We start from the raw sequence: 72,089 nt of genomic DNA on the forward strand, positions 1-72,089 counted from the left end.
ATTCAATGTCTACATTTGATGGACACTGACACCCCCCCCCACCACCTTCCACCTGATCGACTCCCTAAGGCTCCATTTTTATCTCCAGACACATACACACCATCTGTATGTGCACACACACACACGCATGCACGCACGCATGCACGCACACACGTTGGTCCTGGCATGGTCAGACCAGGCTGGGCATGGTTCCATCTATGATTCTTGAAATTTACTTTCTAGCTTCTGGGCATCATTTGCAATTATAATGCTGTCACAGGCAAAAAAAGAGATAGGCTAATTAATCATTGTCCATATCAGTCCCTATTTGCCAAATGAGTTTTTTGAACAGCATGGCTGGGAATAATTTGTATCAGATTGTATTTCCTCACTTTATGTCACTGAAAGCATTTATTTAGCATCACGGTCGCTGTGCATAAATATCCTGGAAGCAATGGGGTCTGACTAAATGGCAAAGATTTGTTCATTCTATTCAGCAAATCATGTACTGGGCACCTACACTGGTATGGGAATGGCACTGAAATCAGCATACTGGGCTGCTGAAGACCTTTCACAATTCCAGGGCTCCCTTGGTCACTGGTAGACAGGCATTACAGACAGTTCTCTTTCTAGTCCAGAGGCTTTCAAATGGATGCTCAATGCCCTGTGATCACTGGGACTGCCCAAGAGGACTTTGCATTCATGGGTTGATAAGTCAGAGTGACTTACTGAGATTCCTCTCTGACACACAATGAAAGTCACCGCTCAGCTGTCTTTGGTAGGGCCTCCATTCACCTCAGAAGAGACATGGACTTTCCATGCCCAGAATTGTAAGGAGCCACCAAATCCACATGGAGGCTTAGCCATGGCTGCATCCTATCCTTGTCCATGTCCCCCTGAACCTGCTCCTTGATTTCTCACTTGTCTTTTATTAATCAGTTTTTATGCAGGCTATGATTAGCTAGCTCATGTAGGTTCTGACAAACACACTTCCATGGTATCATACACTTGAGGAATAGTAACAGTAACCATTTATTGAGCACCTGCAGTCTACCAAGCAGCATGCCAAGTGTTTGAAGTTTCACATAACTATTTTATTTCACTTAATTCTCAATAAAATTCCTGGGCGGCAGATATCATCAACCCAGCAATCACAGAGAGGCTTGGTGGTTGGGAGGTGATATCAACTCTCCCAAACATGACAAAACACAAGAAACCCAGAGAAGATTCAACCCCAGCTGTTGCTGACCTCTCCGGGGCAGGATTTTCTCTGCACAATGAGTAGCTTTTACTCAAATGATTTCCTGATTCCTGGCGACGTCTCTGAAAACTGGCCTTTGAAACCTCAAACTTGTTTAGGACAGCAAAGTAAGAAAAGTTCTGCTCAACAGAAAAGGGATGAAGGGTGGGAACAGTGGTCAAAAATAGTAGGTTTTTCGCAAAGGATCTAGGCGAGTTGTGTAATGTCCGAAGTATCCACACCGGGATGTGTGCAGTTGAGCCCGCTAGACCATGTAGCACTGTCAGAGGACAGTACCGAGGCAGGAGCCCCCCCCCCCCCCGGGGCGACCCTCGCGCGAGCTGAATTTTCTCTTTTAGAGATGGTGACAGTCCGTGATCAGATTCAGTTTTGATTCCCAACTTATAAAATTGGTGCTTCCCACTGATGGACGGAGGACGGTTTCATTTGTCACCGTCAGAGAAAGCCCACTTTACTTGTAACGCCCGCCAGTCTCTCTGCTTTCTCTATACCAAATACTCTTAACCCATTCTCCCTGAAGTAAATATACACGAGAAATGGAGCAACAAGGCTGGTCCTGTGGGAAATCAAGCCACACAAAATAATGCAAATAACGCGCTCAGAGAAGTGACATAGGTGACAATTACTTTTCCAGACCTCTGGAGATACAGTGGTGTAGGTCTGGCTGGCCTTGCATTGAGCCCTCTGTAATGCTACCCACCTTTAAACATCTAAGCATTTACAGGAGCAGAGCAACAAATGGCTGGGAAAGGTGAGCTGCCCAGTGGGAGTTTGTGAAGACAAACAGCACCACTTGGGTGAGGAGAAGGGCGGAGGTTAGATGCAATCTCCTCTGAGGTCTCCACATAAGATTACAACTTCAGACCGGACCCTTCTAGAAAATGCCATGGGCAGATTAAACCATTTCACAAGTAGGGGGCTGCATCAGGACATATCTTTAACAAAATTGGGGCCTGGGTGACAGGAGATATGGATTGTACCACAGTACTTGAGTATTGCCAGCCCTTCACCCCGGCCCCCCTTCCAAGACCACCTTCCACTCTGCCCTTCCTGTGGACTCTCAATCACTACCCCCCCCCCCCAGCCAGCCCTGCTCACCTGCTGTTTCCGGTGCATGTATCTTACTTCCCCAATCAGATGGGAGGGGCCCTGGGGGACCCAGCCCGGCTCCCTCTAATAGCTATCTATTCAGCAACTCTAGGGGCCACGCCGCCCACCAGTACCCTTTGTGGTTGATCTCTGGTCAGTAAAATAAGCCTGAGGCGATGTCTACACAAGGCCTGGGTTCCTCCAGCCAGGCAGAGGAAGAGAGCATTCGCTGATGTTTCGGGAGGGAGGAGGGCAGTGCCTAAGGGACTGAGGAGGATCCTGGCCAGGGTTCCCAGCTGTCCAGGGAGCACTGTCGCTGTTGTGTGCACCTCACCTGTGTGTGGAGCCTCCTCCGCCTCCCTGCCCCACCTCACTGGGTAACAGAAGAGCTCGTGCTCAGGGGCAGACTTGCTCTCCCTGCCCAGGGGTGGCCCCGGGGCCTGGCCTTCTCCAAAGGCCGCCCCTCCCTGGGTTTCATCTGGAACTCAGGCTGTGACCTGACCGGCCAGCCCTGCCCTTCCCACAGCCCCCGCCCCCCCCCCATGTGCGCCCCCTCTCCCCATCTCCTGCTGCCCTCTCCCTGCTCTCTAAAGGGACCCCGAGTCCATGCGGGTCAAGGCTGGGTGTTGTCTCTGGGGTGGGTCATCTCCAGAGGCCCCTGGTCAAGGCCGCCTCTCTGGAGACCCCAGATGAAGCGGGGGGCGGGGGGGGGGGGGGAGGCTGCGTCTGGAGTGAGACCCTGGCCCTGCCCCTCCTTTCTGCTCCGGGAGAGAAGCCTGTGTGGAAAAGCAAACAGGCCTGGGACGTGCCCTTTGGACCTTTTGCAATTCCCCTTAAGCTGATGCCTCCTATAAATGGGGCGCAGGTGCGCACCCGGCATTCCCAGTGCGCAGAGAGAGGAGCCCGCCACGAATCGGAGTCCCCCCAGGAACCGCGGAGCCAGAGGCCAGGCCAGGCCGCGGCCAGGGAGCCCCCTCGCCCTCCAGCCGGCCATGGCCCCCACAAGGCCTGCGGCCCCCCTGTTGCTGCTGCTGCTGCTGCTGCTGGACACCGGCACCCAGGCCCGTGAGTGCGGGTGGGGTGCGCATAGTGGGGCCGGGGGCACAGTATGCAGCCCGGGCAGACCTCAGGAGTTGACCCAGAGGAAGGGGCGCCCCCCCTCCCTGCCGGGCAGCGAAAGGACTGGGGCCAACTGGGGCCTGGGAGAGGGAAGGAAGGAAGCCACAGGACCCACAAGGCCCCGGGTGCCGGGGAGCAGGGCTGAGGAGCTAGATGATCGCTCCCCGGGAGATGGGGCAGCGGTGGGAGGAACTGGACAGTGGGGTGTCCACAACCACCCCCATACTTACAAAGGGAGCCTCGTGGTGGGGGGGGGTCCTGCGCTCAGCCCCCCACGCCCATCGGGAGAAACCCAGTCCTCTTTCCCCTTTTCTTGCAGAGGATGAAGGCCTGGAAAGCGTCCTCCCGGGCTGTCCAAGTAAGACATCCTCCCCACCCCTCCCCACCCCTACCCCTTCACCCCATCCTCCAGCACCTCTGGGCACTCAGGGCCCCCAGCACTCGGCTGCTTACACAGATGTGACTGTCCCCACACCAGAGAGCAGGTGCCCCCCGGGGGTTCTGGCCCTGGGCTGCCTGCCCTGTTCTCGCCCCAAGCTCTTGACCTCCGGGGCAGAGTAGGGGCGCTTTGAAATCCTCATCACTGTTCCCGTTTATGAGCGGCTAAGCACTGATTCAATGCGTGTGAGGATGAGGAAATGCCGACTTTAACCTTTGCCCGCAAGTCTACACCTCCACCACACATCCCCCCTTTGTATTTACCTAAGTCCTAGGGGTCACCCTAGCTGGCCTGACCTCAGTACCCTGTGTTCCTTGGAGAGCTCCAGCCCGGGTTTTCTCCTCTGGTGGGGCAGCATTGCCATCTGGTGGCCATCGTGCATCACTACATCTTGGCTGGTGACCCAGATAAATTTTTTTCCCCCTCTAAGGGCTTACAAAATTACTGTTAGGCACAGTGGAATCCTCCAGAAATTTCTTCCTTGAGGTTTCCGTAAGGTCAACCCAAATACTCCTATACTTAATAAAATTTGCCTCGAGTATTTCACAGAGTCAAAAAAGAGTCACAGGATAATGTTGTTGTTGTTTTTCCCAACTGAGAACCCCTCAGCTGCAGGAAGCCCTAGGCTTAAGATCAATTCTTAACTTGTCAAAGGGTCTCCCCTTCAGATTTCCGAGCTCCGTTATTTGGCTCCTGACACTCTACTCCTATACCCCACAGGACTAGTTCAAAGAATCGTTCTCAAGGAAAAAGGAAACATCATTGATAAGTTCAATCTATAAGGGAAAATGAAGTACAAGACAAAATCAATTATGGAGCACAATTACCATTCTTCATTATCTAGACCATGCTCCTTCTCTGCCCTGGACTGACTGTCTTTGGGAGAGTGGATTCACGCTGTATAGCTGATTTGTTTTGTCCTCTCTGTAGGAGATGCAACTCGATTCAAGCACCTACGGAAATACATGTACAACTATGAGGCTGAGAGTTCCAGTGGCATCCCAGGGACCCGGGATGTGCAAAGCACCACCAAGATCAACTGCAAGGTATGGGGAAACCTGCAGCCCACGGCCCCTGCCAGGCTCTGTGGGATGCCAACACCAGACCTTCTAGAAGGTTCCAGAACATACTTAGAAACTAGTTGTGCTCTGGTCTATGGAGACCTGGAATGGATGCCAGGGCTCCCCTGAGGTTCCCGTGAGGAAGAGCAATCAAATTGTGAAGTTGCCTTCTTCTCTCTTGAATGCATGATCTGTATGACCAGGAAACACAAGCGTTACCTGATGTGGCTATTTAAATTGGGTCAAATTGAAGATTCACTTCCTAGTGTCATGAGCCACATTTCAAGGGCCCTCTGGTCACCCATGGCTCAAGGTCCCAATATTCCCACAATGGCATAGTCCTACATAACAACTACACATCCGTTTCAACCCTAGCTTTGTGTGAAGTTTTTATTAGGCTTCAGTGTGTACAATCAGATTCTTAAGATATTATTAAGGAAACATTTGATACTAAAACTCATGAGATCCACACACTGGTGGCTCGTGCCTGTTATCCTAGATACTTGGAAGCTGAGATTTAAGGATGATGGTTTGAAGCCAGCACAGGCAAGAAAATCCATGAGCCTCTTATCTCCAATTAATCACACACACACACACACACACACACACACACACACACACACACACAGAAAGGAAAACCAAAGTGGAGCTGTGACTCCTAGTGGTATGGCACTAGCCTTGAGCAGAAAAGCTCAGAGTCAGTACCCAGGACCTGAGTTCAAACCTCACGACCAAAACAAGAAAACCAAAACAAAAAGACTAATGGCATTCCTCTCGTTGCTTCCTTTCCCAATTCTAACTCCAGTCTCCATTTCTTCTAACCATTCACATCAAAGTAAAGGAAGCAAATTTAGAACCAATGAAAGTACATCGTAGCTGGGCTCACACCTGTAATCCTAGCTCCTCCGAAGCTGAGATCTGAGGATCGCAGTACGAAGCCAGCCCGAGCAGAGAAGTCTGTGAGACTCTTATCTCCAAATAACCAACAAAAAAGGTCAAAAGTTGAGCTGTGACTCAAGTAGTAGAATGCCAGCCATAGAAATAGGACAAAGCCTAGGCTGTGCACAGAGACCCATGAGACAAGTTTAGACCATCCCGTTCCCCTGCGGAGGAAGGCACGGGCATCCCCTGCTTCTGACGGAGAGCCTCAGAATACTGCTGCTCTGTGATCGCAGGTGGAGCTAGAGGTCCCCCAGCTCTGCAGTTTCGTCCTGAGAGCCAGCCAGTGCTCCCTGGAGGAGCTGCGTGTCTTCAGCCCCGAGGGCAGGGCCCTGCTGAAGAAGACGAAGAATTCTGAGGAGTTTGCGGCTGCCATGTCTAGGTAAGGCCTGGCTATGTATGTGGTGTTTTTTTTTTTTTTTTTTTTTTTTTTTTTTTTTTTTTTTTTTTGGCCAGTCCTGGGCCTTGGACTCAGGGCCTGAGCACTGTCCCTGGCTTCTTCCCGCTCAAGGCTAGCACTCTGCCACTTGAGCCACAGCGCCACTTCTGGCCGTTTTCTGTATATGTGGTGCTGGGGAATCGAACCTAGAGCCTCGTGTATCCGAGGCAGGCACTCTTGCCACTAGGCTATATCCCCAGCCCCTATGTATGTGTTTTAATGCACGAGTTCTGGGCATCCCTGGACATAGACAAGTGTGACGTGTGCTATGTTTGTGGAAGTGAGGAGGTCTGTCTAAATTAGGCATGCCTGTGAGAACAGCATTTCCATTTGACACTCGCCCTGTGCTAAGGAATGCTGGAGTTTCCCTGCCAACAAAAGAGGGAGGCGTGTTTTACCCTCCCTTAGTTAAGTTTCCTGGGTCGTCATTCAAATTGTGCTTCTAAAACATCTCATGGTTTCACACGCTTGGAGACAATGGAAAAGGGGTTGTTTAACCAAGTGAGGTGCTGTCTGAGGAAGTACATGAGGCTAGTGTCTGAGGGTGTCTGGTTTGCATCTGGCAGCCAACAATTGGGAGTTCGGGGTCTGTTCAGATCAGGGTAAAGGACACTCAAGACTTCAGCAGGTGCCCTGCCCAGGGCTGGCGTGCAATTGTTGCACACTGTCCTGACACTGTCAGCGTCACTGAGCACAGCCGGCATTGCTTCCGACAGAGCAGCGCCCATGTTGCACCAGGCATTCAATATGTTCAGCTTCACCCCTGCTTTGACCCCAATTACAGACTAGAGGGCCCGAAGTATGGAAACAGAAGCAGCTCTGGGGTTGTTAACTTGGTATCACAGGGAAACTCCATCCTCCCCTCTCCCATCTCCTCTCGCTCTGGAACAGGTACGAGCTCAAGCTGGCTATTTCTGAGGGGAAGCAAGTTGTCCTTTACCCAGAGAAGGATGAACCTAAACATATCCTGAATATCAAGCGAGGCATCATCTCTGCCCTCCTGGCTCCCCCGGAGACAGAAGAGGACCAACAAGTGTTGTTTCTGGTGAGGATTTTGCAAGCAGTGGTCCTAGCCCTCCCTCTTCAAGTAAAAGATCAGCTCGGCTGTGGGTAGAACGAATGGCTGGCTCAGCTGCACGGTGAAGCAGGGAAACGTGGTCCGCCTGTCTCCCAAGCTCACCCATGGGTCAGCTTGAGGCTAATCGTAAAGCTGTTCCTGGAGAGTCTTGACCATTCTATCCGCTTTCCTCTTTCTTCTCATTTCCATACATTGCCACACCGAAAGACTTGTGTTAAGTTTTAGACACCAAGAAAGTTTGGAATCGCTTCCGTTCTCTTTCACGAAGCTCGAGTTTCAGCTGCACAGAGCAGTAACTGTACTGTAGGCCCGTGAACATTCAGAGCTCTAGCTGTGTGTCTGCCCCCGAGCTTGCAGAGGGTGGGACTGCATGCACTCCCCTGTCCACCCTGCACTCCCCACCCACCGGCTCTACCTCCCCGTGTTGGCTGGGAGGAAAGAACATCCCTCCCAAATCCATATTCCTTCTGCCTCGGCTCCTGGGCCATTCTCTGGGCCCCTCCTCAGTGGGTCTAAGACGGGTGACCATGCGGAATGTCCTCCACAGGACACCGTATATGGAAACTGCTCCACTGAGGTCACTGTGAAGACCAGGCAGGGGAACGTGGCCACGGCGATATCCACGGAGCGGAACCTGCAGCAGTGCGATGGCTTCCAGCCCATCCGCATGGGCGTCAGCCCCCTTGCCCTCATCAAAGGCCTGGTGAGTCTCATGCCACACTGTCCCGCACCCTGAACTCTCAGGAACATAGCAGAGTGCACCAGCTGACAGGGACCTAAGAGCAGAGTCTGCCCGCCTTGCTGCTGATATAGACCACAGCAGGACATGAGGGCCCGCCCTGGGGAGGACTACCAAGCCTGCATGGCAGATGATTCATTTATCAGGACTACAGTCCGGCTCCTGACTGCCCGGCGCACAGCTCTATTCCTCCCAATGGCTTTTTTTTTTTGTTTAATCTGTCATTACTTCAGAATAATGATGGCCCATCCTTGAGGAGGCACAGCTACCTAGTCTTCTTTCCCATAGGTGAACGGCATACTCTAACCTCTGCATTCCAAGGAAGTCCCAAGCTCTGCCCCCTCCCCTCCTCCTCACCCTGTTTAGTAACATGACTGTGCATGTCCCAACTTCCTGTCCTTCTGTGGTAAGGATGACCCTGACCAGAGCCATGACCTTCAGCCTCTGGCCCAGGCCCCCCTCAGCCAGTGCTGACCTTCTCCACTCTTAACCGGGGTCACACAGCACCATCTTGTGCAAGTTGATGAGGAACCACTTGAGTGATCACAGTGGGGCCTGCTGATAGTCCAGATTATTGTCCTTGGTCCTAAAAAGCAAGAAGTCTGCAGACCATGAGGGCCACATTCAGAAGGAGCAAAGGGCATGCACTAAGCCAGGGTCTTTCCTAAGCACCTGCCATGTGCTCACTCCTATTCTGGGGGTCACTGAGGGAGAAAGAATCGCTGATGAGCCATGAATCTTCCTTCCTCCACAGACTTCCAGGCTAATGGAACAATGACAGCCATGCACATGCCAAAGGACAATATGTAGCATGGCTGATGGAATGATAAACTGAAAAGGCAGAAAAGCACGCCTAGGTAGTCTCAAGCAGACCAGAAAGATTAAAGCATTATTCTCATAGCTAGTTGAGCAGAGTTGTGGAGAATGCACAGCACAAACCTCACAAAATACAAAGGATCACCAGGCATAGTGGATGGCTGTACTCCTAGCTACTTGGGAGGCAGGAATTGGGTGCCTGCCATTTGCTTTAAGGACAGCCTTGATGTTCACGAGACTCCATCACTCAATGGCTGGGTTTGGTGGCACATTTCTGGTGTCCCAGCCAGAGGAGAAGCCCAGTGGCTGGGTGCAATGGCTTCTGCCTGTCAGCCCCAGCCACATAGAGAAGCACAGGTGGGAGGATCACAACCCAGGATGGACCCACCTGGAAAGTAACCAACACAAAAGAGGCTGGGAGGGCGGCTCAGGTGGTGGAGCAAGTACCTAGGAAGCGGTATTCAATCCTCAATACTACCAAACATTATTTTTAAGATCTATAAATGGAAGAGAGATATGAAGACAGGCCTCCTGGGCAGAGACGCTTAGATGAGCATAGCGTGGGAGGGCTTGTGTGGGATGGGTATGTATACGAGGTGCAGCATGATGTACTGGATTGGTGCTGCCTTAAAGTGTCTGAATGTTGGCCCCTGGTCTGATGCCAAGTGTCAAATGTTCTTCCTGGCACTGAGTCTATCTCCTGCTGTGAGATCCTTGCCCCTTTCTGCCTTAAAGCTTCAAGCCCCAGGGACTGATCAAAATGTTTCCCCTTCCCCACCCCATCCCCAATCTACTCCCAGGCCCGCCCCTTGTCAACTCTCATCAGCAGCAACCAGTCCTGCCAGTACACCCTAGACTCCAAGAGAAAGCATGTGTCAGAAGCCACCTGCAAGGAGCAGCATCTGTTCCTGCCTTTCTCCCACAAGTAGGTTACCTACCTCTCCTCTGGTTCCTCATGGAAAGGGCTGATGGGAGCTGAACATCTCCCTATGCCTAGCTCTATACCAGCCTCTCTCCAGAAAGGAGCTATGGAAAGGCAAAAGGCAAAAGCTCATTCCTGGGCACCTTTTTAAACCAACAGGTAATTCAGGATAAAGGTCTCAGGCATGTGAACTAATTTTGAGGCCAGTAGAAAGTATCTATCTGAACACTCCAGCTTAAAGGATGTGGAAAGCCAGAAAAGCAGGTGTCCTGATTAGAAATGGCTTCTTATAGGATTCACAATTTGGGCTGGAGACGGGCTACTGATATTTATTGGGTGACTCCTCCATTCTTGCCACTGTGCTGTCAGAGATACCAAACCGCCTCAAAGCACAGTGTGAGCAATGTGGACTGGAATAGCTTATAAGGTACATTTATTTGTCCTTCTGATGAGAGGCTAGCTGGCATGGTCAGGAGCAGGCAAGCACTCTTCATTGGGGATTGCTGGGTCTCACCATGATTTGAAAGGTGGGCAACATTTGGGCAGAAGTATTTCCAACGTGAAGAGTGGCAAGTGCTCTGGGACACAGGCCCTCCATGATGTAATGTGCTTCCTTCGTTGCCAGGAATAAGTATGGGATGGTGGCGCATGTCACACAGACATTGAGACTTGCAGACACTCCTATGATCAACAGCCGCTTCTTTGAAGGAGGTGAGACCTTCTGCCTGCATAGGTGTGGGAGAAATCTGCCCAGGTGGTGCCAACTAGAGCTCGCTTTGGGGCAGTGTGAAAGGTCTGCTGACTCGTGTGTGAAGTGGACTCTGGTGTTCTGGCTACTTGAGCTACCACTGCTGAGAAAGCCTTCCAGAATGTCCCCGTGGAGTGGGGCAGAGGAAAGGGACATGTCTCCAAAGACCCCTGGGATTTTATAAGTAGGGCACTGGAGCCCCCAAAGTAATGTGATACTTAGGCAGCACTGGCAAGCTTGGGCCTTCTGGATTGAAGTGAGGGCAACTGAGAAAGGATCTTCAGGGTCTCGATGGATGGATAATAAGCCAAAGAATATCTAAAGAGTACTAGAGCCTAGTACTGTATTCCATTTAAATCCAGGACTGTATTGTATATAAATCTATCTCTCTCCTGTGCATTACCTCACTGTACTTTTGTTCCTAGAGCCTATGCTATCGGGCAGTGGAGGTGTGTTTTTATACCCACTTTGCAGAGGCTTGGGGATCTAGTCAAGGTCATACATCTGACAAATGGTACAAAACGAGCGGCCAGGTCTGACTGAAGGCAGGACTCTATTGCATCACAGGTCCCTGCTGGGTCTCACCACCTCCTTGGCACAGGATCATGGGCTGTAGGAGGGTCTCCTCCCCACAGGCTGCTAGGGGATCCAATTAGAAAGACCAGCGAATGAGGACCACTGAGTCTAGCCTTCCTCGTCACTGTGGCAGCGGCAGCGCCTCCTTCCATTCCTTCCAGCAGGGGGCGGGCTGATACCAGAGCCAGACAAAGCCTTCTTGATTCAGCTCTAGCTCTGCCTTGTAAGCCCAGGGAGATCTTATTAGCAAGAGCATTCTTATTAAAGAAATCTCCAAGTAAGTCACTCATCTCAGCCTTAGTTCCTTTTTCTTCAAGTTTGGGAATGATATATCCTCAGGGATGTTCCAATAAGTCAGTGAAAATAATTAAATCCATCACCCAGTGCAGAACCAGATACCTAACAGGCGGTATGAATACAATTGCTTTGTTCTCTTTCTCCTGCCTCTGAAAACTCCCCAGTTTTCAGTTTTCATTACACAAAGACATGGTCGAGCTGCCAAAGTAAGCAAGAACTGTGATACTTTTCTTCTCCTAGGTGCTGAGCGGGTCGGGCTGGCCTTCGAGAGTACCAAGTCCACATCTCTACCGAAGCAAGCAGAGGCTGTTTTGAAGACCCTCCAGGAGCTGACAAAACTGTCCGTCTCTGAGCAGAACATCAAGAGAGCAACTCTCTTCAATAAACTGGTTATGGAGCTGAGAGGCCTCAGCGACGAGGTGGTCACAAACCTCTTGCCCCAGCTGATTGAGGTGTCCAGGTAAGTGTGTAATGGTGACAGCTCAGTCTCCCAGAAGCCCTACAGAAGCTGCAGAACTTCACAACTGTGGCCATACATAGGATTTCAGGAACCACTGAAGTAAACATCTACTCAATCCGTCAGTCAATAATAGCTGCCGAATGCAGAAATGTCAGCAGTGATTCTTAGAGTTTCATGAGCAGGACACACACACGCACGTGCACACACACACACACACACACACACACTGGATTCAACTCTGTTCAGTATTTGTATGTTTAAAATGGGAGTCAAATAATCCTCTTTTGATAGGTATTTCTTTATCCAACTCCTATTGCATGTACACTGAAAAGATGGGAGAGAAAAGAAGCCCGTGCCCGCTTATATGTTAGTGAGGAATCAAAACAATGTGACATTACGCACTTCAAGGCACTGTCTCTACACGCGGTGAAGTCAGAGGAGGTGCCGAGGCCAGGCAGGGATCGTGACGGTGTTGGCCAGGCAGGTTCTGTGCTGAGCAGACTTCTCCTGACTGCCTTGCTGGCTGTCTGCACTGGAGATATTCCTGGGGAAGGCATCATAGCACTTAGGCTCTGAGCTGGATCTGTCTAGTGAATAAGGAAATTCCCCAGAGAGGAGCGACCACGCATCAGGGCTATTTCTCTGAGTGAAGGTGCTCTGGGTAACTCCCTGCGCTTCTCTTCTCAGCCCCATCACCCTGCAAGCCTTGGTGCAGTGCGGACAGCCCCAGTGTTACACTCACATCCTCCAGTGGCTGCGGAGCGAGAAAGCTCACCCGCTCCTGATAGATGTCGTCACCTACCTGGTGGCCCTGATCCCAGAACCCTCAGCGCAGAGGCTACGAGAAGTCTTTAACACTGCTAAGGAGCAGCAGAGCCGGGTCACACTATATGCCCTGAGCCACGTGGTCAACAAGTGAGTCTCCACAGTGCCCTGCTGTCTCTTGGAGCAAAGGAAATCCCATGTCTCGATATTCACACAGTGCCCCTCTCTCCACTTTCTAACCATGATGTTTATGCTTGTACTTAACGATGGGTCATTTTGAAGTAAGAAACCAGCCAAGACCAGGTTGGGTTTTAAGAGAAGCCTAATGATGGCTGCTGAGACCGAATTCTCTGCTGTTACTATTCCATAGCTATCATAAGATAAACCAGGCGCTGACCCAGGACCTGCAGGACATTGCTAACTACCTGTTGGAACAGATTCGCAATGAGTGCATGGGAGATGAAGAGCACACCTACTTGATTCTGAGGGTATGTTCTGTCTTTTGTTTAACATGTCTACTTTCTGGAATGCTCTTCCTGACCATCTCTGACTTCACCTTCTGCACTCTGATGGGTTCTTGTGTCTTTGCTTCGATGCAGATCATTGGAAATATGGGCAGCACCATGGAAAAGGTAATGCCAAGTCTCAAGTCTTCTGTCCTGAAATGCATCAGAAGCACAAAGCCATCGCTGCTGATTCAGAAAGCTGCCATCCAGGCCCTCAGAAAGATGGAACTTGATGAAGAGGTAAAGTACTCAGAGGAATCCTGAAAGTGAGGAAGTAGGAGGGGGATAAAATTATAAATCCTCATTCCACTGGCCTGAGCACCGTCCCTGGCCTGGCTTCTTCCTGCTCAAGGCTAGCACTCTGCCACCTGAGCCACAGCGCCCCTTCTGGCCATTTTCCATATATCTGGTGCTGTGGAATTGAACCGAGAGCTTCAAGTGTAGGAGGCAAGCACTCTTGCCACTAGGCCATATTCCCAGCCCTAGAACTGTCTTCTAATTGTGACTTTCAACCAGCCTATTGGCCTGACTGCCTAGCAGTGTGTGGACAGAAAAGACCTATTTAAGCTTGCTGCTACTCTACCTTGGGGAGCATGAGATATTTTGTTATGTGCAATCCCACTAGCAGACTGTCATCTTGAGAAGATATTTATATTCCCCAATACCACCAAAGTAGAATAGTGAATCTGGTCCTACCTTGGATGACAAAAACTCCAGTGCTTTAGGAACTGGAGTCCCCCAAGTTATTCATTATTAGTCCCAAACTCTCACCCTTCCTACCTTTATTCACATACTGAAATAACTTGTATCAAAACAACGTTATCTCCATGAGGTGGCAAGTTTCTAAGTAAGTCATACATTGGTGAGAATTGGTGTGTTTTCATGCAAACACACATTTGATGGAAGTTTGGGTTGGTTGAGCTGGCTGCCCTGAGAAACATTGGGGAGAAGATGCAGTTCCCGCATTCACAGCATTATCAGAAAGAAATCCCATCATGAAGGAGCTACCCAGGGCCATTGTTGCTCTGACGTGTCCAAAGGTCAGTACCGACTGTCTCCCCTCTGGGCTGCAGGTGCGAAGGATCCTTCTCCAGACTTTTGTCAACAGCACTGCTCCAGTGGAGAAGCGAGTGGCTGCCTATCTCATGCTAATGAGGCAGCCCTCCTCCTCAGATATTAACAAAATAGCCCAGCTTCTGCCATGGGAACACAATGAACACGTGAAGAACTTTGTGGCTTCTCATATCGCCAACATCTTGAAGTCAGAAGAACTGCAGACTGAAGGGTAAGGAAAGAATCATTTTCTGTCATCTCCCACTGAGGGTGCTGCACTGGAATTCCAGGTGTCTAAGCACTTTTCTCTTCTGGAGCAAAGACTTAGGGGAATCTACAAAAGACCTCGACCCAAAGTCTAGGGGTTAAAGACCACTTCGTTCAGTAGTGATTAGAAATCCCTGTCCACTTGGAATTCAAGAGGTAAGCAGGAAATGTGGTGTTTTGACCCAAAGCATGTTCTTTCCTTTCATCTAGTCTGAAAAATTTACTGACAGAAGCTCTGAAGGAATCTCAACTTCCAACAGTCATGGATTTCATAAGCTTTTCCCGAAACTATCACTTTTCCAAATCCGTTTCTCTCCCATCGCTTGACCCAGTCTCTGCCAAAATTGAAGGGAATCTAATATTTGACCCAAATAACTACCTTCCTAAAGAAACCATGCTGAAAACAACTCTCACTGCGTTTGGATGCGATGCAGCTGACCTCTTTGAGGTATGTATGTCTGACACTGAAGAAGCATCTTAGTGGCTCTTGCCCATACTGTTTGTCACAAACTCTGGCCACTAGAGGGCACCTGAAGCACAACTCCTGGTATTACTGGTATTACCTCAGGAGAGGCCCTTGAACTCAAAATACACCAGCTGTCCAATCACAGCAGGTTCAAACCTCAAATCCACTCCCAAATCCAAATCCCCCTCAGTTTAATTATTTATTCTACCTGCCCCTTCTAGAAAAAGGCAAACCACTTTGACCTTTAAAGAGATAATTTCCATGACGTGCTAAGCTCAGTACCTTCCCTACAATTTTCATCAAACACTGTTGAATTAAATGAACATAAAGAGGGGAGCAGGAGACACACACACATATATATGCATATATATATACATATATATATATTCCAGTGTCATATTCTTGCCTGATTTTCTTTTTCAGATTGGCTTAGAAGGAAAAGGATTTGAGCCAACACTAGAAGCTCTTTTTGGGAAGCAAGGATTTTTCCCAGACAGTGTCAACAAGGCTTTGTACTGGGTCAATGGTCAAGTTCCTGATCACGTTTCCAAGGTCTTGATGGACCACTTTGGCTATACAAAAGATGACAAACATGAGCAGGTGTGTATTTGTTAAGTGTCCTCTCAAGGACATATACCAGAGCAAAAATACGCTTTCTTAGACTGGAAGCTATCAAGGTCCTATTTACCAAAATGATCAGTGTGGCTATACATTAGTCCTTTGATCTATATGAGGGATTAGAGCCAGTCCTCTATCAAGTTAAGACACTTCTGGACACTCAGTATGTCCAGATATCACATTCTCTGGAGCCACTTTAGCAAAATGACTAAACGTGTAAAATGCGGAGCATGTGTTGGAATGCTAATCTCTATCTTCAAACTGGACAAAACTAGACAAGTTGCTTGATATTCTTTGTTCCCCAAATACTATTAATAACCCATAAGTCACAAGGTTATTTGAAGACTAAATGAAATTAGGTATGTAAAGTGCTAAGCACAGTGCATACTGATTGTTAGATAATCAGATACTACTCTAAGCTCTAAATTAATATTTCATCTTCAGCTCTCACTCACATCCGTTCACTAGCGAATGGGACCAAACAACCACTTTGAAACTGGCAGTCAACTCCCATTAGAACAGTGGGAATTAGGTTCTTACTCTTTCATTTTCTGCTGTCCACAGTAGCTGATGAGGGGTGACACATCAGAATGTGTTAGAAACACTGGTTCTCCATGTTTGCAATTGTGGGGCTATTTGAGGGGATTGGATTGAGAAGGAGAATGTTAGAGGGTGAAGAATAGCAAAGGACGCTTCATCTGTTAATGAAGATAGCCACATGAAACTCACTGAAAGCCATGGAATAATAGGGGATAGCAGGGATGAGGACAATGAGAGTAAAGGAGGGAGTGGTGCCGACTAAAATATACAAATGCATGCATGAACTACCAGAGTAAAACCCCTTTGAACAAGTGGTATCAATGAAGGAGAAGAATGATAAACAAGCCCTATCTGGAATAGGGGTAGCAGTGGGAAGAGAGAGGGAAATGGAAAGGGTAAAAAAGTGTGTATATGATTGATTACTTTATGTAAATATGTGGAAATGAAACAATAAACTAGCTGATATTGTTTGGGGACGAGGAGGAGAGAGGGTGACAGGTGAGATCGGCAAAGGTACATATGCATATAGGGACTTGTCATATAATTAATTGATGCTAATAAAAATACCCAAAAAGGAAAAATATGCTAGTTCTCAGGCCCATGAAGACCCACTGATCAGAACTTGATTTTAGTAAGACGATGAGAGACTTGTAGGCACATTCATGATGGACAAGCAGGACAAGTTTAATCCCCAGTTGTCACTTGTAGCCTTACTTCCATCTTCTGATGTGCTGACTTCCACTTGAAGGTGAAGGTCTTTGATCTGTTCTCAGTCTCTTTTCTTTATCAGTACCTGTGCATTCATCCACTCATTTCTTCTTATGTCTGAAGAACAGGTCTAAGAAGGGTGTAGGATCATATATTTTTCAAGCTTTTGGCTGATGTACATAGCCTCTGATTTTTCTTAAGAAACCTCTAGTACTCGTCTCTAGTAAAAAAGAAACATCTAAGCAGAGGAGGGGACCGGGTGATCCTCTAACCTTGAGGTTCCTGAGGGAAGAGCCCTGCCATCATGGAGAAAAGAGTCCTCTTACTACGTTTACATTTTTTCCTCAAGTTAAGAACACCTTTGAAAGCACTCCAATCCCTGACAGGACCTCAGGATTTTTTTACCTGTATTTGGAGAAATTATCTCTCAGTAAAAGGTGGGAGCTTGATTTCAGTGTCTGCCCTGCACCCCCACCTCAAGTGTTTGTGTGCAGGACCCTCATAGATGCAATAGACCTTCAGAAATCAAAATGTGTGGGACAGAGTTGACATCTCACTGGACATTTGGTTTCTGACATTTCAGGACATGGTTAAAGGCATTATGCCCATTGTTGACAAGTTGATCAACGAGTTGAAATCCAATGAAATCCCACAAGCCAGAGCCTACCTCCGGATCTTGGGAGAAGAGCTTGGCTTTGTCAGGCTCCAAGACTTCCAGCTCCTGGGAAGGCTGCTGCTGAATGGTGCTCGCGCTCTACAGGGAATCCCCCAAATGGTGAGTGAATGAGGACCCCACTCAAGGGACTTTCCTTAGATATTCCAGGCGCCTTTCATATCCTGGCCCAACAAGCCAGAGCAAGCACTTACATGTCCTTCAATGGCACAGGTTTGTTTGAATTTCACTGATGGTACATAACAACTTGCTAGCATTCAGAAATCAAGCTACTCACCATCTTAGGTGTACCTTTTGAGAACTGTACTTTGATCTTCTAGGAAACAGGGTTTCCTACATGTGTTACAGGCTCCTTTAAATATCGAAATGATACAATGATTGTGAAAGAATTTGGCAAATCTAAATATTTGTGATAATTTTATTATTATCAGTTTACCAATAAAGGTGAAATATATTTTAATAATAGTCTCTATAATTTAGATAAATAATAAGTCTGGCTTTTCAAAACTAGATCTCAAGGGTTGGGATGTAGCTCAGTAGTAGAGCACTTGCCTCGCATAAGTGAGGCCCTAGGTTCAATATACTCAGCATTAAAAAATGAAGAAGAAAGAAAAAGAATCAGATCTCCAATTATTTTAAGGAAACAAAAACCAGCACTTCCTAACATTTGAGTAGCTCCTTGTTTTCAACAAACTTATTTCACTATAATATACTTTAAGTAAGTGCTCACTTACATGCAGATAAAAGACAATTTTAGTCCATGTCATGCTGCTATACATAATACCTAAAGTTCACAAAATTCTGAGACCCAGTAGTATTTCCAAGTGCCTCCAACACTGTTGAACATGATGTGATAGAAATTCAGTCAAGAGCAAGTTCTTCTATATCCCAATGCATCCCAGTTGGTAATAATTAACCTGTATGTAACAAACTACTGAGCTAGTCATGGCATGCTAATTTTCTCCTTTCTGGATTAAAAAAAAAAGTAATCATGGTCTGATGTTTGTGAGGTTGCATTTAACAAAATTCACCTCTATAAGGCTAATCTGGATTTGATCTCCCTGGTTGGACTTATAGATTGGAAAGGCCATGAGGGAAGGCTCAAAGAGTGACTTGTTTCTTCACTATATCTTCATGGACAACGCCTTTGAGCTCCCCACGGGAGTAGGGCTGCCGCTGCAAATGTCCTTATCTGGAGTCATCACGCCGGGGACAAAGGCTGAAGTAAAGCTGGAATTAGCCAAGGTAAGACTCTTGTGTGGTGTTGGTCACTAAGGAAATCAGTGAATATTGTTCTTTACCTCTAGAGGGGGTTTCTTGTGCACATTTTGAGAAAGTGTTTCTAGTTCAAACATAGTCTCTCATACTGTCCTGTAGCATTAATTTTTGTGAAAAATTTTAGAGCACCACAAACATGCACCAGCTCACCACCCCTACCTGGGGTACAGCAAGAAGAGAGCTCAGCTGTTCCTCAAAAACTGAGCATTTCCATCATCTTTCTTGAATCCAGTTTTCCCTAAAATTAACTACGGTACTTTCTGGATAATGCAGTCTAGCTCTGAGGAACTTGTAACTTAGCTCTTCTTCCTCCCAGTAAATCATAATCATGTTTCCTGAGGTATGAGTTTTCCAGAAGTACTTGCCCAAAGATGGGAAAAAGTTGTTGATCTGACAGCTCCACCAAACTGAATGGGTTGTTTTCTGATTGACAGATGCAGGCTGAGCTGGTAGCAAAGCCCTCTGTATCTGTGGAGTTTGTAACAAATATGGGCATCACCATCCCGGACTTTGCTAGGAGTGGCATCCAAATGAATACCAACTTCTTCCATGAGTCAGGCCTGGAGGCACGCATGGCTCTGAAAGCTGGGCAGCTGAAGTTTGTCATTCCCTCTCCCAAGCGGCCCGTCAAGCTGTTCAGCGGCAGGTAATTCTGACAGCCAGTGCTGTATGGATAGTTTGAAAGAGAGAGTTGAAAAACCTATCTTCGGCATCTGGCTAGGATAGACAGCTGGTTCTCATCACTCTGGTCCCAGTGAGACAGGACAGACGTGGGGAGGGAAGGTTCTAGATTATACTCCTAAACCTCACCTGGTCTTAGACACACTACCCTTTCTTCTGCTTTTCATATTTGTTCAATTGTTCCTAAACTATTCTGCACTGAGACTTAAGTAAGACTCACTTGCTAGTCAATAATGACTAGAGTTTAGGTATAGGGGTTTTGTTTTGCTTTGTTTTCTTTTCTTTTCAATTTTGTCTTGTATTTTCTGTTTGTCTAAGAGTAAAGAGACAGTAGCTCTAAAGAAATCCTTCTTGGAAAATGAGCATTCTTTTTCTCCAACAAAAATACCAAAAGCCATACTGATTTATGGTAGAGCACTCAGTGGTTAATGTATGAACCTCTAAATCACATGATTATGGAAGCCAACATCAAACTGAAAGTTCTGTTGTCAATAATCCTCAACTACAGATGTAACTTAGTTTCCATATTTTGGACATATTCACTTACTCATTTAGAAATAGTATTTAATTGCCTACTTTGTACTGAGTGTGTTAAAATAGATACACAAGGTCCCTGACCTTCTATACAGGGAAGACATGCAATTAAGAAAACAACAGGGACCCAGTGAGGACGGGGTCCAGGGAGGTATCAGAGCCATGAAATCAGGCGTCACAGAGCCTGTGGGAAACACGGAATGCCTTCTGAAGCAAGTAAGCTTGATCCGCTATCAAGAGTCATTTCAGTCAACTAAGAGAAAGAGGAAGACGTGAATGCATAGAAAATAAATCATGCTTAATGGCCTGAAGGAAAAAGAAAACAGTTGAAGGAGCTGAAAAAAGTTGAGCATAGTAAAGTGTGCAGGAAACGTGAGATACAATGGGGAGAGGTGGCCCAGGTCAGACCATGACAAGCCTTGTAAGCCACCTTAAATGGGAGTTGAACTCTTCTGAAGGTAAAGGAGCTGAAAAGGAGAGAGTGAGCATGACGAGGCTGGAGTTGAAACTGCTGGGAAGGAAGCCTGAGTTGAGAGCAGTTAGGAGATTGTTACAGACATATAAGGTGGGGAACTAGCTGGCTATGACCCACATTGGAGGCTAGCCAGAGGTAGAAAGAATGAGGAGACGCTAGAAACTGCAAAGAGGTAAAATCATGAGTACTTGGTTAACTGACTGGACAGTGAAAGCAGTAAGAATGCAGTTCTAGGAAAAGTGCGATGGAAGAACATTGAAAGAAAAAAAACATGGCCTGTTGACTGTGAGGGAGATAAAGAGGGCCAAAAGAGAAAGAGAAGAGCTGTGTGCAGAGAGGGGTAAAGGAAGAAGAGACATGAGCATGTTTAATGCAGGTGAAAAGAAACCAGAAGGGAGGAAAAGGTTTCAGATGAAAGAGAAAAGGGGTTCCTCTCACTGTATCATGGAAATGAAAGAACACACCTAGAGTCAGCCCCGGGGATCTGTAAGTTAGCACCTCGGAGACAAAACAAGCACCCTGCTCCTACTGTGATTGGGGTTGGGGGTGACACACACATAAGAACTCAGTGCAGCATCAGAGACAGAGCAGTCCCTGTGATTGCCAGTCATATTAATGTTCTTCCTACTGTTACTTGTTTCTCAGTAAATGAAACAACAAGGTATAAGAGAGGAGAGGTAGAGAGGACACGAGGGCACATGCATGTAAGATTCAAAGTGTTCATTTTGATTCATGACCTAAAGATAACTCAGATTTTTTAACTTCACCAGCAACACCCTGCATTTGGTCTCTACCACCAAAATGGAAGCAATCCCACCTCTCGGTGTGAACAGACAGACCTGGTCAACTTGCAAGCCTTTCTTCCCTGGCCTGAACTACTGCACCACAGCCGCTTACTCCAGTGACAGCTCCACGGAGTCGGCTTCCTACTGCCCACTGACAGGGGACACCAGGTGAGAGATGCTGGGTGCTTGGCCAGCATCTGCCTAGCGTTTACATGAAGTCAGGCCACTGGCAGGACAGAGAGGAAAATGTCGTGTGTTTTAGGTCTGTGTCATCAGGTTTCGGGATATGTACTATCCTGTGACTTTGTTAAGCAGTGGTACTATGTCCAACACGTTGGGTTTACTCTCTGTGCCCTTTATGCACTTGATGAGGCCACAGCAGATTCTGATTTTACCCCTAGTTTGATTTATGAGTTTCTGAGTCTCCAGACTCATTGGTATGAACTGCCTGGAACTTGCCACTGTGCTCAAAGCTTCTGCCATGCTTCAACACTCATCTGCATCTCTAAACTGTCACTGCACCTTCTCAGTGGTGCTGGCAGAAACAACTAACTCCTCTTAACATAACCAGAAGCCCTGGGGCTCTTGGGATCTCCCCTTGCTTTGGGCTATGGAGAGACTGAAGGAGATCATAAAGGTCAAGGGCAAAAGAGATCATGTGAATGTGACATCTTGAGGCTTTGGGCGATTATAGCATCTTGAAACCTCTAACACTATGCACTGTACCATATGTAGGTACGAGTTGGAACTGCAGCCTTCGGGCGAGGTAGAGCAATATGTGGCCAGTGCAACCTATGAACTCCAGACACAGGCAAAAGGCCTGGTGGACACACTGAAGTTTGTAATGCAGACAGAAGGTGAGTATTCAAAATTAGACTGCTCCTTCTCCGTGCTGGGTATCAGGTTGTAGATTCATTAGGAGAATGTATTTGATGTGATTTACTGAACTGGTATCTAATTGAGTGCCCAGTAAGTATCAAGCCTCTTCTAAGAGCTGAGGCTAGAACAGTCAACAGTGAAGATTAAGTCCTTACTTTCATGGAAGTTACTATGGACAAGTAATACTCAGGATGTCATATCCATTCTGGGGTGAGAAACAGCATGGACAGATCTAGGGGATGCTAGGAATGGTAGGAAGAAGAACAAGTAAGGGAGGCTGTGAAATTGAGAATAAGGAAAAGTTTCACTGATAAAGTGAGCATGCAAAATGGAAGTAAGCAGATAAGCCCTGTGGAGAGAGAGTTATTGGCTATGGGAAAAGCAGGTACAAAGACCAGAAGTCTGGCACATAGCACCCATGCTTGAGGAAAAGGAAGGAAGCCAATATGGCTGAAGAAGAGAGATCAAGGAGGGAAGAAATAGAAATGAGGATCAAAGAAATAAAATAAGAGGGGGGTAGAGAAAAGATGGTCTTGTTGGCCATAGTAAAAAAAAAAAAAAAAAAAAAACAAGGCATCTGTAATGAATGAAATAAGAAACCACTGGACAGTTTTCCCCATTTGTTTTGTGTTTGTGTGGATAAAAGGTTGTCAAGACACAAGGACAAAGTTGTCATAATCTAGAGAAGAGATGAATGTGCTTTTGAATTACAGTGGTAGAAGAAACATAAGAAGAGGTCAGATTCCGGACATATCTTGAAGAATAGTTCTTAAATCCCCTGAACATGCTACGTGCTCCCCACCTGAGCGTCTTTGCATGTCAGAACCTCTGCCTGGAGTGGTCCTTCAAGAACTCTGCATGGCTCTGCCCCTCTCTTCATTATGGCCCTGCCTTCTTACCTCTTTAGCAGAAAGAACTTCGCTGGCCATAACATATGACACAGTACCTCTTCTATCACTATCTTTTGTTCTCGTTCATTACCATCGTCCTTAAGTAACTGATTCATTTATTGTCCGTACAGGCAGTCCCTCCCCCACTAGAAAGCAAGCTACACAAGGGCAAGACACCACCATGCCAAGGGAAGTGCCCATCCTGTCATAGGCCATCAGTAAACACTTGCAAGTCAGATGAATGCATGCACAGAGTTTAAAATACAAAGGGAAATCCTAAACTCTGCCCTTATTTAAGCACATTGAGTACCTGGGCTTTCAATTTCCTTTCCCCAAGCACAGTCTCTCACTACATGTTTCTTGATGCTCCTCTGTGTTCTTTCAGGTGTGAAGCAGACTGAGGCTGTGATGTTGTTCAAATACAACAGGCGGAGTCGGACTTTATCCAGTGAAGTCCAAATTCCAGATTTTGACGTTGACCTTGGGACAATCCTCAGAGTCAGTGATGAATCTGCTGAGGACAAAAAGTCTTACAAACTCACACTGGACATTCAGAACAAGAAAATCACTGAAGTTGCTCTCACAGGCCATGTAAGGTAAGGAAGGGCCTAGGCAACCCTGCAGACCCTGGTTGGCTCTTCCCATTCTTCCTCCATCATTAGATCAGACAAAGCCAGAGGTATCTGTGCTCTACAATCTGAGGAGCAGATGGTGCTCTCGACATTCAGCTGGATTTTCCCATCATTCATCAGGCACTTGCGATCCATTTCTCATTTTACTGTGCTGAGCCCAATAAAAAATTATCTCAGTCCTGTTTTGCTATTTTATAGACAAAGAAATGGTAGCCCAGAGCAGTTTATTCTCTGCCAGAGGCAGAGAGCTAGTAAGCAGGAAGATGGGAACAGCTTTTTTAAGCTTTATTTGTTCCTGCAAAATTCTGAATAATTTATGCCGTATGGTTTCAGAAGTTAATGAATTTGGTCTATCTATGATAATATCTCTGATCCATTTATGTGTCCTGTTTTTATCAACAAAAGGAAATCTAACAGTTGAATCATTTGTGTCTCCTTGGAGTGAGTAGACAAACTCATTGATATCCGCTTCATGACTTCCTTTCCATAGTTATGACAGGAAGGGAGAAGGCAAAATCAAAGGCGTCATTTCCATACCCCGTTGGCAAGCAGAAGCCAGGAGTGAGGTCCACACTCACTGGTCCTCCACCAAGCTGTTTCTCCGAATGGACTCCTCTGCGACAGCTTATGGCTCAACCATTTCCAAGAAGGTGGCATGGCGTTACGGTAGGTGTTCTTTCCCCGCACGTGAGCGCTTCCAGGGCACTGTGTATTTGAGTGTAACCACTGAGTGCTTACGAACTGGCCCAGTGTCACTGACGTCCATGTCATATGTACATTTTCAGATGGTGAGAAGCTTGAATTTGACTGGAATACAGGCACCAACGTGGACACCAGAAAAGTAGCTTCCCATTTCCCTGTGAATCTCTCTGATTACCCTAGAAGCGTGCAACACTATGCCAATCGTCTCTTGGATCACAGGATCCCTGAAACAGACGTGACTTTCCGACACATGGGTTCCAAAATAATGGTTGTAAGTATGAATCAGCCAGCAAAAAAAAAAAAAGTATGTTTACAAATGCTAATCACATCCTTGTCTGAGTGAGGTATAAGAGGGCATGCAAAGGTGGATAAAAGAAACAGTGGACGTGGATAATTATCCAGTTATACAAAGTTAAATGTGACCAATACCAAATGAATTTACTCCCAAGCAGAAGACTATGCTGTTCCTAAAGATATCAAAAGAAGCTAGGAGTCTAACTGTATTCTACATTCATTTTATAAAATAGAGAGATCAGTGACTGACATTCAAATTTCATAATATTTTGTAAATTATTCTTGGCTTTCAGGGCATCACTCTGCCTGATAATTGATCTGTCAAACATGGACTATCAGCTAATGTTCATTGGACTCTGACGTCCAGCCAGGCCTGACAGTTTCTCTCAATGTCTCCCACCATTTTGTAGGCAACAAGCACATGGCTTCAGATGGCATCACGGACTCTTCCTTATGCCCAGACCTTGCAGAATCACCTCAGCGACTTAACAGAGTTGAGCTTCCAGAAAATGGGGCTGCCAGACTTCCACATCCCAGACAACCTCTTCTTTAAAAGGTAAAAGCAAAGAACAGAGAAGTTCCTCAAAGCATGCAAACTAAATGGGAATTTTTTACCTAGCATAATTTAGACTTTTGTAACTTGTATTTTTTTTTTTGAGTATGCGCCAGTCCAGGGGCTTGAACTCAGTGCCTGGGAGATGTTCCTAAGCTTCTTTTCCTCAAGGCTATCATTCTACCACTTGAGACACAGCATCACTTCTAGTTTTGGTTTGTTTTTTTTTCTGAGTAGTTAAATGTAAATAAGACTTTCCTCCCCAGCTGGCTTTGAACTGTGATCCTCATATCTTAGCTTCCTGAATAGCTAGGATTACATGGGTGAGCCACCAATGCCCAGCTTATAATGTAAACTTTTAAGAAAATAATTTAAATGCATTAAGAAGATGAGTGATTGTAGCGTAAGTGCTGTGGAGCTAAGGAAATAATTGGAGGATTCTAGTTCTTTCTTTTTAGGGCACTTTATTCACTATAAACCATTCAGATGAATATAAAATGCATTCCCCTTTTTCCCATCACAAGCAAATGCCTACTCTGTTTCAGGTCAGGATACACAAGTATCCTGTTTAACTACAAAGATTTCAAGAGGAGCTAGAGAGCTTCCTGGCAGTGGGCTTGCTGTTGAGCTGTAGAGGGTCAAAAAATAGAAGGAAATCAGTTTTCTAAGAGATGCTGAGAGATACAACTTAATATTAATAAGAAAGTCAGATGCCAAATGGCCCTGTCCATTTCTCCACCTACAAAAACAAATGTAATGCTTTGACTACCTTATTTCATGAAACTAAATCAGTGAGCTAAAAAACAAAAACTGATGGTCTTTCTAAGTTGATCCATATATTATCCTCAAGGTTGAAAAACTAAGTGTTCTATATTAAATGGGCCCTTCTGTAGTCTATGGCTGAGCAGCACACTGTAATAGGGCAAATTACTGCAATAGATGAAGACTACTAAGGATAAAGGAGTAGCAGCTTAGAGGACCCATGGAACCTCCCCTTTGCTATGGACATTTCAGGAGCTCAGAACTGGATAAGGCCTCAGTGGTCATCAGTCATCCTCCTGATGAATGTGGGAGTCCTGGGGAGAGAGTATCCAGCCCCCTTTGTAGTCATACAATAAACTACTTATTTACTCATGATAGTCAAACCTTGCCATCTGGCTTTCTTTTTAATAGATGATATAACAGCCTCTTGCATGTGCATAGTTTCAAAGCACTTTTAAGGATTCTTTTTCATTTCACATCCAAGGTGAGCAGAAAGGCACTGTTTATTTCATCGCCAAGACTCAGGAAGATTAATTCTTTCTTTTTTTTTTTCTTTTTTTGGCCAGTCCTGGGCCTTGGACTTACGGCCTGAGCACTGTCCCTGACTTCCTTTTGCTCAAGGCTAGCACTCTGCCACTTGAGCCACAGCGCCACTTCTGGCCGTTTTCTGTATATGTGGTGCTGGGGAATCGAACCCAGGGCCTCATGTATACAAGGCAAGCTCTCTTGCCACTAGGCCATATCCCCAGCCCTCAGGAAGATTAATTCACAAAGATAACCTCACCAAATAGTGGAAGCCAAAATTATCTCCCAAGTTTACTGATTCACACACCTATGTTCTTTCCACATACCAGGTTGCTTCAATTAAGTTTAGCAAATATACATTGTGTCCACTATGTACAAAATACTGAGTAAATGCAGTGAAAAGACAAAGTACACAAGGTGTAATCCCTCCTCCCAGGAAGATAGCATGCAGACATGAAATAACTATACAAGTAGAGTGCAGACACTTTTTATGTAAGTGTATATCAGTGTAAGATTCAATGAAATCAGCTGTGCCTTAAGTGGGCTGGTGATGGTAATGGGAAGTTCTTGGAAGTATTTGAAACAGATGGATAGAGAAAGGGAAAAGCAAAGGGATGCAGGCACGGAGAGTAAGACAATTAAAGGTGGGGAGTAGTTTGGGACTGGGGCAGATACTTAGGTTTGAACTTTGAATTCTTGAAATCTGACTGTGGGGACATTGTTTTTTGTTGTTCATTTCAGTGATGGCCGGGTAAAGTACACCTTGAATCAGAACACTGTGAAACTTGAGATTCCTTTGCCTTTGGGTGGTAAATCTTCCAAAGATCTAAAGATGCTAGAAACCATCAGGATACCAGCCATCAGCTTCAAGTCTGTGGGAATCCACCTGCCATCTCAACAGTTCCAAGTCCCCACCTTTACAATCCCTGAGTTGTACCAACTGCAGCTGCCACTCTTGGGTGTTCTAGACCTCTCCACGAATGTCTACAGCAACTTGTACAACTGGTCTGCTTCCTATACTGGTGGCAACACCAGCAGAGAGTACTTCAGTCTTAGGGCTCGGTATCATATGAAAGCTGATTCTGTAGTTGACCTGCTTTCCTACAGTGTACAAGGTAGGCCGCATTCAGGTCCAGGGGGCACAGGGCTAATTCACAAGAAGAGACTGCCCCAGGGAAGAAAGGACTGAAGACTTCCCAACAGATACTTTTTTTCCACTTGGAAATTTGCTTCTGCATTCAATTAATAGAAATATTTGCTAAACATTATATGCATGTATACATGTGTGTATATGCATATATATATACATATATTACTCTGCTAGGCAGTTACAAAGAAAGCAGTTAAACAAACTGGAAATTAGAATTCACAAATGTTACAGTCGGGTATGTGAGGTATGCTAACGGCAGTGATCAGGGAAGGCTTCATACGTACTGATATCAAATTGTATATGTACATTATAGTTAAGGAGATTATTGCTCAAGTGATTAAGATAAATGCGACTTTATTACTGAGAGATTTTCAACATAGACATTGTTGTGAACACGTTACTTTATAGCCAATGTCTTTCATTTTTTATTTCAGGATCTGGAGAAACAACGTATGACTACAGGAATACATTCACATTGTCAAGTGATGGGTCTCTACGCCACAAATTTCTAGATTCAAATGTCAAATTCAGTCATGTAGAAAAACTTGGAAACAACCCAGCCTCTAAAGGTTTACTAACATTCGATGCGTCTGGTGCCTGGGAATCAAAGATGTCTGCTTCGGCCCATTGGGACAGCAAGAAGAAACAACATTTGTATGTTAAAGATGTCAAGGTTGATGGGCAGTTTAGAGCCTCTTCGTTCTATGCCACAGGTGAACAGAGCCTGACTTTTCAGAAGGATTCTAACACTGGCCAGCTGAGTGGAGAGTCCAACTTGAGGTTTAACTCCTCCTACCTCCAGGGCACCAACCAGATAAAGGGACAGTACCAGGATGGCATCCTCTCCCTGGCCTCCACCTCTGATCTGCAAGATGGCATCTTCAAGAACACTGCTTCCCTGAAATATGAGCAGTATGAGCTGACTCTGAAATCTGACAGCAATGGAGAGTATGAGAACTTTGTCACTTCTCACAAGCTGGATCTGACCTTCTCGAAACAAAATGCATTGTTACGTTCCGAGTCTCAGGCTGATTACAAGTCCTTGAGATTCTTCACCCTGCTTTCTGGATCACTAAATTCCCATGGTGTCGAATTAAATGCTGATATCCTTGGCACTGACAAAATAAATAGTGGCGCTCACAAGGCAACACTAAAGATTGCACGGGATGGGTTATCTACCAGTGCAACAACCAACCTAAAATACAGTCCTCTATTGCTGGAGAATGAGCTGAATGCAAACCTCGGCCGCTCTGGGGCATCCATGAAATTAACAACCAATGGCCGCTTCAGGGAGCACAATGCAAAATTCATCCTAGATGGAAAAGCTGCCCTCACAGAGGTCTCATTGGGAAGTGTTTATCAGGCCATGATTCTGGGTATGGACGGTAAAAATGTTTTCAACTTCAAAATCAGCCAAGAAGGACTAAAGCTTTCAAATGACATGAGGGGCTCCTATGCTGGGATGAAACTTGACCATGCAAACAGTTTGAAGATGGTAGGCCTGTCCTTGGACATCTCTTCAAAACTCGATAACGTTTATAGCTCCGACAAGTTTTATAAGCAAAATTTTAACCTGCATCTGGAGCCCTATGCTCTTGTAACGACTCTAAACAATGACCTGAAATACGATGTTCTAGAATGGAACAGCAATGGGAAGTTACGGCTGGAACCCTTGAAACTCAATGTGGGAGGGAACCTAAAAGGAGCCTACCGAAACAACGAAATCAAACACATCTATACCTTTTCTTACGCCGACTTATCGGCAAGCTACCAAGCAGATACTGTAGCTAGAGTTCAAGGCGCAGAGTTCAGCCATCGGTTCAATACGGACATTGCTGGACTGGCTTCCACTGTTGACATCAGTACAACCTATAATTCAGACTCACTGCATTTCAGCAACATTGTCCATTCTGCTATAGCCCCATTTACCCTGGCCACTGACATACACACAAATGCCAATGGGATTCTGACTCTCTGGGGAGAACACACCGGGCAGCTTTACAGCAAATTCCTGTTGAAAGCAGAACCTCTGGCTCTTACTTTCGCTCATGATTACAAAGGGTCTACCACTCACCATTTCATGTCCAGGAAAATCATCAGCACAGCTCTTGATCACAAAGTGAGCGCCCTGCTTACTCCAGCTGAGCAGATGAGCACCTGGAAATTCAAGACCCAAATCAATGATAATCAGTACAGCCAGGACTTTGAAGCTTACAATACTAAAGAAAAACTCGGCCTGGAGTTTACTGGGCAAGCCCTGACTGACGTCTCCATGCTGGGCTCCCCAATTAAAGTGCCATTTTTACTCAGCGAGCCTGTCAATGTCCTGAACTCCTTAGAGATGAAGGATGCTGCTGACAAGCCCCAAGAATTTACAATTGTTGCTTTCATAAAGTATGATAAGAACCAAGATGTTCACACTATCAGCCTCCCATTCTTGGACATCTTGCCAGACTATTTGGAAAGAAATCGAAAAGCCATTATAGCTGTGCTGGAAAGCATACAGAAAGAATTGAAAAGCATCAATATTGACCAAGTTGTAAGAAAATACAGAGCATCCCTGGGAAGCCTCCCACAGCAAGTTAATGATTATCTGAATGATTTCAATTGGGAGAGACAGGTTTCCAGTGCCAAAGAGACACTAACCACTTTCACAGAAAATTATGGAATTACAGAAAATGATATACAAGTTGCATTGGATAATGCCAAAATCAATATTAATGAAAAACTCTCTGAACTTCAGACATATGTGATTCAATTTGATCAGTATATTAAAGATAATTATGATCTACATGATTTTAAGATAGCTATTGCTAAGATTATTGATCAAATCCTTGAAAAATTAAAAATTCTTGATGAACGTTATCATATCCGTGTAAATTTAGCAAAGACAATCCATGATGTGCATTTGTTTATTGAAAACATTGATTTTAACAAAATTGGAAGTAGTACTGCATCTTGGATTCAAAATGTGGATACCAAGTACCAAATCAGAATCCATATACAAGAAAAATTACAGCAGCTCAGGATACAGATTCAGAATATAGACATCCAGCAGCTTTCTGCAAAGTTAAATCAGCAGATTGAAGCTGCTGATGTCAGACTGCTTTTAGATCAGTTGAGAACTACAATTGAATTTCAAAGAATAAATGACATTATTGAGCATGTCAAATACTTTGTTATGAATTTTATTGATACGCTTGAAGTAACTGATAAAATCAATTCTTTCAGAGCCATACTCCATGAGTTCCTTAAGAAATATGAAGCAGACCTAGAAATCCAGACTTTAGTGGATAAATTAGTACATCTGGCCCACCAATATAAGCTGACGGAGACTGTTCAGAAACTAAGCAATGTCCTGCTACAAGTGGAGATAAAAGATTACTATGAGAAATTGGGTGGGTTTACTGATGATGCTATGAAGCAGCTTAAAGCACTGTCTTTTAAAAAATTCATTGAAGAAGTAAACAGATTGCTTGACCTGTTGGTAAAGAAATTGAAATCATTTAATTACCACCAGTTTGTAGATGACACCAACAATAGAATCCGTGAAGTGACTCAGAGAATCAATAGTGAAATTCAGGGGCTGGAACTACAACAGAAAGCGGAAGCACTAAAGCAGTTCATAGAGGGCATCACAGCCATGGTATCTGACTGTCTAGAAAGAATAAAGAACACCAGAGTATCTATGCTCATTGATTGGTTTCTGGATGCAGTGAATCTCATGAAAGATTATTTCCAAGACACTCTAGAAGATGTACGAGACCGACTTTATCAAATAAACATCCAGTGGGAAATTGAGCGCTACCTGTCCCTGGTAAGCCAAGTTTATAATACACTGGTCATTTACATTTCTGACTGGTGGGTGCTTGCTGCTAAGAACCTTACTGACTTTGCAGAACAATATTCTATCCAAGACTGGGCTGAAAATGTGAAAGCATTGGTGGAACACGGCTTCCTCATACCTGAAATCCAGACCTTCCTGGGGACCATGCCTGCCTTTAAGGTCAGTCTTCGTGCTTTTCAGGAAGCTACTTTCCCGACTCCTGACTTCATCATCCCCTTCACAGATCTGAGGGTTCCATCAGTGCGGATAAATTTCAAAGAGTTGAGAGATATCAAAATTCCATCTAGGTTTGCAACACCTGAGTTTACTATCTTCAATACCTTCCATATTCCTTCCTTTACAATTGACTTGGAAGAAATTAAAGTCAAATTCATGAAAGCCATTGACCAAATGCTGGGCAGTGAAATACGGTGGCCAATGTCAGACATGTACCTGAGAGACCTGATGATGGGGGACATCTCTCTTACTGGACTTACTCTGCCAGACTTCCACGTCCCAGCAATTACAATTCCAGAACTCATAATCCCAAATCTCAGCCTGAAAGATTTCCAAGTGGCCGACCTTCACATACCAGAATTCCAGCTTCCCCACATCTCCAACACAGTCGCCATACCTGCTTTTGGAAAGCTGAATGGCATTTTGAAAATCCAGTCTCCCTTTTTCTCATTAGATGCAAATGCTGACATACAGAATGTAACTGTTTCAGAGAACGCAGCAGAGATCACAGCTTCCATCACTGCCAAAGGACAGTCCAAATTAGAAGCTCTCAATTTCGACTTTCAAGCAAAGGCACAACTGTTAGAGCCCAAGATTAACCCACTGGCCCTCAAGGAGTCTATGAGCTTCTCTAGCAAATACCTCAGAATGGAGCATGAGAGTAAAATGCTGTTTCACAGAAATTCCATTGAGGGAAAATCAGACACGGTGGCAAGCTTACACACAGAAAAAAACACACTGGAGTTTAACAATAGTGTGATTCTCCAGATAAACAATCAGCTTGCCCTGGACAGCCACACAAAATACTTTCACAAACTGAACATCCCCAAGTTTGACTTCTCCAGTAAGGCCGAGCTGCTCCATGAAATGAAGACCCTCGTGGGAGCTGGAGACTTAGCATGGACTTCATCTGGGTCAGGCTCATGGAAATGGTCCTGTCCCAACTTCTCAGATGAAGGAACACACGAATCACAAGGCAGCCTCACTGTGAAAGGGCCCATTGCTTCCTTTGGATTGTCCAATAAGATCAACAGCAAACACCTAAGAGTAATCCAAAACCTGACTTCTGAATCTGGCCTCTTTGACTTTTTAAACTTTGAAGCGCAGTCAGAAGTTGAATCCCAGCATGTGGGCCACAGCGTTCTAACCGCTAGAGGCAAGGCATCACTGGGGGAAAGAACTGCGGAGATCATCGGGAACCACCGTGCTCATTTACATGGAAAAATCATTGGAACTTTGAAAAATTCTCTTTTCTTTTCTGCACAGCCATTTCAGATGACAGCATCTACAAATAATGAAGGCAATTTGAAAGTTAGTTTTCCCTTAAAGTTGACAGGGAAGATAGACTTCCTGAATAACTACGCACTGGTCCTGAGCCCTCACGCCCAGCTAACAAGCTGGCAAGCAAGTGCCAGATTCAATCAGTACAAGTACAACCAAAACTTCTCAGCTACCAACAATGAGAACAGCATCGAGGCCCGCGTAGGGATCAATGGAGATGCCAACCTGGATTTCTTAAACATTCCTTTAACAATTCCTGAAGTGAAGCTTCCTTACACAGCACTCACAACTCCTGCACTGAAAGATTTCTCCATATGGGAACAAACAGGCTTGAAGAAATTCTTCAAAACAACAAAGCAATCATTTGATTTAAGCATGAACACTCAGTATAAGAAAAACAAAGACAAGCATTCCATCGCAATTCCTTTGGGTGCATTTTTTGAGTTTATCAATCAGAAGATCCATGTGATGAACAGGCATTTTGAAAACGTCAGAGACAATGCATTGCATTTTCTTACCACATCATATACTGAAGCAAAAATCAAGTCTGACAGGTATGAAGCTGAAAACACCCTCAGCAAGTCCCCCCGGACCTTTCAAATTCCTGGATACACCATCCCAGTTGCCAACATTGAAGTATCTCCATTCACAGTAGAGACCTTGGCCTCCAGCCCTATGATCCCCAAAGCCATCAGCACACCCAGTTTCACCATCCCGGGTACTCGTTTCTCCATGCCTTCATATACATTAGCTCTGCAGTCCCTACAGCTACCAATCCTTCATGTCCCTAAAAGCCTACTCAAGCTATATCTCCCAGATTTCAAGGAACTGAGTACCATAAACAATATTTTTATTCCAGCCATGGGCAATATTACCTATGACTTTTCCTTTAAATCAAGTTTTATGACACTGAACACCAATGCTGGGCTTTATAACCAGTCAGATATTGTTGCCCATTTCCTTTCTTCCTCTTCGTTTGTCATTGATGCCCTGCAATATAAACTAGAAGGCACTTCAAGTCTGACGAGGAAAAGAGGACTGAAGTTAGCCACAGCTCTGTCCCTGAATAACAAATATGTGGAGGGAAGTCATGACAGCACCATTAGCTTAACCAAGAAAAACATGGAGGCATCGGTGACAACAAATGCAAAAGTCCACTTTCCAATTCTCAGAATGAACTTCAAGCAAGAACTCAATGGAAATACCAAGTCAAAACCTACCATCTCTTCATCCATTGAACTAAAATATGACTTCAGTTCCTCCAAGCTGGACTCCACCGCAAAAGGGGCACTAGACCACAAGCTCATCTTAGAAAGCCTTACTTCTTACTTTGCCATTGAATCATCTACCAAAGGGGATGTCAAGGGTTCCATCCTCTCACAGGAATATTCTGGAACTGTTGCCAGTGAAGCTAGCACTTACCTAAATTCCAAAGGCAGTCGATCTTCAGTGAAGTTACAAGGGGCTTCCAAAGTTCATGGCATCTGGAATCTTGAAGTAAAAGAAAATTTTGCTGGCGAAGCCACGCTCAGACGCATATACACCATCTGGGAACACACCACAAAGAACCACTTACAGCTAAAGAGCCTCTTTTTCACGAGTGGAGAGCATACAAGCAAAGCCACGCTGGAACTTTCCCCATGGACAATGTCAGCCCTTGTCCAGCTTCGCTCAAGTCAACCCAGTTCTCTCCTTGATATCGCTCACTTTGGCCAAGAAGTGGTTCTGAATGCTGACACTAAGAACCAGAAGGTGAGCTGGAAAAGTGAAGTCCAAGTTCATTGTGGGTCACTCCAGAACAACGTACAGCTTTCCAATGACCAAGAAGAGGCTCGCCTTGACATGGCAGGATCCTTAGAAGGAAGCCTAGGGTATCTCAAAAACATCATCCTTCCAGTGTATGACAAGAGCTTACTGGACCTCCTGAAGCTAAATCTAACTCCCCAAACTGGCAAGAAACAGTATCTTCATGCTTCAACTTCACTTGTTTACACCAAAAACCGCAATGGCCATCTTTTCTCTATCCCTGTGCAGGAACTAGCTGATAAATTCATTATCCCAGGACTGAAACTTAATTATCTAAACTCAGATCTTGTTACCCCTATGTTTCAAGTCCCATTCACAGATCTTAAGGTTCCATCCTACAAATTTGACTTTAGTGGAATCGAAATCTATAAGAAGTTAAGTACTTCACCGTTTGCTCTCAACCTACCAATGCTCCCCAAAGTAAAATTCCCCAAGGTTGATGTGATAACAAAATATTCTGAATCAGAAGATTCCTCAACTCCATATTTTGAGATAACTGTGCCTGAAGCTCAATTAACTGTGTCCAAGTTCACGCTTCCAAGAAGTCTTTCACTTGGCAGTTCTGTTTGGGATCTAAATGATGTGGCCAATAAGATTGCTGATTTTGAGTTTCCTACCATCACCATGCCTGATCAAACTATCGAGATTCCTTCCTTCAAATTCTCAGTACCTGCAGGAATCTTTGTTCCACTCTTTGGTGCACTGACTGCAAGTTTTGGGGTGACCTCTCCCCTATATAATGCCACTTGGAGTGCTGGTTTGAAAAACAAAGCAGATCATGTTGAAACCTTCCTGGATTCCACGTGCAGTTCAACATTACAGTTCCTAGAATATGACCTAAATGGTAAGGAAAATGTCTTGTCATTCCCTCCCCTGAGCTATTCATATGTTTTCAGTGAGGGTTGTGATTAAATGATGATGTATTTACTTATGTCTAAGACACAATTACTTTCTGTACCAAAATTTAAAGGAGCGACTAGGTAGACAGATGTTAGATGGATGGATGGATGGATGGATGGATGGATGGATGGATAGACAGATAGCTTGTATATGGAAATAAAATGTAAAATATCTGATATTCAAGAATATTCCAAGGACATACATTTTCTGTAATTGTTCTTAAGACTACGGATATCTTTTATTTACTTTCTAACAAGGCTGTAGAGATTCTGGTGCAACTCACTGATAGAGAACATGGCTAACATGCTTGAGGTGCTGGGTAGGATCTCCAGCACTGCAAAAGCAAAGAAAACAAAATCAAACTTAATAAAATTTTACAAACTTCACACTACATTTTTAAATATGTAAGTTGGGTTTTGATGAAGACCGAATTCTACTTTTCACAATGTTACTCATCTAATGAATATAACTGTCTTTCCCATATAGTCGTGGGAGCACACAGTCTTGAAGATGGTGCATTTATCTCTAAAACCAAAGGCACATTTGCACATCGTGATTTCAGTGCAGACTATTACGAAGATGTCAGATACGAAGGACTTCGGTAGGTAACGTTTACTGAAACTTCGCCCTTTACAAAACTCCGTGGTGTGTGCTGTCCTCGCAACCCTTTCTAACCACTCCTCAAATGTTCTGCTTTCAGGACCGCACAGGAAGAGGTTCGCCTTGACATCGCCAGTCCAGCATTCACTGATCTGCGCCTGTACTACCAAGGAAATGAGAAGGGACTGTTCCTCTCCGTAGCATCCCAAGCCGTTGGCTCTGTGGGTCTGGACATGAGGGTGGCAAATGAGAGTGTTAAGTGGGATGTCTACTTCCACCCTCAGGTGAGTCTTATCAATGGCACATACTCGAGAGCAAGAGAATCAGAGCAGATACATTTCTTTGTTTTTGTTGCCAGTCCTGGGACGTGGACTCAGGGCCTGAGCACTGTCCCTAGCTGCTTTTTTGCTCAAGGCTAGCACTCTACCTCTTAAGCCACAGCACCACTTCCAGCTTTTTTCCATATATGTGATGCTGAGGAATCAAACCCAGGGCTTCATTTATACGAGGCAAGTACTTTACCACTAGGCCATATTCCCAGCCCCAGAGCAGATATATTTCATTCAAGGAAATTCTTTCCGAGTATTCAAGCTAGGCGAAATGCAGTGGGCAAGCTGATCTCCTGCCCTGGGGAACTGTTCTCCATGAAATACTATAATGTGCCTTTTGCTGAGCTTAATTATTAGCTGCCTGTATGACAACACATCAGCTTATTATTTTATTATTTCTCAGCAAGTCCAGAAACATGAGAATTATGCTTCATTGCCAATATCACAAGCATACTCTGCCATGTCCATAGTTCATTTTGTATTCAGATTGTGCTTCTGGAGTATTTGAGGCTTCAAAACTCTTCTCCACAATAGAATATTCACTGAGACATGTCAAATTTCGATCATGTCATTTATAAGCTCTGCTAGGGTAAATCAAAGAGGCCAATACCAGAGGGGGAGACTTGAAGCTAAAATTTCTCATGGTCTTGGAGAATGAATACTAAAATTGGTACTCTGTATCTCTGCTGGATGTGCCCTGTACCTTTTCTGTTTCTTTGCTATTTGTTTCCCCAAATGTACCTTTTCCTGGCTTTTTCCTTCCTGCTTCTTGCATTTCTTTCTTCTTGAATGTATCTTTCCTTGCCTTTTTCCTCCTCTTACCCACTCCTCTTCCTCCTCCTTTTTTCTCTTCACTCCCAATTTTCAGTCCCAGTAAGGCCTGAATGTTGTCATTTCGTAAATGCCAAGCTTATTTTTTTTATCTGTTGTGGGGTATAGGATAAAGAAAAATTAACAACAGTAGACTTATTTAACCATAAAACAAACATATGAACTGGCACCTAAAAGATAATCTCTCTTTAGAACATTAAATATCCTCTAATCTTTACTTTTAACTGCTAATGAAGTTTTAGTGTGGTATATTATAAAATCAGAGTATTTTTATCTGTATTTTTCCTTTGGTTTTAGTCTTCCCCAGATAAAAAACTCAACATACTCAAAACTGAGTGGATACACCCGAAATCTGGTAATGAAGATGAGATCAAGTTTAATTGGGAAGAAGAGGCTGTCTCCATCCTGCTAAGTTCTCTAAAGGACAACGTACCCAAAGCTAGAGAAGCTTTTTATGACTATGTCAACAAGTACCACCAGGAGTACACAGGACTCAGCCTGGAAGAGGCTTCAACAAGGCTGAAAAGAAGTGTTCAGAATAATGCCCAGTGGTCCTACCAGGGGGCCATGAGGCAAATTGATGAAGTGGGTATGGGATTGTGGACAGCAGCCAATGGCACCACAAGAACCTTCCAGGAGTGGAAGGACAAGGCCCAGAACCTTTACCAGGAAGTGTTGGCGGAGGAGGGCCAAAGCACTTTCCACAGATGTAAGGATAAAATGTTTGACAGCTTAACACAAATCATTCGGCAGTACAGTATGGCAGTCAAACATCTATTTGACTCAGTCATTCACTTCATGAAGTTGAGATCCCAGCTCCCAGGGCAAACTGGGATATATACTAATGATGAGCTCTGCACTATGGTTATCAGGAAAGCAGGAGTGCTACTGTCCCAAGTATATTCAAACATCCATAATGGCTTAGAAAACCTGCTTTCTTATGCCCAAAACCTGGTGGAGAAATCCGATTTAATCAAAGACTTAAAGATTAAAGGTCCTTCATATTCAAGGAGCTACAAACTAATTGATATAATTGCTGATACTAGGAAACAGTTGGTCTCTATGTCACAATCAGTTCAGAAAACATTTAATGATCTTCAGTCTGTCAAGTCTATAGAGATCTTAAGGACGCTTCAGGTCCTTTTACAAGAAGTTTTCCAAAATACAGAAAAGGAAATTAAATACTTAAGGGAGACCACATTAACTAATTTCTTTAATTACAATAATATGACCTTCAGGGGATATATTCAATATAGCTTTAGATTCTTGAAGAAAAACCTATACCTTGACTTCATTAAGTTCAATGAATTTGTTCAAAGCAATCTCCAACAAGCTTCTCAAGAATTACAGCTATTGCATCAGCAAATAAAGGCTCTTCGTGAAGAATATTTTGATCCAAGCATAATTGGTCAAGCAGTAAAATATTATGAACTTGAAGAAAAGTTCATTGACCTGATCAAGTATATTGCAGATACCTTTACAGACTTCTATTACACATATACTGTCACCGTGACTCACTTTGCTTCTCAATTCTCAATTCAAGTTGAGGAGTTTATGCTCAGAGAGACCCAAGAATATCTTAGCATCCTTGCAGATGTCGATGGAAAAGGGAAAGAGAAGATTGAAGAGCTTTACAACACTGCTCAGGAAATAATCAAAAGCTGGTTCCTTGCAATAAAGGAAATCATTTCTGATTACCACAAGCAGCTCAGACCTACACTGCAGGGGTTTTCAAACCAACTCTCTGATTACCATGAAAAATTCATTGCTGAGTCCAAAAGATTGATTGACCTGTCCATTCAAAGCTACAACATGGTCTTAAGCTACATCATTGAATTACTGGAAAAGTTACGGTCAGCCACAGTCAGTGATGTGAGCCCCTACATAAGCCTTGTTCCAGGAGAACTGACAATCATTTACTAATTTTTCAAAACTATCCTCATTTATTAATCTATTCCAATTAAGCTTTCATATCGTAAAGGAGGAAATGCTAAAACCATCCACTGAGCCAGGCCTGAAACCACACTGCAAGTACAAGCAGGTATGAACAGGACTCTCGCTGAAAAGTGGCATGGGCGCTCTGCAGGTCTCAAGCATTTCTGGCAAGTTAAAGAAAATCAGGGTCTCCATTGTTTTGTTCAACTTTGGGGAAGGGGGAAAAACCAAATAAATGGATTTATTATTGTGTAGCATATACCACTCAATATGCCTCATTTGTATTGAACAATAGTGGAATGAGGGTATAGACTCAAATGTTCTGTCATTCAAAAATCACTACAAGAACACATACTGTGATTCAAGTGGTAGGGAAAAGGGGAAGGGAGACGTTTAAGGGAGCAAAATACTTTCCCTTCTAAAAGAGGCAAGTGTCTGTGCCGACTGGAAGGGGAGAAAAAAAGTATTTACAAAGATTTTTAGAGATAGTTATGATCATGTGGAGCTTTTCGCTTCTGTGCCATGCGATTTTCATCACCAAACTGTCTGCCTTTGCCAGGCAAGGCTCTCTGTTGGGCTCTGAGAAGGCATTTTATTTCACTCTGTCCATTAGTATAGGAGAAGGAGTGGCTGGAGCAAGCGGACTAGTCCCTAGGGATTCTTCACCACAGGTATCCCAGAAGTCCCCCTGCATCTAAACGAGGGCGAACAGCTATCAAATGGCACATCCCTTCCAATGGCATTGAAGAACAAAAGAAAAGTGTGACCCGTGGGGAATAAGAACCTCACTGAAAGTTGTTGAAAACTAGGAGAATAAGGATTATGGGTAAAGGACAGAGCAATGGAATGGGTTGATCTGGTCTAATCAGTATGCAATATATGCATATACAAAATACCTCTTATATTATTAATATACAATTAATTACTGAAAAAGAACTTAAAAGGCAACCTCTAAATCCTTCATAAGGTCTCAGAAAATGACCCATTTAGCCAGGCATTGATGGCTCATGCCTGTAATCCCAGCTACTCAAGAAGCTGGAAGGCCAGCCTAGGTAGGAAAGTCTGTGAGACCTTTATCTCCACTAAACTAGCAAAGAAGCCAAAAGTGGATGTGTGGCTCACGTGGCAAGGCACTAGCCTTAAGCAAAAGAAGTTCAGGGAGGGGCTGGGGATATAGCCTAGTGGCAAGAGTGCCTGCCTCCGATACAGGAGGCCCTAGGTTCGATTCCCCAGCACCACATATACAGAAAACGGCCAGAAGTGGCGCTGTGGCTCAAGTGGCAGAGTGCTAGCCTTGAGCGGGAAGAAGCCAGGGACAGTGCTCAGGCCCTGAGTTCAAGGCCCAGGATTGGCCAAAAAAAGAAGTTCAGGGACAGCTCAGGCCCTGACTTCACAGCATAAAAACAAAACAAAACCATTTTATCCAAAAATACCTGTGACTTCCATCATTTTTGCAAACATCTATTTTATTCTCTTGATGAATCCCACTGTTACACTGCTTATAACCTAGTAAAAGAACACACACCCTATTAGTACTTCATTAGTATTATTCTGTCTAGAACTAAGAAACTAGAAAGAATCTTGGGATATGGGAAAATGGTAGCATTTGAACTTGACACTCAAGGTGTGTCTGCTGGATGGTGGATGGATGGGTGGATAAATGGATTGATGGACCAATGAATGGAAGAGGGGTGAGGGGATCAGTTGTAAGGGCTACAGAAGGGGAAAATTAGGCCTAGATCTAAGGACACCATATGAATGGCTCCAGGCTTAGCTCTGCAATTTTCCTGATGAAGTAGGAGCAACAAGAATCTACTGAGCCTCTAAAGTGAAAGAAAGTCTAGAAATATGGCTTCATCTGACAAAATAATTGCATATACCCCATGCTAATGAGCTGATATCTACATGTGGGGGGGGCTGAAATGGAGGGAAATAATGATCATAAATTCAGAATCATTGTGTGGTCAGTCACACCATGCCCCTTGCCTAGCTTCCTAACGGCTAGCCCTCCTGGGAGGTTTCCATGACTAGCTTGAATGTCTTCATCAAGCTGAAGAAAGTTGGAGAAAGCAAGAATTCTCTGGAGAGTTTAGACTTTGCTTGCACCCTTCTTTAGTCTTCTGCTTTATAACAGGATACATCTCTGGATGCAGTTAATTGCTGCATTCCTTATATTCTTATACTTTGGGGAAAATTATTCCTCTTCTGTGAACCACAGTTGTCTCATCTATGAAATGATATCTATCCTCTATAGCTTCCAGGATTGTTCATAAACATCAAATGAAATAATAGGTAGGAAAGTGTTCTGTAACTTTTAATGTCATGTAAAAATGAAGTGTGGTTATCATTAGATGAACACATTAGTTCATGTTCAAGAGAGAGAATGGAAGGAAGAAAACAAGTGGCTCGATGAAATTTATTAAACTCCTTGCATGCTGTTACTATGCAAAGACTCGACAAAGATGATGGAGATTAGTAAGATGCAGCTCCTATCTCTCTGTCAAAGATGGAATGTGTTATGAGGGTATAAAGGAAGTAATGTGGCGATGATAACTATGTTGCAGCACAGGAAGCTAAAGAAAAGGCTGAAAAACAATCTTGATTATAAAGGATTTTGACAGGCAAATGCAGAAGAAAAGGTAGTTCAGGTAGAATATAAAGAAAAATGGGTGTGTTTCAAGAATACTTATTGTCTACTTTGTCCAGAATACAAGAAAAATGAAAGTGAGACAGAATTTGAAAATGGGTTAGGTAATATTGCAGTGGGCTTGAATGTTAAAGTAAATGAAGAAGAACATCCAGTGAAAGTTTTGCTTCTGGAGTTTGATATGAGCTTCAGTTTAGGAGAACCAATATGGCAACATGTGGATAATTAATTGTTATAGATGAATCTGCATCCAAGTGAAACAGACTCATCCCTGATGAGATGAGCAACTCAGTCAAGACACAGATATTGAGAATGGTAAAGAGGGATAAAATTAGGGTCATAAAAGCAGAATTGACAGGATCAAGAGAATGATCATTAAGAACACAAAGTATGAATTTTTAAAAAGCCATTAGCAATGGAGCTGCCATAGTAAATCACCGGAGCCACAAATTAGAGGAGTTGCAAGACAGAAGAGAATAAACAGGAAAATTTAGCATCTTCGTCTGTTTTCTGCTGATATGACAGAATAGCACAGACTTGGTAATTCAGGAAGAAAAGGAAATAATTTTTCACAAATCTGGAGGCTAGAAGTCCAAAAGTAAGTGTCCCAAGAGCTTTTCATTCAGTATTATAGCATGGCAGAGGGACAAGCAAGATGATCAAGACAGGCAAGGAAATAAGATGAACTCCCCCTTTTAAATAATTAATCCTCTCCCTTGATAACAGTCCTAATCCATTCATAAGGTCAGTGGGCTCACGACCTAATCACCTCGTAAAGGTTTCATCTGCTAATGCTGCTGCTTTGGTGATTAAGCTTCCAATACATGAACTTTGGGGTACATTCAAAACCATAGAAATGAGTAAATCAGACTGGACTGAAAAATTATGACATTTTAAACCTGTGTAACCTGAAGAGTTATGAAGCAGCCATAGAAAAGGAAGGAAGAAACAGAAGGAAGAGAATAGTAGTGTCAGGCATGGATTCATCGACATCATAGCTGGAGTTAGACTGTGGGGTAGCATGGTGAGTTTCAATTTGCAGTGGTGTGCTCGAGTGGAAAATAACTAGCAGGAAAACTGGAGCCGTGAGTTATGGAAATGACATCCAGAGGAATGAGGACAAAGGGAAATTTTTAAACAATTACTGCATTACTTTCATGTACCTTTAGAAATTTAACAAGAAAACAAAGAGTTTTCTTCAACAATTCACTGGCCAGTTGTCCTGAGAATGAGGCACCATGTACATCTCTTAAGAACATACTGTCAAGTGACGTAGAAAGTTCTGCCATAAACACAGATATTCTTCCTGTGAAACAAATATCCAAAGTTTAAAACCAAAGGAGATCAAACAACGAAGCCCAGCCCAGGTCCCTGGATATCTGGAAGTGCGATATAACTGTGCACTTTGGCTTTGATCCCACGTTCTAGCTGGACTAGGGATGGTGTCCCCAGGACAAGTCTTACAATGAATGAGTAGGTCCATTTGGATGGGGTACCATCCTGTAGAGCTATGACCATTTTCTTTAGTTTTTTTCCTGAGGAAAATGGGCAGTCTGAGGTCAGTTGAAGAGTTCAATTTCCCCTTTTTGGTAAGAAGGGCAAAGCCCCCTCTGACTTCCCATGCTAGGCCCCCCCCCCCATCTGGCTTTCATTTATGGCTTAGTCCTCATTCAGTCAGAGAAGGAGCCAAGATGGTCCTCAAATGGGGCCTGCAATATGGGAGCCAGAGTGGACAAACAGATGTTCCCTCTAAAAGTGTCTAATAACCAGAGATAAATGTGCAGAAACAGACCCTTCCTCTTAGCTCATCTCTTTGTATGCTGTTTCAGATTAAGAGGTCACAACAACTCCCTCAAGAGTGCTCCATTTGTTGGTGGGATGGCTGGGTGGTCACCAACAAACAACATTCCAGTGCCTCATAAAAGTTGGCGGGGCAGGTACACATGTCTTCTGGAGGGAAAGCCCTCCTCTTCTTGTCCTTCAAACTGACTCCTATCTCCCAAGACAGACTTGGGCTTCTGATCAGTGATGCCTTTGGTAGTAGGCACTGAGCTCTGTCTCTGTGTCCATTTTTCCCCTAGACTGATATCACCAGGGCTCTGCTTTCCTGTGAAAGGGATGACACAAGCCTCGGAGGTGGCCTGATTTTGGAGCTGCAGAACTGTGTCCCATCCTAGTTTGTAAGCTGTGGCCCCAGCTCTCAAATGTACAGCAGAACATGAAACCACACTGAACAGTGGCTTCCAGCCTAAAGGTGAACTGGACAGTGGACTCAGTGAAGGGCAGCTCCACGAACAGACCAGTTCCATCAATATTCCCCTCTCTTTCATCAAGTGAGGCCCATCTAGGCTGGTAGCAAGGTGCCTACAGAATCATGGGTATCGGGACAGCTCTAAGTGGCCCTCACTCTTCAGGGTCCCAAATGATGACTCATAGGAACCCTCGGGTCACTGGAACAGACAGACAGGAAACAGACTGACCACACTTGGGAGAAAGGCTTGGCTATGAGTTCCAAGTTTGCAACTTATTGCTGTGGATTCCTGGGAGCGTCTCTTTGCCTCTCAACTTCATGTGTAAAATGGGATCTCAGTGAACAATAATGCACTGAAATAATCTGGGTCCTTCTATGCCTTCTAGCTCTAAAACTAGTTCTTATTAATCTCCCTAGAAAATTCCTACAAGGCCCAGCAGAGAAAATGCCTTGGTCCCAGCAGTTTCCTCTGCTCACTGCTGAGGCACACCTGATACTGATCTTGCCTGTTATTGCTTTGATCAACCTGTCCATCCCAAAGGCTTCCCCTAGAGCCTTTGTTTTTTCTTCTGCATCTCACCTGTGGCTGGCTGGTCAAAGTAGTCTCTGGCTCCCGAAGGTTGCTGAAATCATCATTCCTTCATAGGCAGCCACTGAACACCTCACTCAGCACTAGTATTTGCTATCTATTTATTTCTAAAGACTAACTGTTCCCAAGAAGTTGTTAGACTTTTCCTCTCAATAAAAGGGCTTGGAGAAGTGGAGGGCTGGAATAGCATGATGCCAATGTCTCTTTTGAGGGAGACATTCTCCTTGCTCTCCAAGGAGGCTGAGCTGGCAGCAGATGCCTAGAAGAGACATGTCAAAGCAGTTCTTTCCTCCACACCTGCTCCAGAGGCTACACCCCTCCTGACCAACCCTGCCTTCCCACCCACCAAAGCACATCCCCCTTGCTTACCAGCTGCCTTCATGGCTCCAGGCCCCCTCTGCCTATTCTACCTTTGCCTTAGGACAAAGGCAGGGATTTAAGGTCTTTAGAGTCTGGCTCCCACTCCACTTGGTCCATTTTTAATAGCTTTCTTCACTACATTTTCTTTCTCCAAAGTCTTATATGACCTAGTTAGGGGTGGGGGTCTTAACACATGGTGACTTCACTGTCTGATGCTAGCACAATCCAGCCACTTTCATCCCACCCTTTGCTTATTGCTGCCAGGCCAGACTGCATGTAGACCTCTCCTCCTGCCCAACCCCCCACCCCACCCCAAACCACTCCTACCCATTCATAGATCCCTAGGCTTTCCTGACCAACTTGTTCTCTGACAAGTGCAGATGTGAAGTGAAAATTTGAGATCTCCCCTGCTTCCAGACCTGTGTGTCAGGGGAGGGAGCTGGAACCACAAGGCTATGATGCAATACACATATAGGTCCAACTATCCAATAACCTTGGAGGCAGAGAAGAATCCACATCTGAAATTCTCCAAAGCCTAACTCTTTTCTCTTTCCTAAGGATTACTCAACTTCTCCAGGGAGAAGAGAGAGGACTCATCCCATGGGGACTGCATCCTTGAAAACCCCCAGAGAAATATATCCTCCAGTGAGTTCTCCATCCTATGGCTAGAGCCTCTACTTAGGAGAGCTCTTCCAGGAGGGCCTACATCCTGGCCCCATCTACTGGTGGCATGATGGACTGTGTAACCATGGGCAAGTTTCCACCCACATCCAGGGCTCCATCCTTAGGGTCTGCCCAATACTGACAGCGTAAGAATCGAATGTAGGGAAATCCAAAGCCCAGAGAAGTACAAGAGTAACAATCCCTGTCACCAAGCGCTGGTTACCTGGTATCCCAGTTCCCCAGCCATCATCTCCAGGGTTGTCATCACCTAACATCTAGGTTAATCTCATGAACCTCACCCCACACACTCTCAGATGTCCTTCACTCATGGCTGTCCCTGTGAGCTATCTACCTTCTCTCTCCCTCCTCCTCCAACTGGCCCCAGATCCCCAGACTTGTAGAACACATCAGAAGAAGACCTCAACACTGTACAATGATTGGACCTCTCCTATGACCAGAAAGCTCTGTCTTGGATTATATCTGGAGAAGGATGGAGCCCACAGCTCCACTGAGCTATTTTTCTTTTAAGGAAAGCAAGTACTCTTCAGAAAAGCGAACATTTTGCCTTCCTTTTAAACCACAGGCTCCAGATACAGCCAGGTTTAAGCAATGATTCATTTTACCATGTTACTGCAAGAATGTAACCAAACTTTTCTAGCCATTTTTCCTAAAACAAGGCAGGTGGGCAAAGATAGGCCCATAGGTACTTGTCTTCTCCCAAGGACTAAGATAAGAACCTCCCAAAGGGGCAAGTTAGTAGTCTGTAGATCTGCAGCATGAGGAAGGGCCCTCCCAAAGGGGCAAGTTAGTAGTCTGTAGATCTGCAGCATGAGGAAGGGCCTGAGAGATTCCTACTACCGATAGAACATTGTTCCCTTTCTGTGCCAAAAGAAAGAACAAAAGTGGGGACTCCTAAGAGGTAGGTAGCAAATTGTAGGCAATTCTGAGGAAGGAGTCATTAACCTTGCAATGCCGTTTCTGAACTGGTCACAGCTCTGCTTTGCTTCAAGCTCACTAGATCCCAGGAAATTTGGGGGTTCACTTGGAGAATTCAAATAATATTTGTAACTTACAGGATAAGAGAATCTAATGGGAAATATTGTTTTCCACATTTTTATCAGCATCAATTGGGGGGATTCATATCACCTTGTCCATACAGGCACACAATGTACCCCAATCCGACACCCTCCATCACTTCCCCTCTTCCCTCCCCACTTCTCCTAAACCTATCTCAAGGAACTGCCTGGTTCCATTCCCATACATGTGTGTAAAATATTTTGATGACCTTCACCCTCCTATACTCTCTCCATTCACTCTCATTCTCCCCACTAGAATTCACTCCCAGGACAGGATCTGTTTTACATACCTGCCATTCATTCTTTACGAATCTATTAATTGCTGTAAGGGAGTTCCTCCATGACACTTCACACACGTATACATACTACACTAATCAGATTGACCCCTTGATTGTTTACTCTCATTTTGCCCCCCCCAACACCTTTTATTCGACAGCTCTCAGTGAGTAGACACAAAGTACTGCAGTCTTGCTTACCCTTTAACATTTCTCTTTTCCTCTCCCTATTTCCTCTAATTCTTTCCAACAATCCCCCAATTACAAGCATGGTGTCTGTGTGTGTGTGTGTGTGTGTGTGTGTGTGTGTGTGTGTGTGTACAGTCCTGTATAGGCTTGTGTATTTTTTTTAAATAGTTTATGCCAATCCTAGGGCCTGAACTCAAGGCTCGCACTTTAACACTTGAACCACAACTCTACTTGCAGCTTTTTGGTGGTTAATTAAAGATAAAAAGTCTAATGACTTTTCTGCCTGGGCTGGTTTCAAGCTGTGATCCTGAGTAGCTAGATTTACAAGGGTGAGCCACAGGTATCTTGCTTGTTTGCATATCATTTAGGCCTGGCATCCATATATGAGAGGGGGAAAAAGGAACCTGTGTCCTTCTGAGCTTGTTTTACTTTGCTGAACATAATGCAAAGTTTCCTCTTACTCCGTGCATCATTAGATTTCAGGAGTTCTCAATATCATTTTCTTACAAGTCAGGTCTACTAAGGCCAATGGAAGATAGTCTAAGAATAGACCCTGGGGCTGGGGATATAGCCTAGTGGCAAGAGTGCCTGCCTCGGATACACGAGGCCCTAGGTTCGATTCCCCAGCACCACATATACAGAAAAACGGCCAGAAGCGGCGCTGTGGCTCAAGTGGCAGAGTGCTAGCCTTGAGCGGGAAGAAGCCAGGGCCAGTGCTCAGGCCCTGAGTCCAAGGCCCAGGACTGGCCAAAAAAAAAAAAAAAAAAAAGAATAGACCCTGGGAGGTGAATGGGATTTGGCTCTGTATTATAGAAATACTTCAGTTCCTTCCATGATACCATCAATCAAGAGAAATACAACAGGTGACTTTCCTGGTATGTGCAGAGCCCCTCACAGGCCCCAGACTGTCACAGTGGCAGGAGATACACCACTGCCTCTCCAATGCAACACACACAGATGATAGCACTGCCTTGGGCAATCAGTTCCTCCTGACCAGGGCTCCACTCTCTCCACCAGGAAAGGCTCCTCTTGTCCCTCAGTAACACCTCATGCTTGCTACCTCCTATCAGGATTTACTCACCACACAGGTCCTCTCAAGTCTACCTCTTAAAGGAAGCCTTCTAAGCCCCTTCTCCTAAGCTCCCTCAGCCTTGACTCTCTGGCCCACAGTTAGTCCTCCCTGTCCTCCCTCAGGTCTGGGTTCTCTCTGCAGCTACATGAGGTGAGGCACCTTGACCTGGCCTCTCAGTTCCTGAGCAGCTATACAGTCTGCAGGCCTCAGTGCAGAACAAGGGCTGCAGACCACCCTCAATCTGCTATGAAGATAGGATTTTGTTGTCCCCCCACCCCACACCACCAGGAAAATTCATGGCAAACTCCAGCTCGAGAAGTAATCCTGCTTGGGGCCGCTACGACTTCAAAGAAGCGCAGATGCTGTCAGGTGGCATCTTCCCCACCTCTTCTACCTGAGGCACGATGGAAAGAGCAGGTCAGGTTGTAAAACAGCCTGGACTTGGGGGGTCTGCATTCCTAGGAGCTAACTCCAGTTCAGCCTCGGCAGTACCCTGTGTCGTGCCACGTCCCTGACCCTCCGTGTCCTCATCCTGTGAGCCACCCCTCTTACAGTAGCACTGATAGACTTGACCATATTAGCCATACACACTGCCTGGCAGATGGTAACTGCTACGGAAAGGTTTGAATGCGCAAACTAACGGGGAGGAGTCCGTGGCTCACTCTAGCCAGGTGGGCCTGGATCTGCAGGGATCTGCCTCTAGGAGCCGGCCACTACACACTCCCCAATACAGCCTAGCTCTCTGAACTCTCTTGTTTCTTGCAGAAACGTATGCTCACTGGACAGAACACACGTTTCCCATCAGCGTTTATTTTCATGATGGCTTGCTTACGAGCAGGGCATTCTGTTCTTGGAATTTCTTGTTAAAATATTTCATTTAATTAAGTTTTTACAACCAGCTCTGCTTTGTGTCTGTCAGAAGGTAAGAGGCCAGTGCAGAGCTACCCTCAGTTCTCTGGGAGGCCAGGTCACTAAGACACTGGGAGAGCCCAGCTCAGGCCCTGAGACTACATGCTGAGGTCCCCAGCCTTCTTAATCACTCCACAAGGGCTGATCCCCATCATAGGCCCCTCGGACAGCAAGAGGCCACTAGGCTTCCTGGTGGGGGTTTTCTCAACATATAACTCCATCCTGGGCAAGTGTGTTGTGGACAATCACAGGCATCTCTTTTCACTCTCAGAAACTCTCCTCAAGACCCAACCCGAGTCCCATGACTCCCAGAACACTTCCTCACTCCTTACCTCTGACCATTCCAGCCCTGCTCTAGCCTTCATCCCTGGAAACCTTCCCAAGGCCCACGGCTAGAACTACTTCCTCCTCCATCCACCCTCCACATGTGAAATATTCCTCCCCAGCATCCTTCCTCCTTCCCATCGCCAAACTCTGCACATACCTGGGGTGCAGAGGAACCCCTTTATCTCCTCTACAGCCCTAGGGTCAGGATCCAAACTCACCTGCGCAAGCCTTCCTTTCCCCACAGAGCCCGGCTACTTACTACTCGGTATATAGGTGGTCAGGACTGTAGCGTAAGATGTCCTTCTCCTACATTCATTTTCAAAGGCTACAGACCATGTGTGCCTAGCAGGTAAACAAACGTACGAAGGACACACCGTGGGTGGGAGGAAACTCATGTGACCAGATGGGGTGAGTTGGCAAGGTCTTTTCATGAGGATGCACTTGAGGCTCAGGGCAGAGACCTGATATTCTCTTGATTTGCACACACACACACACACACACACACACACACACACACACACACCAAGAAAAAAATCACAGTCATGCTTTTCCGTCCATTTTTCCAGTTATGCTTCAAAGCACAGATCCACCGAAAAGTGGAGCTGCTCCCACAATCATCCCACTTTACCACTGGGCCGCGGCCATCCCCTGGCCTGTCACAGGGTGGCACTGGAGGCTGAGCTCTGCCTTTTGGGCCCCCTCCCTTCCTCCTCAGCAGGTGGTCTCTTGACCCCACCCCATACCTGGCCTAAGGGAACCACCATGGCCTCTGGATAATTCAAGCTCCTTGTGGCGTTGCTAAGAGGCCGGCTGCCACCTGTCAGGAATGCGCGGTCAGGGATGTGGCAGAATGCACTGTTTTCCCACACTCGTATTTTAAAAGGTTACAGACCATGTGTGCATAATAGGCAGAACATTAGGTCACTTGTCTCACTTAGAACAATAATCCATTTTGCTAGGGGTCAGGTTGACACAAAGAATCTGTCCGGACCAGGTCTCTTGATGAGACTTAGCCCTCCCTTCAAACTAATGAAATTTTCAACTCATGAGTACTTGAGTTAATAAAGTGTGCCACACATCTGCTCAAGCCAGTGGCAGAAGAAAGCCCTGGGGTTCAATTTTGAGATCACTGACATAATGTTTGAGTGGTCCCCCACCGGCGCCCAGCAGGACACCAAATTAAGGAAAGCCCTACAATGATTGTGTGAGAAAAAAACATTAGTGTATAAACACAGAGGCCAAGGTCCCCTGAAGGGAGGGCGAGGAAGGGGAGGCTGTGGAATTATGGAGGGAGGGGAGATGGGAGCTACCGCTGGGACTTCGCACCAGTGGCCTACAGGTAATGAATTATTTTAAAAGGAAATTGGCACCAACATGATCTTAGGTCAAAAAGATAAAGAGAAAGAACATATCTTCTATGGCTTATGAATGAAGTGCAGAAGTATAATGTGAGCAGCTGTGGGCCAAATACCAAGCTGGAGGTGAGAAAATAAGATAACCCCCCAGGAGAGATTCAGATCTAAGGCCTGTAGAACCCTGAGAATCGGCCGCCCCAGGCTTGGAGAGGTGAGGATTGCTTGCCCACTCAAGCCTGCTCAGGGGTAGGAGGAAGAAGCCCTTGCTCACCAGAGCAAACTAACCACTCACTTCCCCAGCTGCCCACAGATAGAAAATTCTCCAGTGTGTACAAACCTGCACAGGCTCCCTCCCCTAGACTCTGGAAGACTTAAGAGGAAAGGAAAGGTGAGCCAAGAGATTTTGTGGCCTTCCCTTGAGTAGGAAACAGAGGCCTCCTCCCATCCACTGGGCCTGTCTCCCAGGAAATTCCATGGTATTGGCACACATTAAGACTGGGCCAGTGGTGCCGCCCCCCAGAAGCTGAAGAACAAAGCTGCACCCGTCAGGGCTGAGCTTTCCTCTGGCGCCTCCCGCATCTCTGTGCAGCCAGGAAGACCGTAAGTGGGATTCTAGGAGCCAGAACATACGTGGTCCCACCGCAACACTACCTCAACATACTGGTTCCAGAAAGTCAAAGGGCCAGGGAAGAGCCACACAGAGTCCCTGCCAGCCTGGCTGACCCTTCGCAGGCTCTGCAAAGACACTTTGGTCAGGATGGTGCAATGCTCCTTCCTGGTTCTTAGTTCCTTTTCTCAGTCAATAAACCTACCTCAAGAGCCTACTGTGGGCTTAGGGGACTACCCCATGAGGCACCCAGATGGGTAACGCAAATAATACATAGGCATAAGAAAATGAACCACAGCTTGCTCATTCCCACAGGAGGGCCCTTTGGCCAATGCCAGGATACTGGCCTCCCCCTCAGGGAGTCACAACCAGCCTGGGGACATAACATGAAAGGGATTCACAAAGGCACCTGCAGAGTTTTCCAGCAGTCTTCAGCCTCTTCCCTTCTCTTTCTCGGTGATACGCCATCTCATTAGCCTCATAAAACTCCAAGAACACTTGGTCCAGTGAGCCCTCCTGCACCCCAACCACAAACCCTGCAGAGACATCTTTTTTTCCCAACTGTCTGCCCTCTTTCCCCCTACAGGTGTGGCTAGGCCTGAGATTCACTCGCCTTGTCCCATTTCCATACCCCTCCACAGGAGCCCAGACCCCTAGCAAGGATCAGCAAAACCTTAGAGATCAACTTTGGGCAGAGCTAGTCCCAGCCCCAAGGTCTTCAAGGATGCTAGGAGGCCACCCTAATAGGAAAGGCTGAGCTCCCCTCCGGTGGTCCATCTCTCAATGAGAATTAGGCCAAGAAGAGGGAAATCAGAGTAAGGAGGGGCCAGTCCTCACAAGGGGGGGATGGCCATGATTAATGGTGCTCCCAGAATTCCCTGAGGCTCTCCAAGCAACTGCCATGGCCGCCATGGAATGCAGGGCAAGCTGCCTTCCAGAGTCTCCACGCCCCTCCTTGAAGCGCCAGGCCTCCGGCTCTTTACCTGAAGTAATGTCCCAACTCATAGATTCCCAGCATTCAGCCCAAATGTTATCAAAGGGAAAGGGGCTTTGCCCTCTTTCTAGGTCTAGAAAGAACAGAGGCCCAGTCAGGTCGCCTGGATTCTGACTTCTACTTACTCTACACAGTCAAGGCTTGATGCAGGCTTCTGATCTGTTCTTTTTTCCTTAATTGTCAAAGTGAAGTACAGAGGGGTTACAGTTTCATATGTACGGCAGTGGGTACATTTCTTATCCAACTTGTTACCTCCTCCCTCATTCCCCCCACCTCCATGCTCCCACTTATCCTCTCCCCGCCCCCCCGCCGATGAGTTGTACAGTTGTTTACACCAAATGGTTTTGTAAGCATTGCTTTTGGAATGGTTTGTCATTTTATCCTTTGTCTCTCGATTTTGGTATTTCCTTTCCCTTCCCTAGTTCTAATACCAGTATATACAGTATCCAGGGTACTAAGATCAGATACAGTGATAGCAGGGGTAAAACCACAGGAAGGGAGCTGCTTGAGTAGTATCTGACATCATGTAAATGCTTACAGTGATACTCACTAGACACTATGTTGACAATGAACTATAGAACTTGTGGGGGAGGGAGGTCAGAAGGGAAAAACCTAGGAGAAAACAAGGTAAGAGGTGACACTGTTCAAAAAGGAATGCACTCATTACCTGACTTATGTAACTGTAACCTCTCTGTTTATCACCTTTACAATAAATGTTTAATGTAAATGCTGCTATTTTTATTCTCTTACAAACTCCCTTCAGAAACCTGGCCTCACTAGCCATCAATCTCTACTTCCCTAACAGTCCTAAGAAGAACCTACTGATGTCTGTAATGTGTCGTAGCTGGGTCTTGGGAGCTTTGTCTCTTGACTGCATTTCTGCCTCTTCTCCTAACTTAAAGGCAAACACTTACATAGCCCTCACACACGTGGATAAGAGGTCCTTGGGGTGATAGGGTCAGCACAGTTAGCTGACCTAGAAAGTCAGCCAAGCTACTACTGCTCCATTCAACTGGGAAAGAGCTCACTGAGCACCTCCTCCTCCATACTAGGAGCCCAGATTCCACAGAGAAGAATGGAAGCAAATGACCCAGGTGGTCAACTTACAAATTCATTGAAAGTAATGAAGACATGCCTGGCACCAATGTCTCACCAGGTTCCACCAAGAACCATGGAGCCCAAGACTCAGCTGTCTTCAAGTGGAAGTTTCTCATGCCTCTGTTCAGTCCCTGTTATACCTCCTGAGACCTCAGCAAGCCAGTCTGTGACACAGTTGCATCAAAGGATCTCAAAGGGCCTACACGTTTTGTAGTCTACACCACTATCATCCTCATCACCAACATCACCAAGAGAAACAATGACAAGACTAATCTGTAGATGCAGGGCAGTCCTAATGATGCAACAGCAAACCCATAGGAACCTAGGGTAATCTGTATTTACAGGTGGGGAAACACATTCAAAGAAGTTAAGTGTGATTTATAAACAGCCAACTGGGATTAAGATCTATATCTGCATTATCTCCTAAACTACACCCTGAAACATCCATTATGTTATTTTGTAATAAAAACGATCGATGGCACCAATAACATTCACAAATTCCTCACGTCAGGCATATTTGCATAGGTGTTACCTTACTACATCTTCATACCAACCTTACAAAAGAAGGTTACAATTATCCCAATTTTATCCAAAATTAATTAACAGAGTTCTCTAGCACACAAATCCAATTGTTTTACACCTTGTGTTGTAAATCAAACCCAATTTAACCACAACATTTTCCTAATTATTCACCCAAGGTTGTCTTCGGTGACAGCAGAACAGATATTTGTTCCAGTAACATAAGGAAGGCCTACAACTACTAAAACATGGTAGTATAATTGTACCAATTGGTTCCTGCCTGCTGCCTCTTTCCCCAAATGCTCCTGCGCATCTGTCATTCTGGACCCTCCCATGGGAATCTGCCAGCCTCCCGTGGCCAATGCTGAGTTACTGACATTATCCACTCTGGTTGCTCAGTACCTGCAGGAGGCTAGATACTAAGTATTCTAAGTGCTACACCATAGTGATGTTTCCCTAAGTATCTACACAGGCATTGAGTGCACGTGACACTCTCAACTGCCTGATATCTTCACAACTAGAACCCAAGGATGCAGAAATGCCTATGTACGGACACAGGCCTCTGCACACACACAGATGCACACACTGCATAATGCTTGTCCCTATGTACACACAGAGAAACATCACCACCCACCTACCCTTCCACATACACCACAGCTCAGCCTCCCTCTGGGTGCATCTCTGAAGCTGCCAGAAATACCCCATTCTAAGCCGAACTATCAACCTCTACTCTTGGGACCCAGAGCTGAGCTACCTGATATTTATAAATCAGCAGCAATGTCCAGATGGCCTGACTTTGAGAGGACCCAAAGAAAGTCCTATCACCCTGGCCTGGAGTGCTCACACAGGCCTGGTACACATCAATGCTTGGCTTAAGAGCTGCTGTCTCAACTAAGGAGAAAACACCCGTCACAGACCATCAGTTGTGACTGCCAGTAGTCACTGAGCTTCTAGGGGGACCTTGTACTCATTTAGCCATTTTCAGGAGTGAGATAAGGAGTCTTGGTTCTGCCAGTGCCATGTGAGCCCAGCTGGACACCAGACTTTGTGCTGGATCATTCCTCAGCCGGTCCCTTGCTCTCCATGCAGTACTCCAAGACACATGCTGGATGTGGTACTGGGACGTTTATTGAACTTTCCTGCACACAGCATTATAAATAGCATTTTGCTCTCCTATCAGCTGTGCAAGTCAGCCCTGAGCACGGAGGTGGGACTCCCTCAGATGCCCTCCTCCTATTCCAGCTGGTAACACTCAGTGCCAAGAAACAAGCATGGAAGGGAGATGGAGTGTATTCTTTCATTCAACTTCCCCTTGTCTCCCAGTAATGTCACAGTTGCCAGCCTCTGTGACTTCTGCTAGAGCCATCACAAGCCATTTGGGCCTCAGAACCACACACATCCCTCTCACCTCAGACTGTTTATTCAGTAATTCCAGAGACATCTCATCTTACAGCCAGAAACACAGCTGAGACTGCAAGGAAAGACCTGCAGTGTTTGAGTGTGTCAGGTGGAGAGATAATTGCCCTTTCTCTCCTGGAGAAAGGACACGCTCCCTTACATGGACCACAGGATCAAATTTCTGCAGAGTGTTTACTATAGCAAGACTCTCCAAAAGTCAAACTTTCCCACCCAAAAGACTCCATCCAAGGGCTGGCTAGAGTCCTGCCAGTGTGCTAATCCACACTCTCCCTGTTCCACTCCACATAGAGGAGCCTCTTGGTAATTTCAAGGGTGACACTGGTGGATCCAATTCTCTGGTCTGATTGCCAAGAGCGACAGAGCTGTGCTTCAAGAGCCATTCTCCACAGTGGCTTCCCCACCCCCACCCGCAACCAAGCCACTCTCTCCTGGGGCCACCCACCTGCCTCCAGCATGAAGCGAGCACTGTGCCTCTGCTGTGTGCAGAGATCATATGTTACAACATCTATGACAACTCCACCCCTGGCAGAGAACCAGGCACAGAGATGAAACCAAGCCACAAAGCAGAAGTTTCCCTCATCTAAAAACATGGCCACATGGCAAGAGTGCTTGCCTCGTATACATGAAGCCTTGGGTTCAATTCCTCAGCACCACATATATAGAAAATGGCCAGAAGTGGTGCTGTGGCTCAAGTGGCAGAGTGCTAGCCTTGAGCAATACAGAAGCCAGGGACAGTGCTCAGGCCCTGAGTTCAAAGCCCAGGACTGGCTAAAAAATAAATAAATAAAAATTTAAAAATAACCAAAAAAAAAAAAAAAACCAAAAAACCCCAAAACCTCTTTATGCTGTCTGCAGGCATTGTGACATTCTGACCTAAAATGACCTTGAGAACCTGAGAGAATGCAAAGGCTGAGCCCACCCAATGAATGAAGAAGATGAGTTCCTCTGCCTTAGAACTGAGGAGTGCTGTCAACAATTGCCATACAGACCAGAACAACTTGACAATGCCCTGATTACATGTCCCACCTGGGCCATCATACTCTAAGACTCAGGTTATGATCAACCAGCCCTCTACACCCCCTACCCACAGCTCCTTACATTCCTTCATTACAGACCTGTGGAGAGGCAGGTTAAAGCATATCTTCTCTCTCTGTTGATTCCCCAACAACCAAACTGCTTTCTTTCTGCAACATCAGTGGCATAGTGTTGGCTGCTATGCACATCAGGTAGCAAATGTTTGCTTCACAGCAGAGTCAATGGCCCTACCAACTTCCCGAGGGTTTGGGCCTTCAGAAGAGTCTATTTTGCAAAGTACATATGCCCAGTCTCTCTCCCCTCACTATCAATTCTCCCCTTGTGCCCCCTGGCTGGAAAGGAGGAACTGAGGATGGAAGGCAGATCCCTGGGTGGTATATGCCTCCATAGAATAGACTAGAATTCTCCCCACAATTCACTCTCACCAGCCCTTTGCATCTACAAGCAGCTCTGGACTGAGAAAACTACTCTGGTCCATCTTAAGGAAAGAAGACTGGTATCTTATACATATTATCTATTTTCCTATTTTCTGAGAAGCTGAGCTTCCAAGCCAGAGTTAAAACTCAAAGTATGCACCAGTAGCCCAAGCATATCATGGCCTTCATAGGATTTTCTTCCAATGGGATTATCAGGAAGACTATGCAGAACTCACTGAGATGGAAGACCATGATGGAGCAGACCCTAGAGTTAGTCTCAATCCCCTCTGAGGAGAAGAATGTCTTTTCCCCTGGTTTTGCCATACCCTGACTTTACAGTCTGTGTTCCTGGCCTTAGGCCAGGTCAGTGGGAAGAAGCTTAGAAAACAGTCAGCTGAGTGAACCACTCTGTAGCTCTGACGATGATCTGGTCACTTCATCTCATGCTCATGACCTTGGGGTGAATTGATCAAGGACAAAGCATGCACAGGAACAGTCCAAATTTCCTGAGATGCTTGGCATCTCCACTTGAGGATCTCAGTCCCCAAACCAACAGGTCTGAACTGAAAGAGCCAGAACTACTCCTTTCCTCAAGAAATGCAGGCTCTCATTTTCTTGAACTCTGGCCCCTACTCTGCTGGGGATGTGATCGGTAAGCCCTAAAACCTTGAAAAGACCCTAGGAAGCTTAAATCATTGAGTATAAATCAAGGTCCTCCAAACTTACGTGAACATCCTATTCCTGAGGACTGTGTAGGCTCATACCAAACTAGCATTTGCTTCATAGACTAAAACATACCCTCATCCAATTAACCAGAAATTGTGAAACAGGTAGAAAACCAACTTTAGCCTACTCTGCTCAGCTCCATCCTTAGCAAGGATCTTGTAGAAGATCTTACAAAAAATCCTATATTTAAAAAAAAAAAGTGTTAGAATGAGCCTGGGTTCTTCTGCTGCCTTCCTGGCTGAACCTTGTGCTTCCGAGTCCAGAGCTCCTGTAACTAATCATTGCATCGTGGTTCAAGCTGAAGAAATCTGTCTTGGTCCTAAAGGCCAGAATTCAAATCCAGCATTGGCAGGCAGGTGTGGCTCCTTTGGGCTTTGGGGAAGAGCTTGTCCCATGCCTCTCACCCTGCTTTCTGATCATTGCTGGAAATCTCTGACGTTTCTTGATGTGTGGCAACATCTCTCCAAGTCCTGCCTTCCTCTGAATATAGTGTTCTCTGGTGTACTTGTATCCAAATTCTGACAAGGACCAGTCATATTGGATTGGGGCCCGCATTTAAATAGTCTTATCCTAACTAAATATATCCACAAAGGGCCTACTTTGAAAAAAAAAAAAGGCACATTCACAGGTGACTGAGGGTTTGAACTAGGTGTAAGGACTCCTACATGTGAGTCTGGGAAACACAGTTGAACCTAAAACATAGTACCTACATCCAGGACTCTCTCCATCAGGCCTCCCGAATCTGACGGGGACCATCATAAAGCCCTGTGTCTTTAAAGGATAAATGATTCCTCCAGGCCCTAAGTCTAGAACCTTCCAGACCTCCTTCCAGACCATGGGCTAGTCCTCTTCCCCTCCCTAATCTTCATTCCTTTCTGTTCTCTGTAAGTACAGAGTCCTCCGTATAGACCCCACCCCCAGTGAGCCAATAGAACACACTGGTCAAAGTCAGCATTTCTCAGCTGGAAGGATCCCAAACTCTCCCAAGGGGAGAGTACAAAGTTAGGAAAGGGAGACAGAGCAATGACCCAAGGTCCAGAATGAATGTCAACTGTCAGGTCAGCTGACAACGGTTTTTAAGATCTCAGAAACAGAAGATCATTATATTAAGCAATAGAAGCCTACTGAGAAAGACAAATATTGCATCTTCTCTCTCATATGCAGAATCTGTGTCCAAAAACAAAAAAGTTAACACAGGTATAAAATGGGGACTCTGCTTCAAGGTGAAAATGAGTGGGAGGGGGAAGATAATAAGAGAGGATGGCAGTGGCTCACATCTAACCCTCGCTACTCAGGAGGCTGAGATCTGAGGATCAGGGTTCTCACCCAGCCCAGGCAGGAAAGTCCATGAAATTCTTACTGCCACTTAACCACCAAAAAGCTGGAAGTGGAGCTGTGGCTCAAGTGGTAGTTGCTAGTCTTGAGCGAAAAAGCTCAGGGACAGGACCCAGGCCCTGAGTTCAAGGCCCAGGACAAGCACAAAGAAAGAGACAGAGACAGAGATAGATAATGGACAGTGTGAATAAGACTGAAATACTTTATATGCATGTATGAAAATAAAATAATGTAACCAGTTAAAATTGTTTTTAAAAAGAGGGGAGGGAGCTAGGAAAGATTTATCAAAGGGTAAAAATTGAAAGTAAAAAATATTACAGGTGTGTAAGCATATATGGAAATAAAAAAGTAACAGTAAATAATAATAAAATGCATAACGATAAGTAAAATCCCTTTGTACAATTAATACATGCTAACAAAAATGCCTTTGGAAAAAAATTCCCAGAAATATCCTTTGGTCTTCCTTTCATCTGTTCCTTTTCCAAACCATCAGGAGAAAGGCCCCTGAAGACTGAATTTGTAGGCTCTGGAAAAGCCTACCTAGGGTCACAGCCAACTTCTCCCTTCTGCTGGCTTTGTCACTTTCAAGTTTCTAATTCCTGAACATCAATTTCTTCATGTGTAAAAGATACATTACAGTAGGAATTAACTATTTAGATAGTTGCAAAGGTGTAATAAAGTAATAGTTACAAAGTGACAAGGTCAATGGTTGGCACACCTAAAACACTCAACATCAGTCTCCATTACTGATGTCAGGAGCTAGAGGAACTATGTCAGGGTTCCTGGGCATAAGAAGGGGAATACTGAGTCCCTAAGTACCCTATCCATCCAACAGCTATAGTAAAAAGAATGAAAGAATGGGCCTCGTTCAGGACATTCTCTTGGATGTAAAATAGTGCAGAAAGGGGATGGATGCTCTCTTCATCCCACTGTCTGCGGATTCCCTTTCTGAAGTCCACTGGCTGTAGGCTTGACTTCCTCTGAATTACTGGTTTCATCTCATCAGAAGAATCCCCTTACTAGTCGACCCCAGGAATCTTCTTAGAAGAAAGGAGGATTGTGAAGAGCATATTGTACAAAAAATACTGTACGAGGAGTCCAGCAACTGGGCTCTGGTTGGATATATAACCTTATATAAGTCATAATCATGGGGTTTTAAGCCCTAACGATTTAAGGTCACCATTTAACTTCTCCAAAGGGAAGAAGGATGATAGTTATGCCCACTGTTCTCATGTTGCTCCTGCCAGCGCTTTGACAATCACGTGTTCTCCTTCCTGCCTTCATTCTGCTCTGAGAAACAAGCCATCGAAAGTAGGACTCAAAGGCTAGAAGACCAGAAATCAGGATATCAGGGAGCTTTTGTTCCAAGCAGAATAGGAAACTGAACCAGCACCTCCCTAATCCTCTACTGAATACCCTTTGCCCAAAAAGAGGTCCAGGCCATGAAGAATGTGCCTCACGGGCATCCAAAGATCCCAGCTCCTTATTAAACATTTCCATACTTATTTGAGCACAATCAGAATTTTTTAATCATCTTCCTGAGCATCAATTTATGGAGACAGATCATTTCCAGATGTGACTTGACATACAAGAAAAAGTGTATTCATTGATTTACAAATGGTTTCTAGATGGAGCATGCACATGTCTGGCAATCCCCATTGAAACTTTCATTGAACTCTGAGTGGTAGAAAAGCCAGGAGTCTCCCTGGTCCAGTGGCCTCCTCTCAGAAAACATCTCTTCCCCAGAATGGGTCCAGATGTATCTGCTTCCAACCAGATCAAACAGGAGCTGTGGTCCTTCCCACACTCTCCTTTCCCAATTTTTGTTGTTGATTTCCCACCAACTCTCATGCTTTGAGAGTAATTCGCACAAGGGAGAAGAACTCAGAGCTGCTAATCAAGATGCATTCTAGTCTTTAACTGCTTGCTTCTATGATATTCAACAAGACACCTCACCTGTCTGTTCAACTCATTAGGCATGTGATTACTCACTCTACAAATATTTCTAAATCACTTACTGTGTACAAAGTAACCTTTGTTGCATGTGCTCCTGTTTGTAGCAAACATTTCCAATGGGCAATTTCATACATTCCCCAAGACGCTTCACTTGGTGCTCTAAAAACACACTAAAAATCCTCTGCACTCTCTGGGATTCATTCATACTCTGGGAGTATGACTTAGCATCCTTGATGTGAGGTAGAAACTTGAGAGAAAAGGCAGGTCCAGGTGCACCTGCTCCAGATGAATACATCGCATAGCCTGAAGTGGATAAGAACTCAGAATACCAGAAATGAAGGCACTGGGCTTGATGTTGGCCCCAGTAGACATTTAACTTGTCAATGAGGTATGTGCCCCCTTCCTCCGGAATGCTAGAAAGAAAAGAAGTTTTCAAGTGAATGACCCAGAGCTAGCGTGAAGTCACTAGAGCTTTAGTTCTGGCCAAACTTTGCACGGCGGCATACTGCTGTCCACGTGGGGACCCATTTTGCTGCTTTTCTTGGCCTTGCAAGGCCCCTGCAGTTCCCTTAGATGCTCCACATTCCATCAGTTAATTGGTTTGTTCCTGCTGCAAGGAACTATGCAGAAGAGTGATCACGTGGCAATGGCATTAGTCTCAGTCCTCTCTCAGAAGCTGTCAGCTCCTCCACTGACCCTCAGTGATGGTCAGTTCCTGCAGCTTTCCCAGGGTCACTGCGACAGAGCACACACCTATCAGAAAGGAAAACATCTGTATCTTGAGCCGCAACCAACTGAACACTCAATGTCCTCCTCTGGCTGCACTTTCTGAGATGAAAACAGGAAAAGTAAGGCTGGGGTGAGTTTGTCTCTGATAGCCAGGCCAACACCTTGAAGCTGAACACACTCAGTGGTTGGTTGGAAATCGAATGTTCTTTGGCTGGCACCTCTACTTTTATGTGACAGTCTTCCCAGATGTTAGGGAGAGCATGAAATTAGCTCTCCTGCTTCTATGAAGTGCTGGCACCATACTCTAAACATTAGGAAGTACAAACGTAGCATGTGGATCTAACCCCGATAAAGGTGCGTTTGGGAGCTGGGAATATGGCCTAGTGGCAAGAGTTGCCTCATACACATGAAGCCCTGGGTTCAGTTCCTCAGCACCACATATATAGAAAACGGCCAGAAGTGGCGCTGTGCCTTAAGTGGCAGAGTGCTAGCCTTGAGAAAAAAGAAGCCAAGGACAGTGCTCAGGCACTGAGTTCAAGGCCCAGGACTGGCAAAAAAAAAAAAAAGGTGTGTTTGGGGTACATACTAGTAGCAGCTCTGGGGGTACTTGCTCCATTTTCTAATTCAATTCCCCCTCAGGTTGGTATTGTGATTACTAGTATTATCATTATTTTGCAACCTAGGACCTGGAGGCTGAAGTGGCTAAGCTAATTGCCCAGAGACATACAGCTAATAAGTAGTAAAGCAGGTATGTGAATCCAAGTTTAACTCCAAAATCTGTAGTCTCCGTCTACACCCTGCTCTCCCCTTAATCTCCAGAGGCTCCTGACGTAAGTCTTTATGTGGGCCGTGGCAAGTCTGAAATAATCAACAAATCAGAACTGCTTTTTTATCTCCTCCCAAGAATTGCTGGAGCTGTGGTCCCACAGTGGGTTTTCTATCTGCCCAAAAGAGGCAGAGGGGATTGAAGACCAGCTCTGACTTAACAAGTGTCACAGTGTGATAGAGAGCTAGGAATGTTGTGATTGGTATGAAGTAGACTAAAAGAAGTATGTGGCTGATTATTGACAAGTGGGGAAGGAAATACCAGGAAAAGGCCAAAACATGATTGTCAATGTGTCCCTGCAACTGATAAAGACTGCTTTTTCAGACAGAGCAGGTATTTTATATCATCATAGCACACGGTGGTGTCTTTCAACACAAACATAAGATAATAACACAGAGATTTGTCATGGATCTCACTTTCCTCCTCCAAACAGATTCATTATTACCCACAGGAATTTGCAGGCAGTTTCTTTAGCGTTCCTTTGTATCTCCTGGGCCCTGTAGGCGATTTAAACCAGGAGGAGATGGGGCTGGGAGTCCTTTGCAGGTGCTTCTGCTCTGGACGCTCAAGAACTTTCAGAGGGGGCTGGGGATATGGCCTAGTGGCAAGAGCGCTTGCCTCGTATACAAGAAGCCCTGGGTTCAATTCCCCAGCACCACATATACAGAAAATGGCCAGAAGTGGCGCTGTGGCTCAAGTGGCAGAGTGCTAGCCTTGAGCAAAAAGAAGCCAGGGACAGTGCTTAGGCCCTGAGTCCAAGGCCCAGGACTGGCAAAAAAAAAAAGAACTTTCAGAATCTGCCTTCCTCTTTCTTGTCATCTGAATTGAATGACTTGTCCAAAGGACAAACAGATTCTCGGTGTGCCATCGTGGAGAAAGAAGGGTCTGTGGACAAAGGGGAATCCACACACACACACACACACACACACACACACACACACACACGGTACCAGTTCAGCCCTAAAAAGAGCTGTTAAGTTAAATTGTCTTGATTCAGTTTTTGCCAGGCAGTCTTGAGAAAGTCATGGGATCAAATATTTCCTTCTAGTTGCTTTGGACTTTCGACCATCTAAGCCCTAGAAAATAATGTCGTGATCTTTGACTCTGGGTTCCCACCTTGCATAGTCACTGAGCAACAAGTCCTCTGGAGCCCTGCGGCCAGAGCCCGGGTTCCCCACTTTTGTACAACTTTCCCTTTCATCATTTCCTCTAATTCATTCTCTCTCTCTCTGTCTCTCTGTCTCTCTCTCTGTCTCTCTCTCTCTCTCTCTCGTGTGTGTGTGTGTGTGTGTGTGTGTGTGTGTGTGTGTGTGTGTGTGTGTCCTTCCCTTTCTCTTTCCCTTCCTCTCCTTCCTTGATATTCCTTCAATCTGAACTGGTTTTGAAACTAGGTCTTCCAAACCATTAACTCAGCTTCCAGCCAAATTTCAGTTGATCTCAATGAGGGGGTTCTTTGGGGGGCTTCCAAATCAAACTGGCTTTGCATTCCAACAGTTTCTTTTAGTAACTTGAAACACATTTCCCAGGACAAGACTGGAGGAAACCATGAGGTCTGATTCTATCCCCACTCAGAGTGAGTAACCTTTGACGCCACTTCTCTCAGAAGAGTTTTCACTGCTGCATCCTGAAAGCCGGTCTAACTTTATAGCAGCAGAGCATACTTACAAGGAGAGGAGAGCATACATATAAAGCTTCTGGTCCCCAGTGAACTTCACTGACATGTCTATTCCAGAAGTATGTCAAATTCAGTGGCCCTAAAAGCAACCTTGCCCCCCTATCTCATGAACCTCCACACTCCCCATCTCACAGTTCTGACATCTTGATATCCTCCATAGATGTCCTGGTTCATTTGACATTCTTAAAACTACCCTCTCTCATCCAGCATGCATTTGCAGCATCAGTTGCATCTGGATTCTTTAACTATCCTCACTGCTCATGTACCTTTCGGGAGAGTTTCAACACAATCATCCTCCTGAGTAAAGGGAATTCGGGAGAAAGGAATATAACCGAGGCTGAATCAATATGATTTCTCACTCTTTCTTTTCTTTCTCTCTCCAGAATTGAATTAAGGGATAACTGGAGTACAGTTGTTTGGGGGAACTAGGAAGAAAGAGGTCAAGTAGAGTTTAGGCCACTTGTCCTCTTTAGATGTTAGGACAAACTGAAATTCTGAGCAAGTAGAAATAAAGGGCTCCGTAGAGGACATTCCAGAGAGGGAGTTGAGAGAAGCCAAAAGGAATGAAAATGGCACGCCAGTGAGCAGGACAAAGAGATATAGAATGACAAGCTACCCCTGATAATTTGCCACATTCTGAGAGTTCCAACAGTCACTTTCTCTATTCAACAACATTCTATTCCTACTACTCATCCCACTTTCCTTCAACTTAAGTAGTTTTTGTTTCTTATAATCAAATAATTATCAACCAAGCCTAATCTTAGCATGGCTATTTCACATTGTCCCTGTTCATGACGTGCTTCCTAACTGGACTGGACACCTCTAGAAGACAGGCTCCATGTTCCTCTCATCCCAATCTCCTTCAACCAAGGCCAGGCTTAGCACACATGGAGGGTACCTGCCAACAGCATCCTGATTCTCTAACGAGACTTTTGCTTTTTCAAACCTACCCACTGCACCAACAGTCACAGTATATGAACCATGGCCTACCAGAGAGTCCTTCAGTTATCTCTCTAAGTTCCTTCAGATCAGTTCTTATATCCTTCAGCGACATCTCTGGACTAGGAAGTATCAGGGAGAGGCGAGTGCAATCATACAACCTGTTGGGGATCATCAAGTATCTGGCAAAAGTGATCATTGTTTCATAATATACCTGTTCACCCTTTCAGTAATATACTGACCCATATTCATTTGTCCATTCACTTGTCCACTCGTCCATCCCTTCAGTATTAACTAAGAATCACTAAGATCAGAGACACAGAGCCAAAGTAACACTGAGCTGCCTCCACTCTCAAAGAGCTCATCATCTGAGCCCCTCTGAAGGGCCAGTGTGCTCAACCTCGCTCAACAGGTATAGTCAGAAATAGAAGAGGAAGAGCTACTCTGGTCTTGCCCTGGAGTCTTCATGCCAACATTTTCCCTCCCTACAGTGGGAAAGAGGTTTTAAGCAAGAAGGAAGAGGTAGGCATGGGGACAGGGTTGCCTGCATCTATTTGTTCCATATGAAAGGGTGACTGCCATTCTCACCAAGTATAGGGCCAAGCCTGGAAAAAGCTCTTGCACTTTGCAACACAAGCTGTGGCTCTCCCCGCGGGGTCATTTGGATAGAAAGAAGGGCAGGAGCTACCATGTCCCGGCAAAGCCAAAAATATCTACCATGAGAAGTGTGCTCATCCAGGCTCTGGTCTCTGGGAGTATTTCATTCAGGCATGCAGCCCCAAATCCTCCAAATCTCCTCCCACATACCTCCTGCTCCTGAAAATAGCCAACTTTCCATAAGGAGGAGTCAGAAGCCATTTGTGAAGACACTTATGTTTTTAATAAGCAAAATTACTTTGTTGACGCTAACTCCCCATCCAGCAGTCAGCACCTTGGGCCATGTCTGATAGATACTTCATTTGGTGGGAGCTGATTACACTCATGCCCTCTGGATGCCCCACTGGGGCAACAGCTGCAGAGAAAGACACTTAAGAAAACAAATCAGGGTTCTGGTATCACTCATTTGGCTTACTTCTGGCTAAGTTTCCTTCTACTTTTTTAAAACTTGGTATCCAGTTCACTTGTTCCAGGCTCCTGGCTCAGTTTATTTTATTGCTCACAGTTATGAAAGCTAGGAAGTCCAAAATATAGTCCAACATACCCTGACTATAATACTAGCCAGTTCTATCCCAACCTCGCCCTCCTGATCTTACTTTTCATCAAGCTCAACCCTTAGTTACTGCAGTTTGTCTCCCCAAAGCAGACTTTCTCGACCTTGGCACTACAGGCATTCAAGGATAGATAATTCTTTGTTGTCCTATGCATTCTAATACATAATATCATCCAGGCCTATATTCACTGGAGACTTGCAATACCTCCCTCCCAGCAGTAACAGCCAACATTTTCTCCAGACACTGCCAAATGTTTCCTGGATAGCGAAGTCTGCCTGTTTTAGAACTTGTGCAAACACCCCCATTTCCCTAAGTGCACAACTCATCTTCATGAGGTGAATAGCTTTATTTCCAAAAGGATACAGGGAGTCACTTAGTTTCTTGCTCTTGATTGTCTCTGGGGAAGCTAAGTCTTTGGGTCATCTATGTCTTAGTCCATTTGGGCTGCTTACACACCATACCTTAGGCTGTACTGTATCAACAAGAAAAATGTATTGCCCACAGTTCTGGAGGCAAGAATCCCAAGATGTAGGCACCAGTAAACTCAGCATCTAGTGGGGGCCCTCTGCTCATGGATGGTACCTTCTATATGTCCTTACTCTTTCAGGTCTCTTCTGTGGGTTCACTTACCTGTTCACTCATGAGGACAGAGCCTTTGAGACTTAATCACTTTCTAAGATTCACCTCATAGCACTCTCAACTTAGGATTAGGTGTCCATGTTTGAATTAGAGGTTCCATTCTGCCACCAGTCCAAAGGTTGAAAAGTCACACATAGGCCTTCATCTACCAATTTTCTAGGAGTCATATTGGAGTCCTCTTCTCAATATTCCAATATCCTAGATTTTCCAAGAGTATTGAAATTCAAAACCTCTGTCCCCTTGGTCCTATCAATGAATAAGTCTCACTCTACTACTGATCCACAAAAGAATGCTTTCTGCACCCATAATGCCCCCACCAACCAGGCTGTTGGATTCAAGGGTTTGCAGTATAGTTCTATGTCTTCCAACTATAAGATACGACCTATAGCTTCCTGGACTGCATCCTCCTCCCCCAGAGACTGGTCCTGGAACCTAATTCTGATATCACAGGGAGTTTCTAGATCAATCTTGACTGCTTGTATTTCTATAGGAGGATAAGAAGAGGGAAAATGGCAGACCTGTAGACATTATGCCCTCTATGTTAATTAATGCTTCCCGAATGGGCAAGCTGCACTGTGAGCACTCATAGACTCCATGGTGGTAATAATTTTGATGTGACGACATTTAACAAAAGTGGGGATGGTAAAGTAGGTGGTGGTAGCCGCAGGGACAATGTGTACAGAGAGAATGGCCAAAATGAGTATAGAGAGAGTGGACATTTGTCCAGCAATTACCTGCAGAATGGTCTCCTAACCTGGATACATCAGGGTAGCAACAGAATGCCACTTAGAATAAGGTTGTAGCTTGCTGGTGGTTGTTGGCACTGCCTAATTCCCAAGTGCTTCCTGGATTAAATCAAGCTCAAAATGAGGAGTTCTCGCTCAAAACAGCCCTGGGGAGGAAACATGAACTCTATGATGCACTTTTGTAGGAAATGTAAATGCTTCTTTGACTATTCCAGTTGAAAGAAAACAGAATACATTATGGGCTGCTATGTGGCTTTATTTTGCTGGCCCTGATATGAGTTCCTCGGCCAGAGGAAGCATCTCAAGTGGGGCTGTGAGGAAGGTTGGACAGGATTCGCCACTGTCGGCTCCCCAAGTGAGTCTTCACTGCAGTGCAAGAGTGGTTCTTACCTGAGGACATCCATGATCCCGCTGTTTTCCTAAATGTGCAAGCAGAAGCCAGACAGGTCACCAATCTGTTCTGACATCACCAGGCTGCACCTGAGCTCCACATAGGCATTTGCACCACGTCCTGTTCTTCTTTCCAGATAATTACCTCTGCTTATGAATTGAGGATTATCTTCTATGGCAGAGGGAGAAGGACTGGGACAGAAATTATTTATTAAGCAGTTTGTTCCTACATTTCTGAAATCCTTTATTTTTGGAAAGGGTGTCGGTCATGTGGCTTGAACTCAGGTCCCAGGCGCTGACTATTGAGCTACCACTTTGAGTCACAGTGTCACTTATGGTTTTTTATTTATTTATTGTCAACCTGATATACAGAGGGGTTACAGTTTCATACGTAAGACAATGAGTACATTTGTTATCAAACTTGTTACCTCCTCCCTCATTCTTCTCCCACCTCTCCCCTCCCCAATTCCCTCCCCCACCCCACCCCGAGTTGTACAGTTGGTGTACAGCACATTGTCTTGTAAGTATTGCTGTTGCATTGGTTCACCTTTTACAGTTTGTCATTGGAGATAAGTGTCTCATAAGAACTTTTCTACCTGGGCTGGCTTCAAGCCACCATCCTCAGATCTCAGCCTCCTGAGAAGCTAGGATTACAGGCGTGAGCCATTGGTGCCCAGAGATTCTGAAACCTTTTTTTTTTTTTTTTTTTTGGCCAGTCCTGGGCCTTGGACTCAGGGCCTGAGCACTGTCCCTGGCTTCTTCCCGCTCAAGGCTAGCACTCTGCCACTTGAGCCACAGCGCCGCTTCTGGCCGTTTTCTGTATATGTGGTGCTGGGGAATCGAACCTAGGGCCTCGTGTATCCGAGGCAGGCACTCTTGCCACTAGGCTATATCCCCAGCCCCTCTGAAACCTTTTAATTCAATGTTGGGAGCATTTGCCAGGAAAGTTTTAAATGATGCTGTTTCATAAATTGGTGATGGGTTTTTCTCAGGTCAGATGACAACACTTTTGACCTTATGCCTCCACTGAGGCTATGAGAAATGAAACTAAACCTGATCATTCCTCCATAATTCAATAGCTAAGAGCCACGGAGCAAGCTTGGGAAGGATCTCTGAGCAGCCCACTACAACTGCTGCTGCCATCTTGTCCTCAGCACCCGCACACCCTCCTTCTTTGCTGCACAACAGACCCGTACGAGAATCCCTCACTGGCTAGTCCTGGAAACATCCTATTTTACTTCTCATTTTCAGTCTTATTGCTCCTGTTGCACTTCTGGTAATCCTTCGAAATACAACCATGTTATCATCTCCATTTTTATTCATGTTGGCCTCTTCTCTTTATCCTGTGACCTCCATATGCACATTTTTCACTGTTGTTGCCAGCACACTACAAGGATCTGTTTCTATATTATCTGTCTCCTGGGCCAGACTTCACCTGGAGGAGTAGAGTTTGTGGCAAATATAGGAGCTTCCCATGCTCAGCACAGAAAAGTTATCAGCTGGACATGTTTGAACTGGCTGAATTAATGCGTCTTAATCACTGCTATCAAGATTGCCAATGGGGGCTGGGAATATGGCCTAGTGGCAAAAGTGCTTGCCTCATATACATGAAGCCCTGGGTTTGATTCCCCAGCACCACATATATAGAAAACGGCTAGAAGTGGCGCTGTGGCTCAAGTGGCAGAGTGCTAGCCTTGAGCAAAAGGAAGCCAAGGACAGTGCTCAGGCCCTGAGTCCAAGGCCCAGGACTGGAAAAAAAAAAATCAAGATTGCCAGTGAAGCTGGGCATAGTGGTGCCTGCAATCCCAGCTACTCACGAGCAGAAGGAAAAGGATCAAGGACTGAGACGTGCCCAAACAAAAGCATGAGATTCAGTCTGGAAAAAAAAATAAATAAATCACGTGAAAAGCAAAAGATCTAGGGCATGGCTCAAGTGGCAGCGTATTTACTACCAAGCAGGAGGCCCTGGGCTCAATTCTAATTGCCTGTAAAAGCTCCACTCACACTATATAAATCAAAAGGGAAGTGTGTTGGAAGGTAACAAAAGTTTCTAGTAGCACCCAAAACCAGAAGTCAGGCCCCAAAGAAACCCAGCCAGACAGGAGGGAGAATGCCCCCAAGCCTCAATGCCTGTTCTCTTCTGCTCTACTCATCCCAACTTCCCCATGGTGTCCTGCCTGGGTCTCTTCCCAGTGTCCAAAGGAGCTGTGAACACAAGTCCTGTACACTCATCAGAATGCCCTGTCCCAGAGTTACAGGTTCCCTGTGCCGAAAGCCATTGTCAAAATCCATAGAGTCTGCCGCCTGGATGGCTACACCATCACTAGAAGAGCAGGCCTGGCACTGAAATAAGAAGAAATAAGAATAAAAAGAAATATGAGAAACTGATGAGAGATGGTGTCTGTGTATGTGTGTCTAGCCTAAAAAGTTCACCTTTGCCCTGTCACCTCCACCTGTTTCGGTCTTAGCATTCCTAAAAATTGCCTCCCCCTCCCCACCTCTCTACATTTTTGAGGGGTTGTTTGTTTATTTGAGATAGGGTCTTGACATGTATTCCAAGGCTGTCCTTGAACTCATGCTCCTGTTGCCTCAGACTCCTGAGTGCTGGGATTACAGGTATGCCCACCAGTCCCACTCCTACGACACCTTTTTCAATTTTCGCTTTCTTTGAGAGGACCTGAAATGCAGAAGACAGGAGATAATCCGTTCTTCCTTGCTGTTCAATGGCTGTATACAACAGCTGCCCCGCCCCCGGCTCACCTTCTTGACAGGAAAGTGCAGAGCAAGCCAAGGATGGTAGCCAACCTGTATCCCACGCATAGAAGAAGCACATTTTCTCATTCAGACTCTCAATAGGGGCAACTACTTATAAGTACACAATCTCTAGAGGCAGCGGGGACAGGGTGGGCAGAACACAGCAGCAACTGGACAGTTCTTCACTTGGTCTAGAACGAGGTCCCCATGCTAAGCTCTTAAGTCTTTATTGTGCCTCAGAGCAACTACAGGGGGCACTTAAGGCTGTTTACACATTAAGTAATACCTGTACCTTAAATATGTCTTATTTCATATGAACTTTAACTACCTCTTAATGAGCATTAATGCTAGTATGATTCAAAATTACAAATTTATGTCAAGACTCTCAAACTTATAGTAACATTTGGTCACTAAGTAATTTTTCCAAGATCCAATTGTAAAGGTCCATGAATTATTCTATGGTGTTTGGAAAATTTTTTGACATTAAAAATGAATCTTTGTAATCTCTCAAACACTAGCTTTCTTCTCATATTTCCCTTTCATGAGTGATTTTATGAACTTCAAAAGGCTGGAAGCAAATCCTTAAAGCTAACAAAAGCACAGACGACACCTGTGGTCAATTGCAAAAATTGCCACAATTCTTTGCAGCTTCTCCCATTTAGAGGCGGAATCTATTTCTTGACCTTGTGGTTTAAATAATGGAATGCAGAGACCATGACATTATACGAGTTCCAAACCTGGGGCTCAAGTCCTTTGCACAGTTCTATTTTCTCTCTTGGGACCCTGTTACTACTAAGTCTTGACTTAGCTAATGGAAGATGAGGGACAACATAGATGCAAGATAAGCCATCCCACTGATTCTGTTTCAACCCATCAGCCTTCTACGTATCCACCACTGATTTCAGAGGTGTGAGAGAGC

At 45.2% G+C, this 72,089-nt stretch overlaps 1 protein-coding gene across 1 annotated transcript; it reads left to right on the top strand.

Moving 5' to 3' along the window:
• Positions 1 to 3,321: 3,321 nt before the first annotated feature.
• Apob (apolipoprotein B) lies at positions 3,322 to 39,436 on the top strand. The gene is made up of 29 exons (XM_048353386.1): positions 3,322 to 3,394; positions 3,768 to 3,806; positions 4,818 to 4,933; positions 6,124 to 6,269; positions 7,218 to 7,371; positions 7,952 to 8,107; positions 9,760 to 9,884; positions 10,507 to 10,592; positions 11,743 to 11,962; positions 12,650 to 12,877; positions 13,098 to 13,215; positions 13,327 to 13,473; positions 14,307 to 14,518; positions 14,764 to 15,001; positions 15,443 to 15,619; positions 17,469 to 17,660; positions 18,636 to 18,803; positions 19,271 to 19,482; positions 21,297 to 21,479; positions 22,047 to 22,168; positions 23,466 to 23,676; positions 24,203 to 24,378; positions 24,498 to 24,685; positions 25,119 to 25,264; positions 27,290 to 27,663; positions 28,133 to 35,692; positions 36,235 to 36,349; positions 36,449 to 36,632; positions 37,806 to 39,436. The coding sequence occupies exons 1-29, from the start codon at positions 3,322 to 3,324 to the stop codon at positions 39,429 to 39,431; spliced, it is 13,692 nt and encodes a 4,563-aa protein (XP_048209343.1). The 3' UTR covers positions 39,432 to 39,436.
• The last annotated feature ends 32,653 nt before the right edge of the window (positions 39,437 to 72,089 follow it).

The sequence above is a fragment of the Perognathus longimembris genome, chromosome 8 (genome assembly GCF_023159225.1).
Source record: "Perognathus longimembris pacificus isolate PPM17 chromosome 8, ASM2315922v1, whole genome shotgun sequence".
Classification (NCBI taxonomy): Eukaryota; Metazoa; Chordata; class Mammalia; order Rodentia; family Heteromyidae; genus Perognathus; species Perognathus longimembris.

Coding starts and splice junctions, on each gene's coding strand:
- Apob (XM_048353386.1), top strand. CDS start 3,322: ATGGCCCCCACAAGGCCTGCGGCCCCCCTGTTGCTGCTGCTGCTGCTG. Junction 15,620..17,468: donor AAGATGACAAACATGAGCAG/GTGTGTATTTGT, acceptor CTGACATTTCAG/GACATGGTTAAAGGCATTAT. Junction 24,379..24,497: donor GAAGGTGGCATGGCGTTACG/GTAGGTGTTCTT, acceptor GTACATTTTCAG/ATGGTGAGAAGCTTGAATTT.